Source organism: Helianthus annuus, chromosome 12 (assembly GCF_002127325.2).
Source record: "Helianthus annuus cultivar XRQ/B chromosome 12, HanXRQr2.0-SUNRISE, whole genome shotgun sequence".
NCBI lineage: Eukaryota > Viridiplantae > Streptophyta > Magnoliopsida > Asterales > Asteraceae > Helianthus > Helianthus annuus.
The window spans coordinates 138,638,042-138,710,130 of NC_035444.2; the positions used below are offsets into that span (position 1 = coordinate 138,638,042).

General features: G+C 39.3%; 2 protein-coding genes and 2 long non-coding RNA genes across 4 annotated transcripts; 1 reads left to right on the forward strand and 3 right to left on the reverse strand.

Moving 5' to 3' along the window:
* Positions 1-6,332: 6,332 nt before the first annotated feature.
* Positions 6,333-7,368, forward strand: LOC110893378. Its single transcript, XM_022140488.1, has 2 exons — positions 6,333-6,397; positions 6,507-7,368. Exons 1-2 carry the CDS (start codon positions 6,333-6,335, stop codon positions 7,366-7,368), a joined length of 927 nt encoding a protein of 308 aa, XP_021996180.1.
* A 13,106-nt stretch (positions 7,369-20,474) lies between these two features.
* On the reverse strand, positions 20,475-31,857 carry LOC110897043. The gene is made up of 2 exons (XR_002568390.2): positions 31,762-31,857; positions 20,475-20,722 (listed from the first exon to the last, which is right to left on the reverse strand). It is a non-coding gene; the product is annotated as an uncharacterized LOC110897043 (long non-coding RNA).
* Positions 31,858-34,306: 2,449 nt separating this feature from the next.
* Positions 34,307-38,933, reverse strand: LOC118485119. The gene is made up of 6 exons (XM_035981372.1): positions 38,708-38,933; positions 36,970-38,628; positions 36,656-36,768; positions 36,071-36,559; positions 35,321-35,848; positions 34,307-34,714 (listed from the first exon to the last, which is right to left on the reverse strand). The coding sequence occupies exons 1-6, from the start codon at positions 38,910-38,912 to the stop codon at positions 34,307-34,309; spliced, it is 3,402 nt and encodes a 1,133-aa protein (XP_035837265.1). The 5' UTR covers positions 38,913-38,933.
* Positions 38,934-40,871: 1,938 nt separating this feature from the next.
* LOC110897045 lies at positions 40,872-41,727 on the reverse strand. Its single transcript, XR_002568391.2, has 2 exons — positions 41,632-41,727; positions 40,872-41,119 (listed from the first exon to the last, which is right to left on the reverse strand). It is a non-coding gene; the product is annotated as an uncharacterized LOC110897045 (long non-coding RNA).
* Positions 41,728-72,089: the final 30,362 nt, after the last annotated feature.

Below are 72,089 nucleotides of genomic sequence, written 5' to 3' on the forward strand. Positions count from 1 at the left end.
AAATCTCAGAAATCAAGTGGGGAAAGAATGAAGTTGGGTTGGGTATTTATAGGAATGGCACAACCATTAGGGTCGTTCATCGAAAAACGTGCTTCGATCTCGGCCGTCCACATGGGCCCATTGTTTTGAAAACCATTAGAGCCCATAGATTAAATCCCCTGATTTGAAAATACCATTTGCACATGGTTTTAAAGTGTATAACAGCTATAAACAGCTGTTTGCAACAAAATTGCATATCTGGGGAGGCCACGCGGCCCGCGTAAGGAATACATGGATCCTTACGCGCCCCGCCTGAGGGTCACAGATCAGAATTTGCAGTTTTAGTCCCTGCACTTCAGAAACATGCAATTTGGCCCATTTTTGGCACGTTTAAGCCCCGTTAACCTCATTTCAAGACTCTAAGATGAAGTTAAAGTGTAGGGGACTTGAAACATGCTCAAAAATATTCCGGATGTCTGTTCGTTTGGTCGTACGATCGCGATGTTCGCTTAATTACGACGGAATGCGCATAAGCGCGAAAGACGATCCAAATTACGCGACGAATGGATTTTTTATTATGCCAAACACTAAAATAAAATATTTTAATGCTTACATAAATTTTTGGATGTCCGGATATATCCAGAACGTAAGATATGCGCGAAAATGCAAATTTGTGCACTTTTTGACGCTTTTAGTCCCTATTGATCAATAAAGTTTATTTTAGCATACCGAACCCTTCAAAGCCTATTTCTAAGCTATGTAAAGGTTATTTAGTGTATGTTTAACTTATGATCAAGTTCCAGAGTGTTCGTTACTATACAAATCGGTATAGTTTCGCAATTTGACACAAATAGTCCCTACGATCGAACAAGGTTGATTTTAACACACTGAACCATTCAAAACTTATCTCTAAGTTATGTGGAGGTTATTTAAGGTATGTTAAGCCTATTTCACTATTCCGGAGTGTTTGTTGCATTAAACTGGTTATATTTACGCATTAGTGCGCGTATAACCTTCCAGAAAGCGAGTTAGAGCTTGAAATTGGAATCGAATCGAATTGCAAAAATCAACAAACACAAATACATACATAAAACACATATAATAACACCAAAGCACATTGTTTTACATCGCACAACGATTACCGAGCACAGTTGTCACATAAAAACCTACTGGCACATCCTCAGTGAGATTGTTTATCTCATTTTATCTTTACATTTCTTTAGCATGTTGTGACAGCCTATTGATGTACTATCATTTCCTCTTTTCACAACAAAACTATTTTTGAATTTTATCATGTTTTTGTCGTTTTCAAATTTTCAAATGTTTTTGGATTTTCTGAAATTTCCCTACTCCCCCTAAAATGCAAACACATTTCAAAGGAAATTTGACCCACTTGAAAATTAAAAATTAAAACAAACTGTACAGAAACTTGACAACTGACATCGAATCACATCAAATCGCCATTCACTCGGCATAAACAATCTGAACTCCCCCTATCACAAACCATTTTCTCATTTAGATCTCAAAACACTTAAGTTTGTTTTAATCAAAATGATTTTTCCGGAAAATGAGTTTGTTTTTACCACTTTTAAGTTTACCACTTGTGAAGCACGGGGATATGGTTCATCATCTTGTTTATCAATCTCATATGTATAGTAAATCAAGTACAACTTAATGTCCCTGATTTACTATTTGCAGTTCAGAAACCTCTGTATCACTTGTAAACATAATCTCTTCAAAGTATAACCAACAAATACCACTTGTAAGTAAACCAAATAATACCACTTGTAGGTTTTTCTGTAGGAATGAGACATCTACAGAAACCTCTTTACCACTTGTAAAATTAGTCAGAAAGACGCCGATTCCTGCTTCTCAATTACCAACCTGGAAGCTCCGGCGTAGTCCTTCAACCTGTAAAATTCGAACACTATTCAAAATCTTTCAAACAAACTTTTCAAACACTAGAATGATGCCGATTCCCGATCCACGATATAAACTTGGGATCTCCGGCATAGTCCTAAGACTTCTATGGGAAACAAACTTCCATCCAAGTCTTTTCAGACTTGATGGCTTTCAACTCTTGCGCAGTGGGGTTGTATGTTGCCTTTTTAGTCGCATAAAAATCTTTAACCCCCTTTGCTTTCCCATTCAACATTTTCCCAAAAATTTTCTTTACACTTCCATTAAATGTTTTCTCGACATCAAATTCTTTTTTCTCAGTGTAAAACTGTTTTGAAATATCAACTTTTCCAATTTTCTGTTTAACTTCTTCAAATTTCAGTGATGGAAAATCATCATCATTCACTGAAATTTTCTCCTCAATCTGTGGCTTATCTGGCTTTGTGGAACCAGATTCATCGCCGACATTTTCATTCTTTTTAACAACCCACACTTGGTTGTCTTTTTCTTTCTTTTTGTAAAAATTCTTCTTCGAACACTCACCAACCTCATATTTTGAATTTTCAAAAAATTTAAGTCTATTGGTTGGTGGTTCAACATCAACAACTTTGTCTTTTAATTTCTGAGAAACTCCCTGTTTTGTTTTTGCATTTGTCGAACAGTTCCATGCAATGTGACCAGCTTCATTGCACTTGTAATAGGTTCGAGTCTCTCTTTGATAAAACACTTCAGTTCCATTCTTCTTTCTTTCATCAAGAAACTCTTGATTTGACTGTCTCTAGAAGGTTTTCTTCTGTTCATCTTCTGAGCTTCCACCTGACACAAATTCTGTTTTTGTTTTAGAATTTTTATCATTTTTATAGTTTTCTGGTGGAACAAAGCCTAATCCTTTCTTTTTGTAGCTACGATTTTGGTTAGGTTTCTTTTGAAAACCAGAACCAGAATTGTAACCCTTTTTCTTGTTTAGACGTTGTTGAACTCTTGAAGTGTACTTTTTAGGTTTTTCAGTAAGATTTAAATCTTTTATTTCAGAAATATTGATTTCTGTCATTTTGAAAACCTTTTTGATCATGTCAAAACGAACACTTCTTATTGGAAATTCGTTGTCATAGTATAATTTGTCCGAATCATTTAAAGTGTATACAACTTCAAATGTTTCATCATCCAAATTTGCTTTCGATAATAAAAAGTCTTTACTATAAGACCGTTTAACCGACGAATTTTGACTGTTGACAGACGAATTTGACCCTCCAGACTCAGATTTTGACTCGGACTCCTCATCAGTATCCAACACCTAATCGACCACCTTTTTAATTAACTCAGACTCATGATCGGTATCGGACGAGTTAAACGTGACATCAATGTTATCTGGTAAAACGTCAGTTGTGTCGGTTTTTAGCTTTATATTGACTGCTTTCTCAAGTTGCTCCTCGTTTGGTTTTCTAGGAGAATACCCTTCCCAAATTGGAGGCGGACACTTGTTATAGCTAACAGTCGGTTTCTTACCACAATCTTTCTTCTTCTTTGGCTTCTCGTCTTGAAAAGCTTCCATTCCTGCAATAGTTGGGTAAATACGATCAATGAGATAATCAGAACTAGAATAACTTTGTAACAAACGTCTAATTCTCTCATTCTCGATCTTTTCTGTCTCAAACTCTTGCTTCCACTTAGCACTTTCTTCGATGTAAAAGTTGATAGCTTTCTACTTTGTCATCATGACTGCATTCATCATCGTTAGTGCTGGTTCTCTCTCTGAGTTTGTCTTTTGGAGACCAGTTACTGTTTTGTTCAAGACATCATATGATTCTTTTACATAGTTGAGATTGAACAATAACTGCTCCTTCTTCTTCTCATACTCAGCAATAATGTCGTCTTTTGCTGCACATTCCTTGCAAGCTTCCAAATACTTTGTGCAAGGCTTGACAACTTCAACAATCTTCTCAACCTCGATTGTTTTCACAACTTCAATCACCTTTTCTTCTTTTTTCACCTTCTCAGCTTCAATTACTTTCTCAACTTCAGTAATCTTCTCAGCAACACTTTCAACATTTTGAACATCATCTTCAGATTTCTTTTGTTGTTCTTTAGCAGCTCTTTTCTCCTTCAGTTTCTCCAAGCGATCTGCAAAATAGAAATGAAAACTTTCAGGAGAAAGATGAGATTTTGCAATATTGATATGTTTTTCTTCCTCATCATCACTGCTACTATCAACTGGAGACTGATCAAACTGTACAGATTTTTCTGAATCAGCATCTGATAAACAAGAATCTGACGGTGTTTGATCAAATACAACTTCTTTTTCTGAATTAACAATATTTTGTTAACTCTCATTTGAAATCTGTGACTTTTCATCAGAACTTTCTGAGCTCTCTTCAGATGTAACAGACTGCTCCTCCACACTTTTCACTGTCTCTCCAATAGACTTCATCCAGGTGGTAAACATATCTGGTTCTCTGACAATCTAAGCGATGAAAGCTTTGTAATCACCATTCTCATCCATGAACATATCCCAGCTGAACCCCTCAGGTAGCCTTTCATCATCTTGATCAACTATACAAGCTTTGCTGTCAGATGATATGTAGTTGCTCCAGTTGAAATCTACTAAACATGCTCTCTTTGAATCCTCAATCTTCCTACCATGAGCCGTCTGTGAATCTTGTGATTGACCAACCTGCTGATAAATGGCTTTCCGGTAGTAGTCGTCTTTTCCGAACGGATTTTGAGCACCACTAGCTTCTCTTCCCTTGCACTCCCGTTTGAAATGACCTTTCTCCCTGCATCGAAAACAAGTAACTTTAGATTTATCAAAACCTAAAGTAAATACATGAGCATCGAGAAAGTCATTTCTCCCAGTAATTATCTTGAACTTTTCAGCACGGCGAAGAACACTAGCAAGACACCATTTTATATCCATAAGTTCCATTTCTTCGGCGTCAATTTGATCGTAATCCTCTTTGGCGAGCATAGGATTTCCGATCCGACCAGCAACAAGACCCTCATAAGATAACAATACAGAACCAAGTAGAGCCATGTGGTCTTTAGCAGTGTCTTCTGAAAAACTTTGACCTTCTGGAAGATTTAGAGCGATGTTGCATTGAATCACGTAGCCATTTCCTGTCTTTGTGCTTTGTGACTGAAAGCTCGTGTTTGACTCTTTAGGATTGACACTCGGAAATGATGAGAATCCACTGCTGCTTTTGCCAGAACCCTGATCAGCCTTTTCTGATGAATCCCCAGCACTGAACGCAGTTTGAATTTTCGGACTTTTCTCAGATTCTGGAACTGGAATGCTACCCTTATAGTACATCTTCACATCCTGTTGACCACTCGGACTATTCATCCTCGCGATCTTTTGTTGTTCCAAATCCTGACTCTCAATCTTTTCGATAAACTGAGAAATCGTTAACCCATCATAAACACCCGTGTTTTTCAGAATCATCAGATATGTTCCCCACTCTTTCTGTGGTAGTGCATCGGCTAGCTTGTCCACCCACTCTTCACGATCTTTTGTAATACTCAACATCGACATTGATCGTACAAGGTGACAATAACGTTCTATTAGCTTCTTTGTATCTTCACTCGGTAGACTGCTGAACAGATCAAACTCTTTCTTAAGCAGCACTTTCTTGCTCTTTATCATGTTCTCGCTTCCCTCAAATTTAACTTTAAGTGCATCCCAGATCGACTTTGCAGTTTTGTCATGCTGTAACAGAATGAATATGTCTTCTTTGATTGCTTGTTGCAACAGACTAATCATCATCTTCTCTGCTTTGTACATAACTCGTTCCTGATCTGTGAACTCAGATAACTCTTTAAGAACCTGCAAATCTGTTCGAGGCAACACGTATTTCTTCAGTATGCATTCCCATGACCTAAGATGGTTTGCCTGAACCCAGTTCTCGAATCGATCTTTCCACCCGTAGTATTCTTCGATACTCATCAATTTCGGGGGTTTCTGGGTGGTTCCCGTCTCATTTTCTAAATTCATAGCTTGAACAACTGCAGCTGGACTAGACGGTGTTGCAAATGCGTTGTAGAACTCGGTATCCATGTTTCACACCTGTATCACCTGACGACACACAAACAAACAAAACACAATCAGTTTAAAAAACACTTATCAAACCAACTGAATCAAACTGATACTCCGTGCGAACTGAATCACTCGAACTGATGAATATTCTGTGCGAACTGAGGATTGACATACTATGCAAACTGAAGGTTGACAAACTGTGCGGACAGAACTTGATGCAAACTGAGATTTAAATTGTCAAACCGTACGAAGTGCTATGACCCGGATCAATATTCAAACAACCTGACCTTACTCCAAACGAACTGACAAGGTTCAAACGAACTGGACCTTTCAAATAAACTTGATTCTTTCAAATGACCTTGATAACGCCACACGATCCGTACCAAATCAATGTAAATCCTAAGGCTCTTTTAACATCTCACGTATGGAGCTTAGTCACAAACCGCCCTTCTCTTTGGGTCCAATGGATTCACGCTTACAAGCTGAAAGGTAAAAGTTTTTGGGAAGTGCAAAGTAGCAATAATGTTAGTTGGGGATGGAGGAAACTCTTATCCATCCGTTTGAGTGTTCGTTCATTTTTTTGGATGTCTGTTCGTAGTGGTCGCCAAACTAACGTTTGGAGTGATAACTGGTGCACATACAGTCCGATTAGATCATTTATAACCCCTAGAGCTATTGCTAATGCCGGTTTTGCTTTAAATGCTACTGTGGCTGATGTTATTGCGGTTGATGGCCAATGGTTATGGCCTCAAGCATGGTATGATCTCTTTCCTGTTCTTATCAACATTGGTCCTATCCAGATTGCTCCTGATACGAATGACCGGTTTTGCTGGAAAGATTTAGAAGGTAACCTTCAAGGTTTTACTTCTTGGGAGGTTTGGAATTGTTTGCGGAATAGGTGTCAAAAGGTTCCATGGGCTACTTCAGTTTGGTTCAGCCAATGTATACCCCGACACTCTTTTCATTTGTGGTTGGTTGTTAAAAATAAGTTGAAAACCCAGGACAGGATGGCCATTTGGGAAGCGGGTAGTGCTACTAATCTGCGACTTATGTGTTGCCCTTTATGCAATTTTGACCGTGATTCAAGAGACCACCTCTTCTTTCAATGTGTTTATGCTTCAGAGGTTTGGAGATTGGTTAGGCGTTTGGTTGACATGAACAATGTCACGGATACCTGGGATTCTATCATGCAATGGATGGAGCTTAATGCTAGTTCTAGAACTATGGATAATATTATTTGCAGGATTCTCGTAGCGGCTTCAACGTACTTCGTTTGGCAGGAAAGGAATAACAGATCATTCTCTCATAATCAGCGGAGTGCGAGTGTGCTTGCAAAGGTCGTCATTGAGACTGTGCGGCTCAGAATTATGGGGTTCCGGTTTAGTAAAGATCCGAAACAAAAGAAGATTTTGGACAGGTGGCTGATCTCGAAGAACAACATAGACGTTGATCCCGGCTAGAGCGGCTCTTCGGGTTTTTTTTAGCGTGTTTTGTTTTGTTTGGGCTGTGTTTGATTCTCTTGTATTTCAGTTTGTTTTGGTTGTGACGGTTGTCGGGTTTGTTTGTTTTGGTGTCCTAGTCTTGGTATGCCAAGTCTAGTTGTATCGGCGTCTCGATGCACCATGTTTTTATTATTTGGTTGATATAAAATTTCACCGGGGTAACCCTTTACCCAAAAAAAAAATCAATGTAAATCGGTTCTTTTAGCCGACAACTTTTAATGTTTACTTTATTCTCATTGGACCTTCATTTTAATGAGTCGGTGCATAGTTCCTGATTGGGCCGATGTGTTGGTTGTGATCTCGTGCAAGATTAACAATTCAAATGGCCGACAAACTTATAACACTAATATTATCATTGGGCCGCTAATATGTCTGTGTAGTGGGCTGACAATTATTTGATTGTTCAAACACTGATTGGGCCAACAAATTTTACATTAATTTCTTTAAAAAGCCGTCAAACTTTTTGATTGAACCTCTTAACTGTCTTGTGACAACTGATTGGGCCTTGAATCTTTAATAGACACAATTAATAATGGCCGGCTATATATGATTGGACAAGGTTCGAGAAATGTATATTGAATTTTTTATGTCAGACACTATTAAAACACAAAATACTCCTATTGGGCCTTCAATATGTAAATTGATAGTGATTGGGCCGCTTGTTTAGTGGCCGACATCTCTTTTATTACCTCATGCAAATGGACAACTCAAACAACTAGCCGACAACTTCTTTTAATGAATCTGTTTGATTTTTATTGAACCGATAACCTTTTAATCACGTGTGTCAGAAAAGCGCAACCACTGAAGACCAAATAGGCGGATCTAACAATGATCAAATAAGCGAACCTGGTGAATTTTGTCACTAAAAGCGGACCTATGAAGTGCACTTGGAGCGGACTTGATCTTAACCTTTGGAGGGACTTGATTGTCCTTGGAGCGGACCTAACAGATTAAGTGACACTGGAGCGAACTTGAATGGTCTTATAAGCGGACTTGAATGATCTTTTGAGCGTATCTACTCCAAAAATGTCCAAATAAGCGGACTTGAATAGTCTTATAAGCGAACTTGAATGATTATTGGAGTGGATCTACCAAATGTCCGAATAAGCGGAACCTATTCGAAGACTAATTTGACCCATTTTTAGTCCAAATTTTAGTGTCAAATTTTTAAGGGTTTATCTATGAACAATTACCTACAACCTGTGAAATTTTGAGCGGATTCCGACCGTTAAATCTCGTTCTGATGAAAAAAGAAGGTGTAGAAGTAAGAATTTTAGATGAAATCTAGCTATTCTCTGCAGAACTCCTCCTCCTGAAGCTCTGATACCACTTGTAGGATCGTGATCTGACCCGATTGAGTCGTTCAGAGGCGTTCTTCTATGTTTCAGGTGCGGAATAACAAGAAACATAGGTAGAAATAGCTTGTTCTTCACTTAATTTACTGTTTTATTGATTTGACATTGATTACAGCTCGATCTTCATACCGGCAGCACTTCGGTATGGAATTTGACAAAGTTACAAATGAGTTCGCTCAAGTGGTATTTATAGTGTTGGTAGGTTCCCACATACGGACATGTACACATAAGCGGACCAGGTAGGTTCCCACATACGGACATGACACATAAGCAGACCAGGTAGGTTCCCACATACGGACATGTACACATAAGCGGACCAGGAAGGTTCCCACATATGGACATGTACACATAAGCGGACCTACACCCTAATTACATACATTTTCATATTTTCTCATAATTCGAGCCCTAATCTATACAATACAATGAAAGACTCGATACAAGACGAAGTCGACAGATGTAGTGCACCAACAGGCCTTATTCGTATAATAAGTAGTACGTATATAATAGTGTTTATCATAACAAGTAAGCATGTAATCATCACAATCATAGCATAAACAGGTGAATTAACAACGTATTTAATGAGAACATGACGATTGAGCTTTCATTAATCATCGACCACAAAGTATTTTTACATGTTTTGCAAATGTTATCATATCAAAAGGATCACAGGGTCACATTACCCTTGTCCAACAAGTCTACCAATCTACAAAAGTCACATAATCAAAAGGTGGTCTCCAAAAGGCTTCACAAGCTCAGCTCAATAGTGGTGCTCTCATCAAAAGCAAAGCAACCCACATAAAACCAAAAAACCAACTATGCTGATGGTGGTGGAGGAGGAGGTGGAGGAAAGAAAAGCAAGCTGCGCACATGCGCAAGCTCCTCCTCAAGCTCATTGACATGACGCAACAGATAACTGATTTGCTGCTCGACCGTAAGAAATCGAGCATCAAACTCTGGAAATGGAGTGAGAGGTGCAGGAGGATGTGAAAATGGAGACGGTGATGAATGAGGGGGAACGAAAGCAGGCTGACAAGGACATGATAAAGGACGCGGTGTCATCTCAAGCTCCAAAATCTGGCGACTCATGATCTCATACTGAAGCTGAAGTGATAAGAGTAACTCATCCCGGCTATAACCAACAAAGTGCGAGGGATGGTAGGGATCCGAAATCGGCATGGTGTATGGTGGGAACCATCGAAACGGCTCATCAAGTGGTGAAGAAGTAAAAGGAGTAAAAGGTGCAGACTGAGGTGTGTGTGGGAAAGCTGCTGAAACATGAGGGTCATGACTAGGCTGCTGGCCTGAAGTGCCTTCCCCTGGGCGGGGTGCGGGTATGTTCTGCAAGAAAACGATAGGTAAATCAACACGATGAACATCAGACTCCACTGGGTGAAAAGGAGCAACATCAGCGGGTGCAGGTGCAAGTGGAGGAACGAACGGCTCAATAACAGGAGGGTCAACGGGTGCAGGATCTGGATCAGGTATGAGGGGTGTAGTGTCAGGTATGCCAAAAAGAATAGGGTCATGATCAGGTAAAGGCTCAGGATCAAGTATCGGCTCAGGATCAGCAGGTGCTACATCAGGCTGATCGGCAGGAACAAAATCTGGCTCAAGACTAGGCTCAAGCTCGTGTGGAGGGGATGGTGCAGCTAACATGACCGTATCATCATCAGAATTAGTGGTATAACGTCGCAATCCAACTGCCTGCAAGGCAGAAGACGTCACAGACTCAAAGGAATCTAAGACAGAGTGCAAACTAGAGTCAGAGGAAATCTCAATAACAGGGATCTCAGGAAGTGGACTAGCAACAACGTCCTCATCTAGCTCTCCATCGCCATGGGCGTCATCGGGAGGACCATCAACAAACAGATCAAAGTCATCGTCAAACAGATCATCAAAAGGCAAATCCTCGAGAGGAATGGCCACTAAAGGAACGAGAGCGAGGATCGGTGCCACAATATGCTCACCATTGGGATGCCCGATGATAAGATGATCGTGGACTGGAATGGGAATAACAAAAGGATCTTCGTCTGGAATACCATCAGCAAGCGGTAAGTCGTCTCCAAAATCAGGCAACGTAAACAGCTAAAAGTCGTCGTTGTCCTCTGATAGCATATCTGGGTCACTCTCAGTATCGGATGTAAAGATCTCTGGCTCGCTCGCACCAGAGCCAATAGCCATGGGGTCATCAGTATCGGACAATCCGCTCTCGGATGAAGACATAGTATCTGTAACAAAACAATCACAACATATGCACATATATTAACTATTAACATTAAGTATGCAAGCAAAGTCAATTCATCATGAAATCATGTATCCTCGTGATTTCTCACGAACCATTTCTATCCTTCCTAGTCTCCCAGACTAAACCACCTAGTCTCCCAAACTAAACCACCAAAGTAACCATGCATTGTGTTTCTTGTCTTTCCATTTGTAAAAATGTTTATTTCCCTGGATCTGGGCGTTTCGTGTATGCAATGAAAACATGTTGTAAAAATATTTTCGTGAGAGCCCTAATGATTGTACTCTAGACTCGAGAAGGAATCCTAGTTCGCTACAATCGAAGCTCTGATACCAAACTGTCACACCCTGACTATTGCGGAAGCGTGATTATGTGTGACTTGCTTAATATCATTGCATTCAACCATAACAAACATCTATATGATAAAACTAAAGATGATTATCCATTAAATAAGTTTAAAATATCACAAACATCATTGTTTTGAAACATAGACTTCAAATCCGAATTACAAACCATGCGAATTGTTTAGAGTTCCATAAGGACTCGACAAAAGACTTCAAATAAAACCAGGTTTTGAAAGATATGTCCTATCTAGGATAAGACACATTATCCAAACCCTTAGACTACAGATGACATCTTTTATTCTCAACATTTCTTGAAACTTCCAAACGCCCGCCAGATCTATATTTAATTCCCTGGAGGTGCAATGCCCTGTGAAGAAGTGGTCGCCGACATGGAGCTTGAAGTGTTCTTCGCATGAGAAGCCATGTGGTTGAAGGTAATGAATAGAAATGAATAAAATGAACAAGATTTTTCAAGAATGAAGCACCGATTGTCCCATGGTGGGCGCCAAACTGTTTTGGTCAAAAATTACACAAGGATAATGTAAGCAAATCTGATTTTTGTGAGGTTAGATGCTTGGTTAATTGAACAAATGTGTAAACAACAATTGAATGAAATGAATGATCAACACAAGGATTTATACGAGGAAAAAGGCCTTGATCAATGAATGATCTCCGGTATAAAAATCCTCGGGTGATGGAAACTACCGATCACCAATTATATTAAACAAACAAAGTTCACAAATTCAGATGATAACAAGCTTGGTACAAAGATTGCTAGTGTGTAAATGTGTGTAATCGCCAAATGTTTTCAGGGAGTTCAAGTTCGAGAGAGTTGTGTATGTGTTTGTCTATATTTCTAAATCAAGCTTGCTATCCCCTTTAAAATTAGAAATTATCTAGGCTAACAAACTATCCGAAAATGGTGCAAGCCTCCCCACAATCACCACAACGGTCATGGAGTCATTGCACGTGCAGAAATATCAAGCCTATTCCCCTAGAATATCGGTTAGACCAAATCTCATTCGAATACACTTGCAAAACAAGTTCAAAAATGATGGAAACAATTGTTAGTTTAGGATAATAATGAGGATCATGGATCCTTAGTCTTGCAACATCTTCTGAGGATCCTTAATTCAAACTGAACTGAGTATCCGTGATCCAGGCTACACTTGAGGATCCGTGATCCACATGCTATGAAATTCTATCCCTAACACCACCCATTGTGAGTCATTCTGATTAGTGATGTTACAGGATCTGAATATAACCAAGTATTGATGCTATCTTAATGTAGCTGACTCTAGATGCTATACAATTCGTAAAACAACTATTCTGAATCTCGCAAGCCAGGGAAGTTGAATGATCCAAATTAAACCGAGTCTGGATGAAACAGAATCCGGATACCACCCATTGTGAGTCCTTCTGATTAGTGATGTTACAGGATCTGAATTCAACAGAGTATGGATGTTATCTTAATATAGCCAACTCTGGATGCTATACGATTCGTAAAACAACCATTCTGAATCTCGCAAACTAGGGATATTGAATGATCCAAATTAAACCGAGTCTGGATGAAACAAGATCTGGATACCACCCATTGTGAGTCCTTCTGATTAGTGATGTTACATGATCTGAATTTAACCGAGAATGGATGTTATCTTAATATAGCTGACTCTGAATGCTATATGATTCGTAAAGTAACCATTCTGAATCTCGCAAGCTAGGGATATTGAATGATCCAAATTAAACCGAGTCTGGATGAAACAGAATCTGGGTACCACCCGTTGTGAGTCCTTCTGGTTAGTGATGTTACAAAATCTGAATTCAACCAATTATGGATACTATCTAAATGTAGCTGACTCTGGATGCTATACGATTTGTAAAACAACCATTCTGAATCTCGCAAGCCAGGGAAGATGAATGATCCAAATTAAACCGTGTCTGGATGAAACAAAATCCAGACACCACCAAATTGTGAGTCTCTCTGATATAGTGATGTTACAGGATAGGAATTCAATAGAGTATGTCACACCCCGACCACGTAAAACAACTAAATGTGGCAGAATCGTCGGGAAGTGTTGTAACAGAATCATTGTTTCATAACACATGGGAAACTGAAATGTTGTTTTATTGATTTAAGAGTTACAATGTCTTAACAAACAAAGAAGTAATACAAAATTTAACTAGTCTTGCATCTTTTGATGTCACTAAGGCCTCGTCCAATCCTATGTGAGCATGCATCAATATCATCATCAAATTTCATCAACTATTGTACCTGAAACACATGTGAAAATATATCAGCATAAAAATGCCGGCGAACACATAGGTTTTGTGAAAATAGGATTCATGACTTAGGTTTAAGAAAATGTTTAATGAAAACTTGTCATGAATCCAGTTTAAGTGTTTGCTTTTATAAAACGTTTGAAAAGCGATAATAAGGTAGATGATATGTAAAAGAGTAGTGTAAGGTTAAATGAATAACCAAGTAAAAATGAGTTTGTATAAAATAAGTTGTTTGTAAAACAATGTCTTGTGAAAAATATGTTCTATGTCTAAACTGAAATGATTTAAACAACGCTGCGATATGTAATATCATACAAGCACTTATATATAGGAAGTACCAGCGGCGTATCCACCATGCTTGTATCATATTACACATGCCTCGTTACTTAAATCACTTTACCCAAACAAACCACCAATGTAAAATGTCTATGTTTAAACCAATTGCCAAATGTATTGAATAATATGTCAAATGTTTATGTCAAAATGTAAATCATGTAATGTATAACCAATGTCAAAAATGTTTAGGTGTCAAATGTAAATCATGTAATGTGTAACCAAAATGATATGTATGGCTAGCGAAATGCATCAACTAAACCATAGGTGAAAATGCACAAAACAAAGTATTGAAGTAAAACTTGGTATAAATCAAAGTTATGTTTTGTGGAAATGCATGCTATACTGATACAAACATCTATGCGGTGTTGTGAAAATTCCATACATTCAAGCCTTGAGACAGCAGGATAACCTTAGAGTAAAAGTTATCAATAAGAAATGTTTTCGGATTCGGTCATTCCATCCATCCAAACAAACCTAGGATTTTAGGAACGGGATTTGTCAAGTCCTATGGTACCACTACCTACTACCGAGCGGCGTGATCAATGTTAATGAATGTACATTGTCCCATTTAAACAAACCAAATGTCATACCAAAATGTAAGCATGTGATGTGATGTGAATGTACTAAGTATGAACAAAATGAACATACATAGTATGTGATGTGATGTAAACCAATGTACTAGTATGATGAACATACATAGCATGAAAAGGTAATGTAAATCAAATGTACTAAGTATGTAACAAAGGACATACATAGCAAAAACATAATGAAATCATGTACTAATAGTGTACTAGTGAACATAGCAAGTATATGATATGAAAACATGAAAAGCATGAAAGTAACAAGTAGGCACATGTGTTTCACCCCAAAACGTTTGAAAAACAGTAAAAGATGGAACTATGTACTCACATGAGATTGCTTAGAAGTCCTAGGATAACCACCAAGCAAAGCTAGAAGATCACGGAATCAAACGGCACCTATATAGGTAACTACATAAATAACCAGACCTAAATCGGGGGATTTGATAGTATGAGGTTTCGTAAACCAAATGAGTATTGGAACTCATATGACATGGTTAAACAAAGCCCACATACTAAAATGAAATCTAACCTAAGTGCTTACGACCCATTACGACCCGTTTGGGTAGCTTATGCTACTTTAACGCGTCGTTTGCGTAAAACGCGTTCGACCGCTTAACTAGTCCTGTGACAAGTAAAATATGCCTTAACATGCCTAATATAGTTACTTAATCAGTTTAGATGTCAAAATTTAGGTTACATATGCTTAAAATGAATTTATGTGTAAAAAGGGTATTTTGGTAATTTTCCTAAGGCATATAAACTACCTATCATATAACTACTTAAACGACGTGACCATAAGGTATAACCTCGGAAGGTTATTCCCTATACAACTATGGTCACCTAAAGTGTTTGGTTGGATCCTAATGATCGACCAAATGGGTCGGGTTCGAAAGTATAAGCGATTGTTTAAATCGCTTACCTTTACGACCCTAGACAAGCACAATCCAAAAGTGACGAGCTAAACATGCTAGAACATGTTTAGTTAAGTTAGAAAACAGGTTTGGTATTAAAACAAATGGTTTTAATACCCTAGAGTAGTTTGGTTACAAAATACGCGAGAAAACGCATTTTGGTCGAAACTACGACTCGTCACTGAGCCTAGATAACGTGGTAATCAGTAGGTATAGTTACTACGGACTATAACCATCGTGATTACGCTCACGTTATGAAGTTCAAACGAACTTCGCGTTGACCATAAACTGGTCAATGCAGAAAGTCAAACGCAGTTTGACTTTAACGCTAAAACGAATGAAAAACGCGAAAGAATACTTACAAAGGGTCCCCGCAAGATTGATTTTCCAAGTATTCTCAGGTATGAGGTGATGAAACACCCCAACTTAGAGAAATCTCAGAAATCAAGTGTGTTGGGGGTGAAAAGGGTGGGGGTATTTATAGGAAAAGGACCACCGTTAGGATCGTTCATTGAATAACGTGCCTCGATCTCAACCGTCCATGTGTGCCCCTTGTTTTGGGAAACCTTGGGCACCCATAGAATGGCCCCTAGTTTTCAGAAATACCATTTGCAAGAGGGTTTGGAGTGCATAACAGCTGTTAACAGCTATAAAAACGAATTTCTGCATCTGGAGGGGCCTCGCGTGACGCCAATGGGGCTAGGTGTCACGCTAAGGTCCTTCTGATCAGCAACAGTTTCCAAAGTTTCCATTTCAGTCCCCGTTGTGTTTTAAGGCCATTTCCGACATGTTTAAGGCTCGTTAAGCCAACTTTAAGGGCCTAAAATGATGCCTAAATATTGTGGACATGAAATATGCTCAAAAATATGCCGGATGTCGGTTCGTTTGGTCGTATGATCGCGATGTTCGCTTAGTTACGACGAAATGCGCATAAGCGCGAAAAACGATCCAAATTGCACGACGAATGGATTTTTCTCATGCCAAACACTAAAATAAAATATTTTAATGCTTGCATAAATTTTTGGATGTCCGGATGTATTCAGAATGTAAGTTATGCGCGAAAATGCAAACTTATGCACTTTGTGACGCTTTTAGTCCCTGAATGACTAAAAAAGTTTATTTTAGCAAACCGAACACCTCAAAGCCTATTTCTAAGCTATGTAAAGGATATTTAGGGTATGTTTAACTTATGGTCAAGTTTCAGAATGTTCGTTACAGTTCAAATTGGCATACTTTCGTAGTTTGTCATATTTAGTCCCTATAACCGAATAGACTTGATTTCGGCATACCAAACCTTTCAAAACTTATTTCTAAGTTATGTAAAGGTTATTTAGAGTATGTTAAGCCTATATCACTATTCTGGAGTGTTTGTTGCATTAAACTGGTTATATTTACGCATCAGTGCGCGTATAACCTTCCAGAAAGCGATTTAGGGCCCGAAATCGAACAAGAATTGATATGTGCAAATGATACACATATTTTTACAAATCCCAAATATGAAATACAATATTTCATTGGTTTGGTATTTGTTTGATGGTTGAAGTGACACAGATGTCACAGTCTCCCCTACTTCAGGAAATTTCGTCCCGAAATTTATTTAGAGGAAACTTGTGAGAGCTTGAAACATGAAGTTGAAAAGATCGAACAGTACTGGTTAGGGTCCTGAACTTCTAGTAACTTTAAATAACATCATGCTTGAAATGTGAGAGGGACACTTATATACAAGTATATAAAGTGTTATTGGTGCGTCCACCGTACCTCTATTAGATAGTTCACATTTTGTTACGCTTGCCACTATTGGTTCTTACACATAATAAGTCTTACTGTGGTTTCCGTGCACTGAACTACGTAATTATTTATGCATCCATAATTACGTAATTCCTTGCATAGTCACGTAGTGCATCTTATAATGTGTAGGGGAAGGAAACAATGAACGAGCCGGTGATGATTGTGCTTAGACCTCCATAGGGTCTTTTAATTAAATCAATGAATGATTTAAATAGACTACCAAGGAGTCTGTTCAGCTATATCACCACATGTCATTCTTAACCTGATTCTGAATCAATCTTTTGACTAGACCACTCAAAGGGTCTCTTTTTTTTTGAATTATGGAATGGTACTATATAATCCAAGGGTCTTTAACGATTACGTAGAAACCCATTAAGGATTTATGGTAGTACCTTTGAATATCCTACTATGAATTACTCATATGAAGATATGGAAGATTCTACGAGGATTTGGATAACGAATATCCAGAGTATTAAAAAAACACAAAATGCATAAAAGAAAACACAAAGTGCATAATCGCATAATTGTTTAACTTGATTTTAAATTTGTCATCATTTTGCTAATTTGTTCTGCTAACTGTGTACATGTATTTAAAGCACACCAGGCATCCAATCAGTGGATTTTGATTGGTGCTTTAAACATTATCAAGAATCTAACTATGAAGGTAGAAAGATCTTAAAGAGAAAATTCGATTTCGATTATAAGGAACCGAAATGTTCGAATTAAGGTACACAAAGAATCCAATTAAGGACTCTGATTTGAATGATAGTCATCCACAAGGATCTAATTGTAATGATAAGAAGATCCCATATGGATTTTAGAAGTTGAAGATGTTTTGAAATCTTGCACTGGGTGTGCTTAAGTCAAAACATGAAGTAAAAATGCTTATGGAATTGAGATGCTAGATATGCCAAGGCGACACATGAAGCGGAATTTGAAGGTTAAGTCAATGTATGAGGAAAATATTTTGAAAACTATGCATGGGGTTCTAAAATGTGTTCAATGTTTTTGGAAACCTTATATATAATACTTTTGAGATCATAAAGTAGGTGTATTAGGTAGGTATAGTTATAAAAATGTTTTAAAATCATGCAAGATGAATTTTGAAATTATGTATAAGGTTTTTGAAAACATGAATGGTGCTTTTGAAATCATGCACTTGATATAAGTAATTATACTGTATTAATAACATATTGAAATCATGAAGGTCGTTTTTGAAAACATAGACAATGTTTTTGAAATCATGGAGGTTGTTTTTGAAAATATAGACAATGTTTTTGAAATCATGCATTTGATATATCAAGTAAATACACTATATTAAAAATGTTTTCGACTATATAAAATGTTTTTGAAATCATGGAGGTTGTTTTGAAAATTTATGTTATGCCATGTTGAAAAATCAGAACGTAATGGGTATGAGATTTGAAAATACCCTTAGTTATCTAACCAGGGATTCAAAGGCACAAATGTGCAAAAGCACGATTACTCATAATGTCACTTTATTTCATGTACTTCGTCTCCTAGAATGAAACGAGTACTTAAAATTTTTGAGGAAATCATGAGCGATCACTTGAAAGGGAGAATTACAAGAGTAGTTTGTAAAGAGCATAGCTCCTTGATGTAGATATCATAGGGAAATGCCATACACACATGTAACTACATTTGTATATCAGAATTGCGAACAACGACTTTTTTTATGAACAAAACAGATTGTTTCACAATATAAGAAAACAAAAGAAACAAAGGCATAAGACAGCAACATCCTTTGCTCGGCCAAATGCTCATCCAAGGGTTGGATTTGCATTGACAATCTTTGGGCATTTGTTCCTGAAATGGCTCGTTTCGCCACAGTTGTAGCACGATCCACGTGGAAAACGAGCTCGGATAGGGTTGGCTTGTGGTTGACTTGGACCACCTTGGCTTGGGTTGATACGACAAGTACTTGCCAGGTGACTAATTCGCCCACATGATACACACACACGACACTGCAGGTGAGCTTGGTGATGCCCGTTACATTTGCCGCATAGTGGTGCCGTTCCCTTGTATTGCTTCTTAGCAGGTGGTGTTGCCTTTTGGCTAGGTCCTGCTGGATTAGGTGCATCTGCTGCGGGTTTCTTTGAAGCCTTACGCTTCCTTAATTTTGGTGCAGGCTTAACTTCTACTTTCCATAGTGACTCTTGAGTGGATCCATTTTTGAGGCGAGACATGGCAATACCTAAATCCACGGACTTCAGAATTACTTCGCCTATTTGCTGGGCAAGTTTGGCTGCTTGCTCGGACATTTGACCGTTGTTGAGGTAAAGAGACATTAGAAGAAAATGAAGGACATAGGAAGCAACAAATGAAATGTTATCTGATAAACAAAACAGAAAGGCAATGCATAAGAATTGCGATCATTTGTTTGTTACCTAAGGCAAACAAATGAGATGGTGACAAATCAAAGCAAACGGGTTATAATAATGTATCGCTGAAGACATGCTTGCCTATAAGTGAACACTCACCCCAAGAGTTCCCAGGTAAGAGTGACTGGTCCGATACTGCGGATTTGTACGAACACTCTAGACTTAGATAGAAAACTCAGAGTACAGGCATTCACCCTTCCAGTTTGCACGTGTTCACATCAAAAGACCCAAACTTTGACGAGATTTGAAAACGTAGAGGGTTCGAAACCTTATAACAAAGGGTTCAAAACCTAGTAATCAATCATCCTAGAAAAGATGATTAGTTTTCAAAGCGGATTTGAATTTTTGTGTTTTTGTTGTGGTTGTCGCCTAAGGATAGGTGACGGTATTGTTTTATGACTAAACGCAAGTAAACTCCCGTTAGGGTCCTAGGAAGGTTATAGACTAGGTCAAAGCATTACTAATAACCTAATTCCCTATAACCATGAGCTCTAATACCAACTTTTCTGTCACACCCCGACAACGTAAAACAACAAAATGTGGCAGAATCGTCGGGGAGTGTTGTAACAGAATCATTGTTTCATAACACATGGGAAACTGAAATGTTGTTTTATTGATTTAAGAGTTACAATGTCTTAACAAACAAAGAAGTAATACAAAATTTAACTAGTCTTGCATCTTTTATAAATGTTGTCATGAATCCAGTTTAAGTGTCTGCTTTTATAAAACGTTTGAAAAGCGATAATAAGGTAGATGATATGTGTCACACCCCGCCGAAGGCGGAAACGCAAGGTGCGACCATGAAAGGATTTCAAGCATACGATAAGCAAACAACTAATATGATTAAGCATCAACGATACCGAAGTTTAAAGTTTACAAACCATAACAATATATTTAGTTTACACAACTTCCAGTTTCAAAAACACATACGACCAAAAGTTATATTGTTTATAAAGTTCCTAGGATTTGTCAAGTATATTTCCGATACGATGAAATATACAAGGCAAAACCCCCAAAAGGTATCGTCCATGATGCATGCAACTTCTTAAAGCCACGAACCAAATTTCACTTACCTGAAAATCATGCTTAAAAATGTCAACATAATGCTGGTGAGTTCACAGGTTTAAATGACACAAATGAAACTTAGACTCATTTGATAAAAAAAATTAGTATGCGTAGTTAATGAAATCACGAAAGTCAAATCATGGTCTTGCAAAAACCGTGATACATGTTGTGACAACTCGAGTTTCCAAGATTCCATTCTCGCATTTATTTCACGTTAATTATATAGATTGTTAGTTGACACGACTTGTTTGATTCGCAACGGTGCACGTTTGCAATATGTTATATTGTGTTGGAATTTATCTGTTATATTTGATGTGCATGAGTGTGTTTGCTGATATATGATTGTAGATCGGTTAATATAAGTGTTGTGGTTCGAGTAATAAAATGGAGCTCATGTCAAACATTCCTCACGAAAACACTCATGGCCAAAAACACTTCAAGTGTCTACCCAATGAAAACAAGAATGGGCTTCGGCCCAATAATGAATAAATATAGGATTTGCCTTAATCTCGTGCACGAAATCAGTAATTGGAAAACCCTAATCGCGTCATCCCTCTCCCTCGCTATTCTTTGAAACTTGACGGCTGCCCTCCTCTCATTCGAAGCCAGACCTCTTGTTGATCATTCTGATTTGGTTAGTCTTCCGCGTTTAATGGTTTAATGTTCATAGTTATGGTGTTGGTTGTGTTCTTTGTCGTATGATCAATCTGTCATGCAAAAAAAAAAAAAAAAAAAAAAAAAGATTGATATTAGTGTAGGGTTTAGGTTTGATATGATTAATGATTGATATGAAATAATATGATTGTGGTTTACTGAATCCTATTAATTGCTTATCATGTGATCCACTGAATATGTGAACTCTTTATTTTGATGATGGATGATATTGTTGAAGGCTTGCCATTGGACCAATTACATGGTAGTGCATGATTCTTGGCCATTATATAATTTGGTCCAGTAGAAACATGAGAACAAAAGTCAATTGTCGGCCATTAATGTTGGGTTTGATATATAAAAAAAAAAAAAAAATAACAATGATGTGACCGAGTACCTGATAGTGCATTTGATTTATAACTGATGGTATACTAGGGCCACATGTTTTGTCAGATAACCGATTCATTTGATAGGGCCTTTGAACCCACTAAAAGCTATGGTGTGATTTTAGTTCTTGTATAGGGCTGCCAATACATACACTAATCAAACTTCCATTGGACCGATTTGAATATCATATAATAAAATAGCACATGGTTATGGCAGTAGACGTGTGGTAGTCAGAATAATAGATGAAACATAGAGTCCGGATTTTTGGGCATACAGGCTTAGGGGTCCGAGTTTAAATGACGATTCATGTATGCCGAGTTTAAATGATAATTCGTGAATGTCCGAGTTTAACTTTATGTCCGAGTTTATTTTAATGAAAATCAAAATGGTCCGAGTATATTAAGTTAATATGACCGAGGTTGTATGATGATTACATGTGCTATCTGAGTTTTGAACAGGGGAGACCCCCCATACTTGTCTGAGTTTTTGAGAGGTGCATGATCCTGTAAATATTCATATGAATTACGTGAATTGTGTGAATGAGTTAACTGTTACGTGATACATGATTGATGCATGATATTGGCTATCAAGCACTATGTGACATTAAATTACATGCGTATCATTGCGAACATGAACTGATTTGTTATACGTGCATACAATAGGACGTGATTAATTACTTGTGAGTGCATAACCTAGCATACCGAGCAAACCAAGGTGAGTTCACACAGCCAAGGCATGGGTTCCCAGGGTGGGAATGGGTTGGATGATTGTTTGTGCATGCTTGAATGATACTTGTCGAACTGCCTTCGCACACACCCTGGTCGGTAAAGACTATGGTCGCGAACGAACTACTCAACTGCCTTCGCACACACCCTGGTCGGTAAAGACTATGGTCGCGAACTGATCAATTGCCTTCGCACACACCCTGGTCGGTAAAGACTACGGTCGCGAACTAACGAACCTAATCTTCGCACACATGCCTGTGAGGCCGCGATGGAACTGATACGATATGAAACTTAATTGAACAAACGCACTATTACCCAAACTAAACTATTAACTGTGAACTCGCTCAACTAGTTTGTTGATTATCTGCTGCATGCCTTGCAGGACCTTAGGTACATATTGGAGCTTGCACAAGGAAGGAGCAGGTCGTTGTGGGAATTGGATCGCGAACGTTAATTGAACTCATAACTACATTTGAGCATTTTATTACTATGCTTCCGCTACTTAAACAATGTTTGGTTTTGAAACATCAGTCATATCTTTATGAATTGTATTAACTACTTTTGATTATTAAATACTATGTTTGATATGATTGATGGCTTGATCCTGGTCAGTCACGCTCCCAAGCGGTGATACTCCGCGTGTGGATTTTGGGGGTGTGACAGATTGGTATCAGAGCCATTGGTTATAGAGAACTTGGTTTTAATATGGGAAAAACGTTTTTATTAAAACCAGACTATAACCAGAACAGTGCTCTCAACGATCCACAACGACGCTTCGCTCCACGTGCAAGACTCAACTTCCTAGGTAATAATGTTTATGTTTATTGCCTACATGCTAGAATTTGCATAGAACTTTGCTCGTAGTATGCTTACATTACTTTGCTCACAACTTGTTATTGCTTGAGAACACATACGTGCTTACACTCTTCTGTCATCGTACTACTCGCGAACCATTCATACTTATGCTACCTTTACTGTTCGATCATGTCTGGACGTGTTGACATGACACAAGCCCAGTTGACGGCTCTCATTAACGAACAAGTCGCTGCGGCGCTTGCAGCCGCACCAGCAGGAGGTATAACCTGCTATTCCAAACCTATCCTAGGACGTTAGATCCTACTCTCGTGACCCAACTCTCGCGCTTAATCTTGACCCATCTTTCTCGCGCAACGGGTCAGAACGCACATCAACCTCTCTGCACATTCCAGAACATCATGGACTGTCGTCCAAGCACATTCAGTGGCACATTCAAGAACTTCATGTGTGAACGCCCTGAGGCTCGCAGGGTCAAGTACGACACTGGTACTTTGGTAGGAATCGCGCTAACCAGGTGGAACGCGCAAGTACAGATACTAGGGTTGGCCGCTGCTAACGCCACCCCCTGGAACGAATTCAAAGAACGCATTAAAAGGGAATACTACACGCGTGATGACATCCACAAGTTGGAAGTGGAGCCTTACCATTTGAAAATGACGGGGTCAGGAATTGATGCTTATACGAAACGGACGAACGAATTGGCCATCTTGTGTCCAACCATGGTGGACCCTCCAAGCAAGTGTATCGAATTGTACCTCAAGGGTCTAGCCTCAGAGATTCAGAGCCATGATACATCGGCTAACCTCGACAATATCCAAGACATTCAGCGTCTTGCTCATCGCCTCACGGACCAGGCAGTGGAACAGAACAGACTGCCTAGTTGTATCATCTCTATTACTATCGCTACCACTTCTGCTACCACTTCCAGCAAGGGTTCGGCTACCGTTCAGTCTCAAGCATAGCAGCAGCGCAAGAATAGTGATCACCAGAGCACAGCAGAAGCTAAGGATTCAGGAGTCCACGACCTGCAAATCGGAATCGCCGGCAGCAACAGCCAGCAGAGATCTTATGCAAAGAAAAAGTTATTCGTATTACTCGCTCCAGTCAAGAACCTCTCGAAGTACAAGGTGACAAGAGTGGTGCTGTGGTTGGCATCATCTCTTTCTTAAAGGCGCAGAAATGTTTACCAAAGGGACATACTGCCATTCTGGCACTTGTCACTGACGCATCAGCAAAGGAAAAGAAGCTGGAGGATATACCAGTTGTGCGTGTTTTTCCTCAAGTGTTTTCCTGAAGATTTACCTGGTTTACCTCCTCATCGTCAAGTCGAGTTTCAGATTGAGTTAGCTCCTGGAGCAGCACCAATAGCCCGCGCACCGTATCGTTTGGCTCCAACGGAATTGGAAGAACTGTCAAAGCAACTGCAAGAGCTCTTGGATAAGGGTTTTATTCGTCCTAGCTCTTCGCCTTGGGGAGCTCCAGTATTATTTGTGAAAAAGAAAGACGGTACCTTCAGGATGTGCATAGACTACCGCGAACTCAATAAGGTGACGGTGAAGAACCGTTATCCTCTTCCGCGCATAGATGACCTATTCGACCAGTTGCAAGGGTCGTGTTACTATTCCAAGATTGATTTAAGGTCAGGTTATCATCAGCTGAGAGTCCGGGATGAGGACGACTCCAAGACCGCATTCAGAACTCGCTACGGCCATTACGAGTTTCTTGTCATGCCATTCGGGCTTACGAACGCGCCTGCAGTCTTCATGGATCTTATGAACAGGGTGTGTAAACCCTATCTTGACAAGTTCGTCATTGTCTTCATCGACGACATTCTGATCTACTCCAAGAGTCAGGAGGAACACGAGCAGCACTTACGTCTTATCTTGGAACTTCTTCGAAAGGAGCAACTGTACGCAAAGTTTTCTAAATGCGACTTCTGGCTTCGTGAAGTCCACTTCTTGGGCCATGTGGTGAACAAGGATGGGATTCATGTCGATCCATCCAAGGTAGATTCGATCAGGAATTGGCCAGCACCGCGTACACCGACAGAAATACGCCAATTCTTGGGTTTGGCGGGATACTATAGACAGTTTATCAAAGACTTCTCCAAAATCGCGCAGCCGCTTACTATGCTAACACAGAAAGGTGTCGTCTACAGATGGGGTAATACGCAGGAAACTGCTTTTCAGTACTTGAAGGATAGATTATGCAGCGCACCTATTCTCTCACTGCCCGAGGGCACGGATGACTTCGTGGTTTATTGTGACGCATCGATACAGGGGCTTGGTTGTGTATTGATGCAGCGGGATAAAGTTATTGCCTACGCTTCGCGGCAACTCAAGGTTCATGAACGGAACTACACGACGCACGATTTAGAGCTGGGAGCTGTTGTTTTCGCGCTTAAGATATGGCGACACTACCTGTACGGTACCAAGTGCACGATTTACACCGATCACAGGAGTCTCGAGCATATTCTTAAGCAGAAGGATTTGAATATGCGTCAACGGAGATGGGTTGAACTTCTAAACGACTACGAATGCGCCATCAAGTACCATCCAGGCAAAGCCAATGTTGTGGCTGATGCCCTCAGTCGAAAGGACACTTTACCTCGGCGCGTGCGAGCGCTACAGCTTACTATTCAGTCCAGTCTTCCTACACGGATACGAGCTGCTCAGATAGAAGCACTAAAACCCGAAAACGTCAAGGCTGAAGCTTTACGTGATTCAAGGCAACGAATGGAACAAAAGGAAGACGGCGCCTACTATGTAACAGGACGTATTGGGTCCTACCCTATGGCGATCTACGAGAGCTTGTGATGGACGAAGCACACAAGTCTCGCTACTCGGTACATCCAGGGTCGGATAAAATGTACCACGACATTAGAACTACACATTGGTGGTCTAGTATGAAGGCTCACATCGCTACTTACGTCGGCAAATGTTTGACTTGTGTGTGGGTCAAGACAGAGTACCAGAAACCCTCAGGCCTACTTCAACAGCCTAAGATACTTCAGTGGAAATGGGAAGAAATTTCCATGGACTTCGTTACGGGTTTACCTAGATCTCAGCGTGGGAATGATACTATATGGGTGATCGTGGATCGACTCACCAAGTCTGCACACTTCCTGGCTATTAAGGAAACGGATAAGTTCTCCACTCTCGCAGACATTTACCTTAAAGAAGTTGTTTCGAGGCACGGGGTGCCCACCTCTATTATTTCGGATCGGGATGCACGATTCACGTCAGAACCATGGCCAGCGATGCACAAATCTTTCGGCTCACGATTAGGCATGAGCACAGCGTATCACCCTCAGACGGATGGGCAGTCTGAGCGCACGATTCAAACTCTAGAAGACATGCTTCGAGCGTATGTTATCGATTTCGGCAACAGCTGGGAAAAGCACCTCCCTTTTAGTGGAGTTTTCATACAATAACAGTTACCACACCAGCATTCAAGCCGCTCCATTCGAAGCGTTGTACGGACGTAAATGCCGGGCACCTCTCTGTTGGGCAGAGGTGGGGGATAGTCAGATTACGGGTCCAGAGATTGTAGTGGACGCCACAGAAAAGATTGCACAGATACGACAACGCATGGCGGCAGCACGCGACCGTCAGAAAGCCTACGCGGATAAGCGTAAGAAGCCATTGGAATTTGAGGTCGGGGACCGGGTTTTACTAAAAGTCTCACCCTGGAAGGGTGTGGTTCGTTTTGGCAAACGAGGCAAACTCAATCCACGGTATGTCGGACCGTTCGAAATCATTGAGAAAATTGGCAAAGTAGCCTACAGATTAAACCTACCAGCTGAACTCGGTGCAGTTCACAATGTATTTCACGTGTCGAATCTGAAGAAATGCCTATCAGATGAGACCCTTATAGTTCCTTTTAAGGAACTCACTATCGACGAGCGGTTGCAGTTCGTCGAGGAACCAGTTGAAATCACGGACCGGGATGTTAAGGTCCTCAAACACAAGAGAATCCCTCTTGTTCGAGTTCGTTGGAACTCCCAGCGTGGTCCAGAGTATACCTGGGAACGCGAAGATCAAATGAAAGAAAAGTACCCCCAGTTATTCGAAACCAATACATCCACTACTGAGGCTGAAGCTACTACTACTGAATTTCGGGACGAAATTCCAAATCAACGGGGGGATGATGTGACACCCCAGGAAAACAAGTGAACGATGTAACTTACCTAGCTTCCTCAGTGAGTGCGTACCAAATTTCGGGACGAAATTTCTTTCAAGTTGGGGATAATGTGACAACTCGAGTTTCCAAGATTCCATTCTCGCATTTATTTCACGTTAATTATATAGATTGTTAGTTGACACGACTTGTTTGATTCGCAACGGTGCACGTTTGCAATATGTTATATTGTGTTGGAATTTATCTGTTATATTTGATGTGCATGAGTGTGTTTGCTGATATATGATTGTAGATCGGTTAATATAAGTGTTGTGGTTCGAGTAATAAAATGGAGCTCATGTCAAACATTCCTCACGAAAACACTCATGGCCAAAAACACTTCAAGTGTCTACCCAATGAAAACAAGAATGGGCTTCGGCCCAATAATGAATAAATATAGGATTTGCCTTAATCTCGTGCACGAAATCAGTAATTGGAAAACCCTAATCGCGTCATCCCTCTCCCTCGCTATTCTTTGAAACTTGACGGCTGCCCTCCTCTCATTCGAAGCCAGACCTCTTGTTGATCATTCTGATTTGGTTAGTCTTCCGCGTTTAATGGTTTAATGTTCATAGTTATGGTGTTGGTTGTGTTCTTTGTCGTATGATCAATCTGTCATGCAAAAAAAAAAAAAAAAAAAAAGATTGATATTAGTGTAGGGTTTAGGTTTGATATGATTAATGATTGATATGAAATAATATGATTGTGGTTTACTGAATCCTATTAATTGCTTATCATGTGATCCACTGAATATGTGAACTCTTTATTTTGATGATGGATGATATTGTTGAAGGCTTGCCATTGGACCAATTACATGGTAGTGCATGATTCTTGGCCATTATATAATTTGGTCCAGTAGAAACATGAGAACAAAAGTCAATTGTCGGCCATTAATGTTGGGTTTGATATATAAAAAAAAAAAAAATAACAATGATGTGACCGAGTACCTGATAGTGCATTTGATTTATAACTGATGGTATACTAGGGCCACATGTTTTGTCAGATAACCGATTCATTTGATAGGGCCTTTGAACCCACTAAAAGCTATGGTGTGATTTTAGTTCTTGTATAGGGCTGCCAATACATACACTAATCAAACTTCCATTGGACCGATTTGAATATCATATAATAAAATAGCACATGGTTATGGCAGTAGACGTGTGGTAGTCAGAATAATAGATGAAACATAGAGTCCGGATTTTTGGGCATACAGGCTTAGGGGTCCGAGTTTAAATGACGATTCATGTATGCCGAGTTTAAATGATAATTCGTGAATGTCCGAGTTTAACTTTATGTCCGAGTTTATTTTAATGAAAATCAAAATGGTCCGAGTATATTAAGTTAATATGACCGAGGTTGTATGATGATTACATGTGCTATCTGAGTTTTGAACAGGGGAGACCCCCCATACTTGTCTGAGTTTTTGAGAGGTGCATGATCCTGTAAATATTCATATGAATTACGTGAATTGTGTGAATGAGTTAACTGTTACGTGATACATGATTGATGCATGATATTGGCTATCAAGCACTATGTGACATTAAATTACATGCGTATCATTGCGAACATGAACTGATTTGTTATACGTGCATACAATAGGACGTGATTAATTACTTGTGAGTGCATAACCTAGCATACCGAGCAAACCAAGGTGAGTTCACACAGCCAAGGCATGGGTTCCCAGGGTGGGAATGGGTTGGATGATTGTTTGTGCATGCTTGAATGATACTTGTCGAACTGCCTTCGCACACACCCTGGTCGGTAAAGACTATGGTCGCGAACGAACTACTCAACTGCCTTCGCACACACCCTGGTCGGTAAAGACTATGGTCGCGAACTGATCAATTGCCTTCGCACACACCCTGGTCGGTAAAGACTACGGTCGCGAACTAACGAACCTAATCTTCGCACACATGCCTGTGAGGCCGCGATGGAACTGATACGATATGAAACTTAATTGAACAAACGCACTATTACCCAAACTAAACTATTAACTGTGAACTCGCTCAACTAGTTTGTTGATTATCTGCTGCATGCCTTGCAGGACCTTAGGTACATATTGGAGCTTGCACAAGGAAGGAGCAGGTCGTTGTGGGAATTGGATCGCGAACGTTAATTGAACTCATAACTACATTTGAGCATTTTATTACTATGCTTCCGCTACTTAAACAATGTTTGGTTTTGAAACATCAGTCATATCTTTATGAATTGTATTAACTACTTTTGATTATTAAATACTATGTTTGATATGATTGATGGCTTGATCCTGGTCAGTCACGCTCCCAAGCGGTGATACTCCGCGTGTGGATTTTGGGGGTGTGACAGATTGGTATCAGAGCCATTGGTTATAGAGAACTTGGTTTTAATATGGGAAAAACGTTTTTATTAAAACCAGACTATAACCAGAACAGTGCTCTCAACGATCCACAACGACGCTTCGCTCCACGTGCAAGACTCAACTTCCTAGGTAATAATGTTTATGTTTATTGCCTACATGCTAGAATTTGCATAGAACTTTGCTCGTAGTATGCTTACATTACTTTGCTCACAACTTGTTATTGCTTGAGAACACATACGTGCTTACACTCTTCTGTCATCGTACTACTCGCGAACCATTCATACTTATGCTACCTTTACTGTTCGATCATGTCTGGACGTGTTGACATGACACAAGCCCAGTTGACGGCTCTCATTAACGAACAAGTCGCTGCGGCGCTTGCAGCCGCACCAGCAGGAGGTATAACCTGCTATTCCAAACCTATCCTAGGACGTTAGATCCTACTCTCGTGACCCAACTCTCGCGCTTAATCTTGACCCATCTTTCTCGCGCAACGGGTCAGAACGCACATCAACCTCTCTGCACATTCCAGAACATCATGGACTGTCGTCCAAGCACATTCAGTGGCACATTCAAGAACTTCATGTGTGAACGCCCTGAGGCTCGCAGGGTCAAGTACGACACTGGTACTTTGGTAGGAATCGCGCTAACCAGGTGGAACGCGCAAGTACAGATACTAGGGTTGGCCGCTGCTAACGCCACCCCCTGGAACGAATTCAAAGAACGCATTAAAAGGGAATACTACACGCGTGATGACATCCACAAGTTGGAAGTGGAGCCTTACCATTTGAAAATGACGGGGTCAGGAATTGATGCTTATACGAAACGGACGAACGAATTGGCCATCTTGTGTCCAACCATGGTGGACCCTCCAAGCAAGTGTATCGAATTGTACCTCAAGGGTCTAGCCTCAGAGATTCAGAGCCATGATACATCGGCTAACCTCGACAATATCCAAGACATTCAGCGTCTTGCTCATCGCCTCACGGACCAGGCAGTGGAACAGAACAGACTGCCTAGTTGTATCATCTCTATTACTATCGCTACCACTTCTGCTACCACTTCCAGCAAGGGTTCGGCTACCGTTCAGTCTCAAGCATAGCAGCAGCGCAAGAATAGTGATCACCAGAGCACAGCAGAAGCTAAGGATTCAGGAGTCCACGACCTGCAAATCGGAATCGCCGGCAGCAACAGCCAGCAGAGATCTTATGCAAAGAAAAAGTTATTCGTATTACTCGCTCCAGTCAAGAACCTCTCGAAGTACAAGGTGACAAGAGTGGTGCTGTGGTTGGCATCATCTCTTTCTTAAAGGCGCAGAAATGTTTACCAAAGGGACATACTGCCATTCTGGCACTTGTCACTGACGCATCAGCAAAGGAAAAGAAGCTGGAGGATATACCAGTTGTGCGTGTTTTTCCTCAAGTGTTTTCCTGAAGATTTACCTGGTTTACCTCCTCATCGTCAAGTCGAGTTTCAGATTGAGTTAGCTCCTGGAGCAGCACCAATAGCCCGCGCACCGTATCGTTTGGCTCCAACGGAATTGGAAGAACTGTCAAAGCAACTGCAAGAGCTCTTGGATAAGGGTTTTATTCGTCCTAGCTCTTCGCCTTGGGGAGCTCCAGTATTATTTGTGAAAAAGAAAGACGGTACCTTCAGGATGTGCATAGACTACCGCGAACTCAATAAGGTGACGGTGAAGAACCGTTATCCTCTTCCGCGGGGCTCGTTAAACCCAATAGATCTATTCGACTGTTCCGCGGTCATTACCACGACTAATGGTTACTAAAGAAACAATAACACGAGGACTTCCGAGCTCTAAAACCAACCAACTTATGTGCACAAAATAGACAAAAATGGATTTCATTCCCACTACCATACCCCGTAACCAAGCATGATTTTCCCCCGATTTAAATAAACATTTAAATAAGTAAAAGGGGCCGTGAAGACTCACAAACTGCGTTCCGTGCGTATGCTAGCAAAACCAAATGTCCAAAATAATTCCCGACCTACACGTGTCCTAATTCAATAAGACACTAGGTCTAAATATATGTCTACTCGACAAGTCGTTCACCAAACTTGTTTAGACAAAGTGAGATGTTAACCTTTTTAAATAAAATTGTTTAATTCTTACGACGCGTTGGTGGTGGTTATCCGAGAATTCCCAAGTATTTATATATAATACAACAAATATATATATTTCACACATTGTCACACAATGTCATGTCGAGACCTAGTACCGAACTATAAATTCAAACCCGTAAATATATATTTAACAACTAAATATCATATTTATTCTCGTGGGTTGACGACCACAAAATCCGTAAGTCGAACTCAACAAAAATGTGTATATATATTTATTATTAAAATAAATATACGCTCCGATTACCATAAATTGTCAGAAAATAATATCTTAAATATTATTTATGTATTTATTGAAACCCCTTTGTTGACATGAATATTTAGCCCACGCATAGTATTCATTTCTACACTTAAACATGTACGGTCGTATGCTACGAGCATTTAGCCACCTAAACACGTTTCAACATAAACATGGAGTCACATAACCATCAAATAAACCGTTGATCGCTAAGTACTCTACTAATACCACTTATCGACCATTTCCGGAAAATATATTCCCCACATTTTTAAGGATCCGAAAATATATATTTTGTATTTTAAAATACTTGTATGTAAAAATATATTTAGTTTTCATAACGACGTCAAGACTTGGTCGTTTATACTTTCAAACTCGATTTTTGTAGGAATGATATACTTTGTACTAAAATACTTGTACATTTTGAAAAGGCCAAATTAATATAAAGCGACAATTTTTACTAAAAATCTCCAAAGTCTCGATTTTAAATATCATAAGACCCTTGACATACCGAATCATTATTTTACATATAACAATCCATATGATATTAAATATGTAACATCAACTGTTAACATATACTTTGCCCTTTCTAAACCATATTATGTCAAATTCTACCATTAACATAATATACACTTTAATAAACCAAATTCACCACTTTCCTCTTATTAAGTTATTTTTAACTCCTAAAAGAATACTTAATCAGGTTATATCATACAATAACTCATTTTTAATATCCACCAAATCTTAACATATGAGATTCACCGTTAAATATGTTAAACTATATTTTAACTCACTAAGATTGATTTTAACACTTATATATACAAGTACCACTTTTAAGATCATCATACATCCCACAAACTCTCTACATATATTTTACTTACATTTTAGACATAATCTCATATAACAACATCTTACACACCCATGACTTATAACTAACATCATGTTACATGCAAATATCCAAAAATCATTTTTTTATAACTAGTAAGAACATAAACACAAACACCATATATTTATACACTTGGAAACCCTTCATTTCTTTTATCATCAACTTTACTTGTTTAACAAAATACTTTTTAACATCTCATTCGGTGACAACTTGCACAAATAGATATTAAATGGGTATATAAACAAGGTATAAATAAGATCCTTACCACTAGTCTAAAACTAGGAAAGATTACTTCTTGAAAGTAAATGTAGAAGCTTAGGTGTTGACAATAAACTCCAAGGTATTGCTCCAATCTTCCCAATCTCAACAGTTGGTAGAATTCTAGTGTAGTTATGTGTGTAGTGGTAGTTTAAAAAAAAAATTGAGAGGAATGTGGGTGTCCAGCCGAAAGTTTAAGGGTGAAAATGAGTGAGCTTATTTTCTTAGTTTGAGTGTTATGAAGAGTTATACCTAACACATGTTACACCATACTTCTTTTGACAAAAATTTTACTAACATCAAATCATTAGGTAATAGGGAAATGGGGGAGATGGGTTGGACGTATGGCATGTGGGTGTAATTTTTTTTTTTTTTTTTTTTTTTTTACTTGGTTGTACACTTGCAAGAATGGCATTTCTAGATATTTAGGTGCTTAGTCTAATTAGAATGTTTAGAGTTAGTTAAAACTCTAATCTAGTTTAATTATCATTAGACAATAATGATTAAACAATAGATTTTTTTTTGTTTGGTGGAATGTATAGATGTTAGAACACGATTAAAATAACATTGACGCGATACATCAAATAACTATTCTATGATACTTTCTTATCCGAAACAAGTTTTATATATTACTTGTGCCAAACACATAATAATGCCATAATTTTACAGTTCTAGGCATATTGGAACCGTGTCAGCATCTTTTATAATGTACCGGATAATCCACCAACGCTCGTTCTATTTTTTTTTATTTACATACTCTTATCGCTACACGAAGCGATAAGATGATACCAAACGACATCAAATGCAAACCCATGCATTTACCCGGACATTGCTAGACTTTATGGACTCAATTAATAATATAATTAAGTCTAAATGCACAAAATTTAATTAATAAATAGTGATTAGATCGTACGGATTAACCTGAAATTTTGCCGGTTGTCACATTCTCCCCCCGTTAAAAGAATTTCGTCCCGAAATTCAAGCCGAGTCATCCTGAACAGGAGTCTTCTCAAATAGGTGGGGATACTTCGTCTTCATTTGATCCTCGCGTTCCCATGTAAACTCAGGTCCGCGCTTGGAGTTCCAACGAACTTTAACCAATTTAATACGACTCCTCCTCAACTTTTGGACTTTCCAGTCCGTAACCTCGACCGGTTCTTCAATAAAGTGGAGTTTGTCATCGATACAGATTTCATCTGTAGGAATGATAAGCGTCTCGTCGGCTAGACACTTCTTCAAGTTTGACACATGGAATGTGTCATGAACGCCACTTAGCTCATCGGGCAACTTTAGTTTGTACGCGACGGTACCAACCTTGTCTAAAACCTCGAACGGCCCGATATACCTCGGATTAAGCTTACCACGCTTACCGAACCTTGCAACACCCTTCCAAGGTGAGACTTTTAGCAAAACTTTGTCTCCGACCTCGAAGGTTAAGGGTTTACGCCCAACGTCCGCGTAACTTTTCTGACGATCACGAGCCGCCTTGATACGGTCTCTGATCTGAAAAATCTTGTCCGTGGTTTCTTGAACCAATTCTGGACCAATCAACTGTTTCTCACCGACCTCCGCCCAACACAACGGGGACCGACACTTCCTTCCATACAAAGCCTCAAATGGAGCAGCTTTGATGCTCGTGTGATAACTATTATTATACGAGAACTCTACTAATGGTAAATGAGTATCCCAATTTCCACCGAAATCCATCACACATGCACGGAGCATGTCCTCCAGTGTTTGAATGGTCCTTTCACTTTGGCCATCCGTTTGAGGATGATAGGCCGTACTTAGATCTACGCGAGATCCGAATGCCTTTTGGAAGGAACGCCAAAACCTTGAAATAAAACGGCCATCTCTGTCAGAGATTATAGAAACAGGCACCCCATGACGTGCCACTACTTCCTTGATATACAATTCCGCTAACGTTTTCATACTGTCCTTCTCGCGGATAGGTAGAAAGTGTGCGGACTTTGTCAAACGATCCACGATTACCCAAATCATGTCATTACCCTTAGATGTTCTAGGTAACTTTGAAATGAAATCCATAGAAATTTGTTCCCATTTCCATATCGGGATTTCAGGTTGTTGTAACAAGCCAGATGGCTTCTGATATTCGGCCTTAACCTTAGAACAAGTCAAACACTTTCCCACGTAGGTCGCAATATCGCCTTTAAGATTGGGCCACCAATAAAATTCCTTCAAATCATGATACATCTTATCAGCACCTGGATGAATCGAATACTTCGACTTATGAGCTTCATCTAAAACTAGATTACGTAACCCGCCAAACAATGGAACCCAAACACGACCCATGAAGTACAACGTTTCATCTTCCTTAGGTTCCAATTGTTGTTCCATGCCGCGCAAAGATTCTTCCTTAATAAACTCCGGTTTAAGAGCTTCACGTTGTGCGTCACGAATTTGAGTGGTGAGGCTCGTTTGGATTGTTAATCCTAACGCACGAACACGTAAAGTCTTAACCCTTTCTTTCCGACTCAAGGCGTCCGCAACAACGTTGGCCTTGCCCGGGTGATACTTTATCTCACAATCATAGTCGTTCAACAACTCCACCCAGCGACGTTGGCGCATATTTAATTCTTTTTGATCAAATATATGTTGAAGACTTTTATGATCCGTGAAAATGGTACACCGTGTACCGTAGAGATAATGTCGCCAAATCTTCAAAGCGAACACCACCGCACCCAATTCCAAATCATGGGTGGTGTAGTTCTTCTCATGGACCTTTAACTGACGCGATGCATAAGCGATGACTTTGTCTCGTTGCATCAACACACAACCTAGGCCTTGATGCGAGGCATCACAATAAACCACAAAATCATCCGTACCATCGGGTAGAGACAAAATTGGAGCACCGCAAAGTTTCTCTTTAAGTAACTGGAACGCTGATTCTTGTTTATCTCCCCAGTCAAACTTTTTATCCTTTTGGGTCAAGGCGGTTAAAGGCTGTGCTATCTTTGAAAAATTCTCAATGAATCGTCGATAGTACCCCGCCAATCCTAGAAACTGGCGTATTTCAGTTGGAGACTTTGGTGCTTCCCAGTTCTTTATAGCCTCTATCTTGGACGGATCGACATGAATCCCTTTCTCGTTTACTACATGACCGAGAAACTGTACCTCGCGAATCCAAAATTCGCATTTCGAAAACTTTGCGTATAGTTTCTCGTTCTTCAGCAATTCGAGAATAAGCCTTAAATGTTGCTCATGCTCTTCCTTTGACCGCGAATATATTAATATATCATCAATAAAAACAATCACAAATTTGTCCAAGTAAGGTTTGCACACGCGATTCATTAAATCCATAAATACGGCCGGTGCGTTAGTCAAGCCGAAAGGCATGACAAGAAACTCATAATGACCGTAACGGGTTCTAAACGCCGTCTTGGGAATACTCTCCTCTTGAACTCGCAACTGATGATAGCCTGAACGCAAATCAATCTTCGAATAGAAACTAGAACCTTGAAGTTGATCAAACAAGTCATCGATTCTTGGTAAAGGGTACCTATTCTTGATAGTGAGCTTGTTCAACTCCCGGTAATCTATACACATACGGAAGGTTCCATCTTTCTTTTTCACGAACAAGACCGGAGCTCCCCAAGGCGAGAAACTCGGTCGGATGAAACCCTTGTCTAGCAATTCTTGAAGTTGGTTAGATAATTCCTGCAACTCTGACGGAGCTAAACGGTAAGGCGATTTAGCTACAGGGGCAGCTCCTGGGACCAAGTCGATGCGAAACTCGACTTGCCTTTGTGGGGGCAATCCTGGCAAGTCTTCAGGAAAGACTTCAGGGAATTCCCTCACAACAGGAATATCCTCAAGTTTAGGCTCCTCTGTCTTCTTATCAACTACGTGCGCCAAGAATGCGAAGCAACCCTTCCGTAGACATTTTTGGGCCTTCATGCAAGTAATAATTCGCAATGGGGTTCCACGTCTTTCTCCATGGACAGAAAGCGTCTCACCATCGGATAGAGGAATACGAATTATCTTTTCATGACAAATCACTTCGGCATGGTTTTTCGACAACCAATCCATGCCGACTACGACATCGAAGCTACCCAGTTGGACCGGTAGAAGATCTATACTAAATTCTTGATTGCACAAGACCAACGTGCAACCCTTAACAACCTCACATGACTTAACCAACTTTCCATTGGCCAATTCAATAGAGTAGGGTATATCTAGCTTGCTTGACTCTAAATTCAACATACGTTTAAAGTCGGTAGATACGAAGCTAAGGTCGGCACCAGTATCAAAAAGAATTGAAGCATAATGATTATTGAGAAGAAACGTACCCGTAACTACATTCGGGTCCTGACGAGCATCCTTAGCTCCAATCACGAAGGCTCGACCCTTAGCTGGGTTTAACTTAGGACATTGCCGCTTGAAATGATCCTCGGCACCGCACTCGTAGCATCCTTTGTCCTTCTTTGGTAACACCACCCTACAAGTTTCCATTTTGTGTCCCACCTTTCCACACCTTTTACACTTGGCACTTTCACAAGTGCCCACATGATGGTAGTTACATTTGTTGCACTTGGGTAGAGGACCCGTATACTTTCTTGGACCAGAGCTTGTTGCGTTCATAGTAGCAGAGAAAGCTTTCACATCTTGAGTTGTTGCAGTTTGGTTTGTAGCGTTGTTACCCTTCTTGAAGTTAGACCATTTCCGTTTACCCAAACTCTTTGATTTATCGACTGAATCCTTCTTGTCACTTCCCTTCCTAGTTAGGGTCTCCATGCGCACCGCATCTTCAGTTAAACTAACAGCTAGGCTCACTGCACTTCGAATTGTAGCAGGGTGAGACGAGGTAACCATGCTACAGATTTCAGGTGCCAAACCCCATATATATCGTTCGATTCTCTTGAACTCCGGTGTCACAAGGTAGGGAACTACCCTGGACAAATCATGGAACCGTTGCGTATACCCCGCAACATCAGCGCCGATCATAGTTAGATTCCAAAATTCTGTCTCTAGTCTTTGGATTTCAGCTCTCGAGCAGTACTCTTCTCGCATCAATTCCCGAAGTCCTTCCCATGTCATCCCATAAGCGGCCTCATCACCTAATGTTTGAACCTGAAGGTTCCACCAAGTCAACGCCTCATCCAGAAAGAGGCAAGTAACATACATCACCGTTTGTTCCGGGGTACATTTGCTGATACGGATCACCGATTCCGTCTTCTCCACCCAACGTACAAACCCAACGGCTCCCTCGGTACCATTGAAGTTTAGAGGCTTGCAGTCGAGGAACGCCTTATAAGTGCACCCTGGAATGGTAGTACCTCCTGAATTATCAAGATATAATTATTATAAGAATAACATAATCAAGAAAATCCATAGTTGCCATGCAAAACCAACTATTACCAATCACAATGTTCCCACCCGTTCCTGATCCTCCAGGTCCAGAACCTCCGGAGCCTCCAGTACCGCCGCTGGAATCGACACGGTTTGCTTCATACTGTGCAATGGCGGTAGCAATGCGCTGTTCCAACAAAGCTTCCAACTCTGCCTCCGTGGTGGGAAGTTGGTAATTCGGTTGTTTACGAGTATTTCTTCGTTTCGGAGCCATGGTATTCTGATGTAAAATATCAAAAGAATTTTAGACATATATTTCAACAAATATTGCCAACCATGTACGAATATAAGAATACAACCGTTCTTAATAACCATATGATGACATTGACAAGTATCACTAACAATCATGAGTGCACGAGTAATAAAAATTATATGATTAATCACCATCATAATAATTGCAGTGTCATACAAGTACCACACCATAACAACCACAACATCATAATAATCATGAAAAGAACAAAATACAACGCATCAAAATAAAATACCATAATTTACATATCATTCAAACTTGTTACATTGTTTCGTGAAGGATCCAAAAGAGCTCAAGGCTACATCACCTTGGCTTACAAGTTTAGACAATATACAAAAAGGTAAAGTTTCTTCCACGAGCAATCTTCGTAACCAAAAGTAAGATCATCACATCACAACTACTGGGGTGGGGGCTGGGGTGGTCGTGTCTCGAGTGCCGCCCTGACTCTAGCTAAGTCCTCCTCGATAACTCTCATCCCATGAGCGAGTGTAGTCACCCTAGCCTGAACCTCTGAAATCTTAGAATCCGTCATACCAAAAGTCAGATCGTGGCGTGCTGAAGCTGAAGTGAGGATAATCATCTGTTCGGCATCGTTGATTCTTCGTTGTCGTATAACATCCAACTCCCTATCAATCCTATGCATAAACACATGTAGGAGCATCTCAATAGAATCTATCCTCTTCTCGAGGGTGGGTGGAAACATGGGAGAACGGTAGCAAGGATCGGAAGGCGACATGGTGGTTGGGGGTCGAGAAGGTCCGCCCGTCTCGAGCTTTGGGGGCACAAGAAAGCCAGCAGCTCGGAATCTCTCAATGAAAGGGCTGGCTGTAGCGGGACATGAAGGTCCTCCAATCTCAAAAACAGAAGGAATCTCCCTCCTGGGCTCGCTAACTCTCTCATCATCGACTTGAGCAAGAATAGCGCGAGACGGTCCACCCATCTCGAGAGTAGTGGGAGCTATAAGCTCTGCAGCAGTGCCACAGTCCGTAGCGTGAGCACTAGGACCTACAGCTCTAAGAGCAGAAGAAGATACACTATCAGTAGTGTCGGAAGATGAAATGTCCATGACGGACACAACTGGGGAAGAGACCTCTAGAATCGCAATATCAAACGCCTCGCCCACTCCTATGTCATCGTCGACATGATCAACATGAAACACTGGAACCTTGTCCCCACCAGCAGGGACATCAACACGAGGGACCTCAATCGCAAGGGGAGGGATGTCAATAATAAGGTGTCCATCGGGGTGACCTACGACAACTACACCAGGGACTAGAACATCCCCCAGATCGAGAATATCATCCATCAGCACAGGGCCACCTAAGGCTATTATCTCCCCCTCACCACTAACGCCACTCAGCACATCGACAGACACGTAGTCCGGATCCTCCTCCGGCTCAGTATCCGTCTCCAGCACTACTTCCATAGCGGGCTCATCATCCGACTCCAACTCGATCACCTCCTCATCGGACACGAGGTCAATGATCCCCTCGTCTGAATCTGAAATGTCGATAGGATCTGAAGCTGACGACATCGTGACCTGGCAAGATAATCCGTACAAACACATGTATATATAAATTATATATATGTATATAAATCACAAAACCCTCCACATGAACCAAATAACTTGCCTATACAATATAGGCCAAACCATGCATACCCAAAACTCCTTTCTACACTAAGTAGACTAAACCATAAATCCCGCCTACGACTCGTAGACCCAACCATGAACGTGATGCAATGCAATGAAACTTTTCAGGCAAGTGAAAACGTTTAATGCGTGGCACCTAGATACGAGATTATAGTCTAGACTCGAGACCGAATCCTAGTTCACTATAATCGAGGCTCTGATACCAATCTGTCACACCCCGCCGAAGGCGGAAACGCAAGGTGCGACCATGAAAGGATTTCAAGCATACGATAAGCAAACAACTAATATGATTAAGCATCAACGATACCGAAGTTTAAAGTTTACAAACCATAACAATATATTTAGTTTACACAACTTCCAGTTTCAAAAACACATACGACCAAAAGTTATATTGTTTATAAAGTTCCTAGGATTTGTCAAGTATATTTCCGATACGATGAAATATACAAGGCAAAACCCCCAAAAGGTATCGTCCATGATGCATGCAACTTCTTAAAGCCACGAACCAAATTTCACTTACCTGAAAATCATGCTTAAAAATGTCAACATAATGTTGGTGAGTTCACAGGTTTAAATGACACAAATGAAACTTAGACTCATTTGATAAAAAAAATTAGTATGCGTAGTTAATGAAATCACGAAAGTCAAATCATGGTCTTGCAAAAACCGTGATACATGTGCCGACATAAGCCCGTAACCAAACTATAACGATGATGCCTCGCCACATCGTGCACCATGACGATGTCTAAGAATATTTGGACACAATTGCACTCCCACAGGGTCACGACCGACCAGGAGCGGGGCTCGTTAAACCCAATAGATCTATTCGACTGTTCCGCGGTCATTACCACGACTAATGGTTACTAAAGAAACAATAACACGAGGACTTCCGAGCTCTAAAACCAACCAACTTATGTGCACAAAATAGACAAAAATGGATTTCATTCCCACTACCATACCCCGTAACCAAGCATGATTTTCCCCCGATTTAAATAAACATTTAAATAAGTAAAAGGGGCCGTGAAGACTCACAAACTGCGTTCCGTGCGTATGCTAGCAAAACCAAATGTCCAAAATAATTCCCGACCTACACGTGTCCTAATTCAATAAGACACTAGGTCTAAATATATGTCTACTCGACAAGTCGTTCACCAAACTTGTTTAGACAAAGTGAGATGTTAACCTTTTTAAATAAAATTGTTTAATTCTTACGACGCGTTGGTGGTGGTTATCCGAGAATTCCCAAGTATTTATATATAATACAACAAATATATATATTTCACACATTGTCACACAATGTCATGTCGAGACCTAGTACCGAACTATAAATTCAAACCCGTAAATATATATTTAACAACTAAATATCATATTTATTCTCGTGGGTTGACGACCACAAAATCCGTAAGTCGAACTCAACAAAAATGTGTATATATATTTATTATTAAAATAAATATACGCTCCGATTACCATAAATTGTCAGAAAATAATATCTTAAATATTATTTATGTATTTATTGAAACCCCTTTGTTGACATGAATATTTAGCCCACGCATAGTATTCATTTCTACACTTAAACATGTACGGTCGTATGCTACGAGCATTTAGCCACCTAAACACGTTTCAACATAAACATGGAGTCACATAACCATCAAATAAACCGTTGATCGCTAAGTACTCTACTAATACCACTTATCGACCATTTCCGGAAAATATATTCCCCACATTTTTAAGGATCCGAAAATATATATTTTGTATTTTAAAATACTTGTATGTAAAAATATATTTAGTTTTCATAACGACGTCAAGACTTGGTCGTTTATACTTTCAAACTCGATTTTTGTAGGAATGATATACTTTGTACTAAAATACTTGTACATTTTGAAAAGGCCAAATTAATATAAAGCGACAATTTTTACTAAAAATCTCCAAAGTCTCGATTTTAAATATCATAAGACCCTTGACATACCGAATCATTATTTTACATATAACAATCTATTATTTTACATATAACAATCCATATGATATTAAATATGTAACATCAACTGTTAACATATACTTTGCCCTTTCTAAACCATATTATGTCAAATTCTACCATTAACATAATATACACTTTAATAAACCAAATTCACCACTTTCCTCTTATTAAGTTATTTTTAACTCCTAAAAGAATACTTAATCAGGTTATATCATACAATAACTCATTTTTAATATCCACCAAATCTTAACATATGAGATTCACCGTTAAATATGTTAAACTATATTTTAACTCACTAAGATTGATTTTAACACTTATATATACAAGTACCACTTTTAAGATCATCATACATCCCACAAACTCTCTACATATATTTTACTTACATTTTAGACATAATCTCATATAACAACATCTTACACACCCATGACTTATAACTAACATCATGTTACATGCAAATATCCAAAAATCATTTTTTTATAACTAGTAAGAACATAAACACAAACACCATATATTTATACACTTGGAAACCCTTCATTTCTTTTATCATCAACTTTACTTGTTTAACAAAATACTTTTTAACATCTCATTCGGTGACAACTTGCACAAATAGATATTAAATGGGTATATAAACAAGGTATAAATAAGATCCTTACCACTAGTCTAAAACTAGGAAAGATTACTTCTTGAAAGTAAATGTAGAAGCTTAGGTGTTGACAATAAACTCCAAGGTATTGCTCCAATCTTCCCAATCTCAACAGTTGGTAGAATTCTAGTGTAGTTATGTGTGTAGTGGTAGTTTAAAAAAAAATTGAGAGGAATGTGGGTGTCCAGCCGAAAATTTAAGGGTGAAAATGAGTGAGCTTATTTTCTTAGTTTGAGTGTTATGAAGAGTTATACCTAACACATGTTACACCATACTTCTTTTGACAAAAATTTTACTAACATCAAATCATTAGGTAATAGGGAAATGGGGGAGATGGGTTGGACGTATGGCATGTGGGTGTAATTTGATTTGTTTTTTTTTTTTTTTTTTTTTTACTTGGTTGTACACTTGCAAGAATGGCATTTCTAGATATTTAGGTGCTTAGTCTAATTAGAATGTTTAGAGTTAGTTAAAACTCTAATCTAGTTTAATTATCATTAGACAATAATGATTAAACAATAGATTTTTTTTTGTTTGGTGGAATGTATAGATGTTAGAACACGATTAAAATAACATTGACGCGATACATCAAATAACTATTCTATGATACTTTCTTATCCGAAACAAGTTTTATATATTACTTGTGCCAAACACATAATAATGCCATAATTTTACAGTTCTAGGCATATTGGAACCGTGTCAGCATCTTTTATAATGTACCGGATAATCCACCAACGCTCGTTCTATTTTTTTTTATTTACATACTCTTATCGCTACACGAAGCGATAAGATGATACCAAACGACATCAAATGCAAACCCATGCATTTACCCGGACATTGCTAGACTTTATGGACTCAATTAATAATATAATTAAGTCTAAATGCACAAAATTTAATTAATAAATAGTGATTAGATCGTACGGATTAACCTGAAATTTTGCCGGTTGTCACAATATGTAAAAGAGTAGTGTAAGGTTAAATGAATAACCAAGTAAAAATGAGTTTGTATAAAATAAGTTGTTTGTAAAACAATGTCTTGTGAAAAATATGTTATATGTCTAAACTGAAATGATTTAAACAACGCTGCGATATGTAATATCATACAAGCACTTATATATAGGAAGTACCAGCGGCGTATCCACCATGCTTGTATCATATTACACATGCCTCGTTACTTAAATCACTTTACCCAAACAAACCACCAATGTAAAATGTCTATGTTTAAACCAATTGCCAAATGTATTGAATAATATGTCAAATGTTTATGTCAAAATGTAAATCATGTAATGTATAACCAATGTCAAAAATGTTTATGTGTCAAATGTAAATCATGTAATGTGTAACCGAAATGATATGTATGGCTAGCGAAATGCATCAACTAAACCATAGGTGAAAATGCACAAAACAAGGTATTGAAGTAAAACTTGGTTTAAATCAAAGTTATGTTTTGTGGAAATGCATGCTATACTGATACAAACATCTATGCGGTGTTGTGAAAATTCCATACATTCAAGCCTTGAGACAGCAGGATAACCTTAGAGTAAAAGTTATCAAAAAGAAATGTTTTCGGATTCGGTCATTCCATCCATCCAAACAAACCTAGGATTTTAGGAACGGGATTTGTCAAGTCCTATGGTACCACTACCTACTATCGAGCGGCGTGATCAATGTTAATGAATGTACATTGTCCCATTTAAACAAACCAAATGTCATACCAAAATGTAAGCATGTGATGTGATGTGAATGTACTAAGTATGAACAAAATGAACATACATAGCATGTGATGTGATGTAAACCAATGTACTCATATGATGAACATACATAGCATGAAAATGTAATGTAAATCAAATGTACTAAGTATGTAACAAAGGACATACATAGCAAAAACATAATGAAATCATGTACTAATAGTGTACTAGTGAACATAACAAGTATATGATATGAAAACATGAAAAGCATGAAAGTAACAAGTAGGCACATGTGTTTCACCCCAAAACGTTTGAAAAACAATAAAAGAGGGGACTATGTACTCACATGAGATTGCTTAGAAGTCCTAGGATAACCACCAAGCAAAGCTAGAAGATCACGGAATCAAACGGCACCTATATAGGTAACTACATAAATAACCGGACCTAAATCGGGGGATTTGATAGTATGAGGTTTCGTAAACCAAATGAGTATTGGAACTCATATGATATGGTTAAACAAAGCCCACGTACTAAAATGAAATCTAACCTAAGTGCTTACGACCCATTACGACCCATTTGGGTAGCTTATGCTACTTTAACGCGTTCGACCGCTTAACTAGTCCTATGACAAGTAAAATATGCCTTAACATGCCTAATATAGTTACTTAATCAGTTTAGATGTCAAAATTTAGGTTACATATGCTTAAAATGAATTTATGTGTAAAAAGGGTATTTTGGTAATTTTCCTAAGGCATATAAACTACCTATCATATAGCTACTTAAACGACGTGACCATAAGGTATAACCTCGGAAGGTTAATGGTTATTCCCTATACAACTATGGTCACCTAAAGTGTTTGGTCGGATCCTAATGATCGACCAAATGGGTCGGGTTCGAAAGTATAAGCGATTGTTTAGATCGCTTACCTTTACGACCCTAGACAAGCACAATCTAAAAGTGACGAGCTAAACAAGCTAGAACATGTTTAGTTAAGTTAGAAAACAGGTTTGGTATTAAAACAAATGGTTTTAATACCCTAGAGTAGTTTGGTTACAAAATACGCGAGAAAACGCATTTTGGTCGAAACTACGACTCGTCACTGAGCCTAGATAACGTGGTAATCAGTAGATATAGTTACTACGGACTATAACCATCGTGATTACGCTCACGTTATGAAGTTCAAACGAACTTCCCGTTGACCATAAACTGGTCAATGCAGAAAGTCAAAGGCAGTTTGACTTTAACGCTAAAACGAATGAAAAACGTGAAAGAATACTTACAAAGGGTCCCCGTAAGATTGATTTTCCAAGTATTCTCAGGTATGAGGTGATGAAACACCCCAACTTAGAGAAATCCTAGAAATCAAGTGTGTTGGGGGTGAAAAGGGTGGGGGTATTTATAGGAAAAGGACCACCGTTAGGATCGTTCATCGAATAACGTGCCTCGATCTCAACCGTCCATGTGTGCCCTTGTTTTGGGAAACCTTGGGCACCCATAGAATGGCCCCTAGTTTTCTGAAATACCATTTGCAAGAGGTTTTGGAGGGCATAACAGCTGTTAACAGCTATAAAAACGAATTTCTGCATCTGGAGGGGCCTCGCGTGACGCCAAGGGGGCTAGGTGTCACGCTAAGGTCCTTCTGATCAGCAACAGTTTCCAAAGTTTCCATTTCAGTCCCCGTTGTGTTTTAAGGCCATTTCCGACATGTTTAAGGCTCGTTAAGCCAACTTTAAAGGCCTAAAATGATGCCTAAATATTGTGGACATGAAACATGCTCAAAAATATGCCGGATGTCGGTTCGTTTGGTTGTATGATCGCGATGTTCGCTTAGTTACGACGAAATGCTCATAAGCACGAAAAACGATCCAAATTGCACGAAGAATGAATTTTTCTCATGCCAAACACTAAAATAAAATATTTTAATGCTTACATAAATTTTTGGATGTCCGGATGTATTCAGAACGTAAGTTATGCGCGAAAATGCAAACTTATGCACTTTTTGACGCTTTTAGTCCCTGAATGACTAAAAAAGTTTATTTTAGCACACCGAACACCTCAAAGCCTGTTTCTAAGCTATGTAAATGATATTTAGGGTATGTTTAACTTATGGTCAAGTTTCGGAATGTTCGTTACAGTTCAAATTGGCATACTTTCGCAGTTTGTCATATTTAGTCCCTGTAACCGAATAGACTTGATTTCGGCATATCAAACCTTTAAAAACTTATTTCTAAGTTATGTAAAGGTTATTTAGGGTATGTTAAGCCTATGTCACTATTCTGGAGTGTTTTTTGCATTAAACTGGTTATATTTACGCATTAGTGCGCGTATAACCTTCCAGAAAGCGATTTAGAGCCCGAAATCGAACAAGAATTGATATGTGCAAATGATACACATATTTTTACAAATCCCAAATATGATATACAATATTTCATTGGTTTGGTATTTGTTTGATGGTTGAAGTGACACAGATGTCACAGAGTATGGATGCTATCTGAATGTAGCCGACTCGGGAAGCTATATGATTTGTAAAACAAGCATTCTGAATCTTACATGCTAGGGAAGTTGAATGATCCAAATTCAACCGAGTCTGGATGAAACAGAATCCAGATACCACCCATTGTGAGTCCTTCTGATAAGTGACATTACAGGATCTGAATTCAACTGAGTGTGGATGCTATCTTAATAGCCGACTCTGGATGCTATACGATTCGTAAAACAACCATTCTGAGTCTCGCAAGCTAGGGAAGTTGAATAATCCAAATTAAACCGATTCTGTATGAAACAGAATCCGGATACCACCCATTGTGAGTCCTTCTGATTAGTTGTAACATTTGTGCTTGTAATCGTTGTGAACAGTTCAGTTATCAATAAAACAATGTTATTTGATCCCAATATTTGTTTGGTTGTGTTTTACATTTTTCATGTTTTGACTTTTGTTCAATTTCAAACTCTACATCGCTTTCTGGAGAGTTATACGCTAACTGGTGCTTAAACGTACTCAGTTTAATGCGAAAAATACTCCGGAACATCAACATATACTCAACATACCTTAAATAAGCTTTACATATCTTAGAAATAAGTTTTGAAGGCTTTGGTATGGCAAAAACAAGTTAATTCGCTTACAGGGACTAAACTTGACAAACTGCGAAAGTATGCCAATTTGAACTGTAACGAACATTCCGGAACATGTCCATAAGTTAAACATACCATAAATATCCTTTACATAGCTTAGAAATAGGCTTTGAGGGGTTTGGTATGCTAAAACAAACTTTTGGATCATTCAGGGGCTAAAAGTGTCAAAAAGTGCACAAGTTTGCACTTTCGCGCATAACTTACGTTCTGAATACATCCGGACATCCAAAAATTTATGTAAGCTGTTGGACTCTGTATGCCCAAGACACATATTAAATTGATGTGGCTAGTACGTTATGATCCAAGTCGGGTCATACCCAATAACAAGCTAGACAAACACCTACAATATTTATTTATGATATGATCAAACAAATAAATATTAACACTTACAGTATTTAGAAATCGGTTTTCTAAATAATTGCACTTGACAAACTAATAAATTATATGGATAATTTATTTTTGAGAGAATATTTTATTTTGTTATTTAATAGGTTAAATAACAATTAAAATGTTGCATTTTGTTTATAAAATGTTATATTAAGTTTTTATAAAAGTTATAAAACTTAAATAGAAGACATGGAGACAAGTTAAAAAATTTTGATTGGGTGAAATGAGAGGTGGCTTGGGCCGCCCCCTATGGCTCTTCCCAAGGTTCCAAGGCCAATCAAATTTCATGCAATTCTTTGAGTAATGATGATAAATGATTTTGGTGATTTTTTAAGTAACTAACTCATTCTTTTAAAGAGATCACAACATCATTTTTCAAGCAGAAGACTTGCACATTTTCTCTCAAAATTTTCGGCCATAGAAGGGTTCCAAGGAGCTCTTTCGGTTTCGTTTCAAGTGATTAAATCCTAGCAATCTCAAGGTGTTTGTTGGAGGCTTTGGGGTATACTAGCTTGAGGCTTTCTCGTTTGGAAGCTACAATTCAAGATTCATCATCATCTTCCATCTCCTTGCTCCAAAGAAAGGTTGAATTCTCAAACACCCTATGGTTATATTTTGATAGCATGCATGTCATATATGGATCCGATTTTGGGTTTTTGCACTTAAAAGAGTTTTAAATCTTGTAAAGTAACATGTTTTAAATCCTTATTCCGCTGCGTTTTAATTTTATTCGGATAAAATTACTTTGATAAACATGTGAAAAACCCAACAATGGCATCTAGAGCCGCTTATATGAGTGCTTGCTTCATCGGATTTAAAATTTCGGGTTTTCGGGTTTGTAGAAACCCTATGGCCGAAATTTTAGCCATGGTTTTCCTTTTGTTTTTCAAGATTTATTTCCTACATGCATAAAGGAATCTTGAAAAAATTATGTCATATGGATGATTTGTTTTGTTTGGACAAAAACCCATATTTTTCGGTTTTTCATTCTTGGCCGAAAAATATAGGTTGTAAAAGGAAACCATTTTGCTCTTGAAATTTATATATATTCGGATATATATTTTGGTGTTCATAACCTAGCCATGACCTTGTATGAATATCCATACTACTTGTTTTGTATTGTTTTTTGTTGATATATAGAATCACCGGGGTAACCCTTTACCCAAAAAAAAAGACCTTGTATGAATATGTTTGTGTTTGTGATTTTAGTTAATTATTCAATGGGTTGTAATAATTATTATTTTGTCTTCCATTTGTAAAAATATGTAATTTATTTATTTTCATTTGGTATGTAAGTAAATAGATTAGATGCATTTTATTTTACTAGAAAAATGTATTAGGATACTTTTATGTAAAAGAAGATGCACACAAAAATGCGGTTTTGGTTTTGCCAATTTCGGGCATAAAGGACTTCATAGTTCTTAACGAGATTTTAGCCCGATAACCAAAACACATTTTTGAAGTCCAAAGGAGTTTGGAGCTGAATTTAGAAGACATTTGGAAGCTCAAAGAATGTGAAGAAATCACAACACAAGATGAAGACTTGAAGCATTTGGATGCGGGATCAAGTGGGAGTTCACCTACACCCCTCTTGTGTCTATCTTCACCCTTTAGGAAGGACCTTTTGACACACTTGTTTCGGCTAACAAGTGTGGTCAAAATAGTTGGCTATGGTTATGCACCTATTATCATATGTGTTGTGTGCTTGTATGGTTATTTTTTATGGTTGTTTGGATGATATTTGGATATGCATGCTTAACAACAAATAATCCGGAACAAGCCTAAAATTGGTTCTTACAAAATCATTAAAACGGTTAATAAAAGGTTTTATTAAAAATTAATGACTTTATAATAAAATGGGTTTTATTAAAAGAACCTTGAAAATTGGTTTTCACTAAAGTACCATTGATTTGAATGCATGCAAACATATGGTACATAAAATTTTTCTAAACTAGAATTTTGAAAAATAAAATCCCTTTTATAAAACAAGTCAAACACCATCCTTTTATACAACACTCGAATTACTTGGGAACTCTTTGTGGGATAAAGGTCACCTAACCACATTTGAGGAAACTTGTATATTTGAGGTGGGTTCACCATGTTTGTGGGATAAAGGTTACCTAACCACTTATGTGTGTAAACTCACATGTGTGTGTAAGTTGGACGACTTGATTTGGAAACCATGAACTTAGGGTCATCGAAGCATGGGGAACAAAGGTGTTGATGGGATTAAACATGCCAACTAAACATAAAGATGTTTAACCGATCCCATATAGCTAGAAGTTGCAAAGGGTTGCAATTGTCAAACGTTGACTACCTTGTTAATTTAAATAATGGGATAAAGGTCACCTAACCAATATTTAAATGTAATGTTGGATTCTAGATTTTAATTATTAATTGTCTTTGAGATATTAAAAGGGTATTAATGATTAAAATTTTAATAATATCGAAAATACTAAAATTGAACTTTGTTAAATTTTGTAGATGGCCGCTAACAATGCAAACCCGATTACCCAAACCGTCCGTAACCTATCACTAAGAACCATCCTTGAAACGGATCGTCTCAACCATAACAACTTCATGGATTGGTTTCGAAACTTGAGAATTATTCTCAAGCAAGAGAAGATATCCTATGTGTTGGACGATCCCATTCCCGATCAACCTGACGAGGAAGATGTAGAAGCCTACAATGATTGGGTTAAGTATACCGAGGACTCCATGCAAGCCTCTTGCCTCATGTTGGGAACAATGATTCCCGAGATTCAAAAGGACTTTGAACATCATGGAGCATACGACATGATTACCCAATTGAAGGAAATGTTCCTACAACAAGCAAGGGTAGAACGCTTCGAAACGGTTCGAGCACTTCATGCATGTCGAATGGAGGAAACCCAATCGGTCTCATCTTACGTCCTTAAGATGAAAAGCCACATTGATTGCCTTGAGATGCTCAATTGTCCCGTCTCTAAAGAGTTGGCTACGGATTTGATCCTCAACTCTTTAACAAAGAAATTTGAGAGCTTTGTTATGAACTATAACATGAACGGATGGGACAAGAGCATTGGTGAGCTTCATGCAATGCTCAAAACGGCCAAAGCAGGAATGGGTAAAAAGGCTTTACACGTTCTAACGATCAATGAGGGAGGCAAGAAAGGGCATCACCCCGACACCAAAGCAAATGTTGCCAAGGGAAAGGGACACGTCAAAGGGAAGGGAAAAAGAAAGGCAAAAGCAGAACCACCAAAACTAAAAGAGAAGAAGGCAAAAGTTGCCACGAACGATCCATGTTTTGAGTGTGGAGAGATAGGACATTGGAAAAGGAATTGTCCAACCTATCTCAAAGAGTTGAAAAACAAGAGGGATGCGGGGCAAACCTCAGGTACAATCTTTATGATACATATTGATCTAAATGTTATTTCTTCTAACACATGGGTATTAGATACCGGATGTGGAACTCATATTTGCAATTCGTTGCAGGGGTTCAAAAGAAATAAGCATTACAAGAAGGGAGACACTAGTCTCTTCATGGGCAATGGAGCGAAGGTTCAAGTTGAAGCCCAAGGAGACTATGTTTTAAAACTTCCAAGTGGTTTGGAAATATGTTTAAAAAATGTTTTGTATGCTCCTAGTTTGACTAGGAATATTATTTCAGTTTCCCTTTTAAAACAATATGGATTTGATTTGAAGTTTGTGAACAATGAAATTTTTGCTTTGATGAATGACATGTTCTACTTTAAAGCTACGCCTTCAAATGGTATTTATGAATTGGTTCATGATAATACATCATTTGATAATTCGATGTACCAAGCAAACACCAAGAAACTCAAAATGGATTTGAGTGAGACCTATCTTTGGCATTGTCGTCTTGGTCATATAAACAGAAAACGCATGCAAACACTTCAAAAGAATGGTCTTTTGGAAACAAATGAAATTGGTTCATTTGATACATGTGAATCTTGTTTACAAGGTAAAATGACCAAGAAACCCTTTAGTGGCACAAACCAAAGGGCAAAACATTTATTAGGCATCATACATTCGGATGTATGTGGTCCTTTTAAGCCAATGACTAGGAGGAATGGTGAAAGATACTTCGTAACTTTTACCGACGACTTTAGTCGTTATGGTTATGTGTACTTGCTAAGACACAAAGATGAAGTTTTTGAAACGTTCAAAGTCTTCCAAAACGAAGTAGAGAATCAACTCACCAAGACAATCAAAGTTCTTCGTTCCGATAGAGGAGGTGAATACCTTAGCGATGCTTTTCAAGATCTTCTTAGGAGTTGTGGGATCATCTCACAACTTACTCCACCTGGAACACCACAACATAATGGTGTGTCTGAGAGGAGGAATCGAACTCTATTGGATATGGTTCGATCTATGATGGCTAGAAGCACGTTGCCTCTATCATTTTGGGGTTACGCTTTGCTCTCCGCGACTCGTATATTAAATATGGCCCCAACCAAGAAAGTGGATAAGACACCTTTTGAAATATGGCATGGAACAGTTCCATCTTTATCATATTTGAAAGTGTGGGGTTGTGATGCTTATGTGAAGCAATACACCCCAAACAAGTTAGAAGTACAATCCATTAAGTGTATCTTCGTAGGATATCCTAAAGATGATATAGGATATTATTTCTACGATCCAACAGAGCAGAAGGTATTTGTTGCTCGAAAGGGTAAGTTCTTGGAGGATAAGTTCCTTATGGAAGGAACTAATAGAACAGTGGAACTTGATGAGGATCAAGAACCACAACCCGATACACGTTTGGTTGATACTAGCACTCAACAAGAGGTTGTTGAAAATGATCAAATGGTTGATCAACATACACAAAACGTTCGCAGATCTGGTAGAATTAGTAATCCACCTGAAAGATATGGATTTTTCATGGATGGATGCTATGTGGTAGATTCAGATGAACCAACCACATACCATGATGCAATATCAAAATCTGATTGCGACAAATGGCTTGAAGCCATGAACGTAGAGATGCAATCCATGTATGACAACCAAGTTTGGGAATTGGTTGTGCCACCTCTTAACTCCAAAATAGTTGGAAGTAAGTGGGTTTTCAAGAAGAAAACTGATATGCATGGTAACTTGGATACTTATAAAGCGAGACTTGTAGCAAAAGGTTTCGCTCAAACTTAAGGGGTTGATTATGATGAGACCTTCTCGCCCGTGGCGATGCTAAAGTCGATTAGGATATTATTTGCCATAGCTGCATATTATGACTATGAGATTTGGCAAATGGATGTCAAAACGGCTTTCCTCAATGGGTATCTTGATGAAGATGTCTATATGGTTCAGCCTGAAGGTTTTGTCGATCCAAAACATCCTAACAAAGTGTGCAAGTTAAAGAAATCAATCTATGGATTGAAACAAGCATCAAGAAGTTGGAATCACTGTTTTGATGAAGAAATTAGGAATTTTGGGTTCATCAAGAACGGCGACGAAGCTTGTGTGTATAAGAAAGCTAGTGGGAGCACCGTCACTTTCTTAGTATTGTATGTCGATGACATTCTACTATTTGGAAATGACATTCCAACCATGGAAGGTGTAAAAGCCTGGCTTGGAAGATGTTTTTCCATTAAAGATCTTGGAGAAGCTGCCTATATTTTGGGAATAAAGATCTATAGGGACAGATCAAGGCGCTTGATAGGTTTAAACCAAAGTGCATACATTGACAAGGTCTTGAAAAGGTTCAAGATGGAGAACTCTAAGAAAGGTTTGGTACCTATTCAAAAGGGGACAATATTGAATGTAACTCAATGTCCAAGCTCAAAGGACGAGCAAGAAAGAATGAAAGGAATCCCATATGCGTCTGCTATAGGATCCATAATGTATGCAATGATATGTACTAGACCGGACGTGTCATGCGCCTTAAGCATGACAAGTAGATACCAGCAAAATCCAGGTAACAGTCATTGGATGGCTGTTAAGAGCATATTGAAATACCTTAGGAGGACTAAGGATATGTTTCTAATATATGGATCTGGTGAAGAGGAACTCGTTGTAAAAGGTTACACGGATGCGAGTTTCCAAACTGATCGAGATGGTTCTCGATCACAATCTGGGTATGTCTTCATTTTGAATGGGGTTGCAGTCTCTTGGAAGAGCTCGAAACAGGATGTTGTAGCATTGTCCACTACAGAATCAGAATACATCGCCGCCTCATTGGCAGCACAAGAAGCTGCGTGGTTAAAGGAGTTCATTGCCGACCTAGGGGTAGTCCCTACCATTCAAGACCCCCTAGAGATCTTTTGTGATAACGAGGGTGCGATTGCTCAAATCAAGGAACCTAGTGCACATCAAAAGACTAGGCACATTGAGCGGAGATTCAACTACATAAGGGATGAAGTTGAAAAGGGAAAGATATGCATTCGCAAAGTTCACACCGATCAAAACATTGCGGATCCACTCACGAAGCTCCTTGAACGGCCAAAACATGAGGGTCATACTTGTGCCTTAGGACTTCGATATTCTAGTGATTGGATTTGATCTATTTTGTATTTGGATATTGGAACAATTGTTATTTTAACTCTTTTATGGTATCTTGAGTTATGTTCCATTTTAGCATGTTTAAATCCGTGAATAAATTAATTATTCTAAATGTCCGTAGTCGATCATTCTTGTGGGAACAAATATGAATGTAAGACTATTATGAACTTGGATTGGTGGATATTCATTAGGTATGAATATAGAGCAAAGTGTTGCTGCCAAAGTTCATAGATATTTGTGGGATACAAATATTGGACTGACCCGCTCTCAAATGTTACTGCATGGAATCATTTGTGATTGATCATAAGTAAATTTGAGCAAAGGCGAATATCATAGTATCCTCTGACCTGAGATACATATTGGGTCTTGATATTCACTAAATATTGTACCTTGACTTAGTTCTTCGCTGTCTGTAATAAGACAGTACACAAGGCTAAGCTTAGGTGTGGTACGAGGTGATTGTGAGAGACGTATGTAGTCAAGAAGGGATTTGTTCCTCTTATTCGTTGAGAGTAAGATGTCTAAGGCCTGCTTAAGTTAAATCAACAGAGAATGATCACACCGTGTCTCTGGATTTGACATGACATCTGTAACGAAAGGATAAATGATAGATTCACCTAAATCATGTTCAAGTAAGGGACTTGAAGGGGATGATGTTATCGAATGGCACTTCGTCATACGTATTAGGGGTAGTAAACCGTTGTTAGGCGTCATTTACTGCTTACATCAATCTTCTATGTATCTTGTGCAAGTGGGAGATTGTTGGACTCTGTATGCCCAAGACACATATTAAATTGATGTGGCTAGTACGTTATGATCCAAGTCGGGTCATACCCAATAACAAGCTAGACAAACACCTACAATATTTATTTATGATATGATCAAACAAATAAATATTAACACTTACAATATTTAGAAATCGGTTTTCTAAATAATTGCACTTGACAAACTAATAAATTATATGGATAATTTATTTTTGAGAGAATATTTTATTTTGTTATTTAATAGGTTAAATAACAATTAAAATGTTGCATGTTGTTTATAAAATGTTATATTAAGTTTTTATAAAAGTTATAAAACTTAAATAGAAGACATGGAGACAAGTTAAAAAATTTTGATTGGGTGAAATGGGAGGTGGCTTGGGCCGCCCCCTATGGCTCTTCCCAAGGTTCCAAGGCCAATCAAATTTCATGCAATTCTTTGATTAATGATGATAAATGATTTTGGTGATTTTTTAAGTAACTAACTCATTCTTTTAAAGAGATCACAACATCATTTTTCAAGCAGAAGACTTGCACATTTTCTCTCAAAATTTTCGGCCATAGAAGGGTTCCAAGGAGCTCTTTTGGTTTCGTTTCAAGTGATTAAATCCTAGCAATCTCAAGGTGTTTGTTGGAGGCTTTGGGGTATACTAGCTTGAGGCTTTCTCGTTTGGAAGCTACCATTCAAGATTCCTCATCATCTTCCATCTCCTTGCTCCAAAGAAAGGTTGAATTCTCAAACACCCTATGGTTGTATTTTGATAGCATGCATGTCATATATGGATCCGATTTTGGGTTTTTGCACTTAAAAGAGTTTTAAATCTTGTAAAGTAACATGTTTTAAATCCTTATTCCGCTGCGTTTTAATTTTATTCGGATAAAATTGCTTTGATAAACATGTGAAAAACCCAACATAAGCATCCTTATATTATGCCTTAGTTTTGAGAAAAATCCATTCATCGCGTCATTTGGATCATTTTTCGCGCTTATGCGCATTCCGTCGTAATTAACCGAACATCGCGATCGTACGGCCAAACGAACCAACATCCTGTTGGACTCTGTATGCCCAAGACACATATTAAATTGATGTGGCTAATGCGTTATGATCCAAGTCGAGTCATACCCAATAACAAGCTAGACAAACACTTATATTATTTATTTGTGATATGATCAAACAAATAAATATTAACACTTACAATATTTAGAAATTGGTTTTCTAAATAATTATACTTGAGAAACTAATAAATTATATGGATAATTTATTTTGAGAGAATATTTTATCTTGTTATTTAATGGGTTAAATAACATGATAAAAAGTTGTATAAAGTCTTGTGAACATATGATGTTATATTTTATAAAAGGTATAAAATAAACAAGACTTAAATTTTATAAAAGAATTGAATTTTTTTTTATAAAATAAGCTAGGCCGCCCCCCCCCCTTCCCAAGACAAAAGGGCCAATCATTTTACATGCACTTCTTACAAGTTAGATGGGTTCTTATTGGATGGTCTTTCCAAGACCATTTTGGTCCAATTACCTTTCATGCATTTGCATGTGTAAGAAGGCATGTGATTGGGTGGATTGGAGGTGATCATCTCTCATGCCTTTATAACCATTTTTAGTTCACAAATTGGTGTAAGACTTGTGTTATTTTGGCTCTCAAAATCGGCCATTAGAAGGGGTTCTCAAGGTTTTCGGTTTTGATCAAGTGTGTTAAATCCTAGCTAATCTTGTGGTGTTTGTTGGAAGCTTGGGGTATACAAGCTTGAGGTCTTCTACTCTTGAGGACAACCATTTCAAGAATCATCATCCCTTTCATCATCCTATTACTCCAAGAAGGTAGTTTTCTAAACACCCTATGTGTGACAACCCGTACTTTAGACTTATCTTGTGTGACGTTATATGCTCACGTGAACTATGTTACTTGAACGAATACATGATATGTTATGTGTTACATGATTATGTGATTATATTGATTGATTGAATGAATGTTGCATGTTACGTGACTTAATGTGATTTCGTATGTTACTAATTGAACCGATTAGTAAAACCTTTACAAGAACCCAGTCGGTCCATATGGTTGGACTCGAGACCATGAGGTAGCCCAAGTGGGGAGTTTCGGCCCACTTCTCTTATACGTATATACATGCACACATCCTTAGGGTTTTGTTTACACACTTTGGCAAATCATACACACACATAACCCTAGCTCCTCTATCTCGTCTCTCTCTCTCTCTCGGCTTGTTTAGGAACCGACGGCACAAGGCCATCCGATCACCCTCTTGTTCGGATCACATCTCGTTACTTGTAACCGGTTAGTATGTTTGTTTGAATTCATGTTCGATTATATGTGATGCCATGATTGCTATCATTCTGTTATGTGATGTAACTAGGGTGTATGTTAGTAAAATTGATTGGTTGTTGATGTTGAATGCGGGTACTTATAATAGTGATGTTTGTTAATCGGATAACATGTACGGTTACGTTATATGCTCGACTTATTGATTGATTCGAACCGGTTGGTGTATGGTTATGGGCTGTCATGAAATTGTTAATCAACACGTTTCTGCATGATTCGGTTTAGGCTGTTTGATGATCCGATTGATTGTTATCTAGGCTGTTTTGTTTAAGCATATGAACATGTTTGAAGATTGTCATGAAACTGGTAATTTCAGTGTTTGATCTGTTTCCGAAACTGTTTGATCTAATTGCTGATATTACGGGATGTTAGTTGGAAACTGATAATTGATTATGTATGATTGCATGAAACATGGAAACTTGTTACAAAATTTATAGCACACACGGTTACGACTCGGCACCTCCAGTTGCGAGTCGAGACCCCATCAGCATCAACCGGAATCACGGTTGCGAGTCATGATTTCGACTCGTAACGAGACCATGCCAAACCGAGACCATGGTTGCGAGTCCCGGTTGCGACTCGTAATCAAACCATGATGAGCCGAGACCAGTAGTTACGACTCGTAACCCCGTTGCGACTCGAGACCTGACTCGAGACCACCCTAGTCTCGAAGGATATGCATCTGTCGAGATCTCCCTTGTTGCGACTCGTATTCTCTGTTGCGAGTCGGGACCATGCACGTGCACATGATTGGACTTACACACTGACACGAGCCCAAATGATTGGGCCGGATAACTGGACATGTTTACACCTCTGTTATTTGGACTACTTATCTGATTGGGCTGATAGGTTGGGTGAATATTATTGGGCCGGGTTATGTTTGGGCCGAATACATAGACTGCTTATCGGATTGCTGATACGCGTACGTGTTTACCATGAATCCTTGCATGCTTGCAACGTGTTAACCTATGTGATACAATATGCGTGCTATATACGAACCTGACTTATGTGATAACCATGATAGGACGTGGTTGACCATTTACTTGCTACCTGTACTCCTTGTGTATCTACCGAGCAACCCAAGGTGAGTTCACACAGCCAAGGCATGGGGTTCCCAGGGTGGGAATGGGATTGAATAAATTATACGTACATACTTAGTTAACGGAATATAATGATACGAGTCCTCAGGGTGAGGATGGTGAATGATAAGACACGGCTAGACTAGTATACCTTCTTGAACTGATCTTCGCACACACGCCGGGGGTTGGCCGCGATATTATGACTAATCATTCGCACACATGCCTTGGAAAGGCCGCGAACTATATACTAAAACTTCGCACACATGCCAGGGTGGCCGCGATACAAATATACATAGTCTAGAATACTTGAGTACTTTCTCTAATCTTCGCATACATGCCGAAAGGGCCCGCGATACGAACCAATACTATACATGAACAATGAACGAACTAGTACGATGCATGATTAGATAAACGAACGCAATGCTTGCTATACTACTCCATTACTGAACTTACTTTCTGTGAACTCGCTCAACTAGTTTGTTGATCATTTGCTGCATGCCTTGCAGGACCTTAGGTACATTATGGAGCTTGCACAGGGAGGAGCAGGTCGTTGTGGGCAAAGGGTCGTGAATGATATTTCAACACTTATGATAAATCATGCATGCTATTGTTTGGGTTACTTAAAATGCTTCCGCTATACTTAACTATATTACATGTTCAATATGATTGGTGGTTAGGATCCTGGTCATGTCACGCCTCCAAGCGGTGATACTCCGCAGGTGGATTTTGGGGGTGTGACAGATTGGTATCAGAGCCATTGGTTATAGAGAACTAGGTTTTAATATGGGAAAACGTTTTTATTAAAACCAGACTATAACCAGAACAGTGCTCTCAACGATCCACAACGACGCTTCGCTCCACGTGCAAGACTCGACATCTTAGGTAATAAGGTTTATGTTATTGCCTGTTTGCTAGAACTGCTTAGATCTTTGCTCGCATTATGTTTAGATACACATGACTTTGATTACATGAGAACACCTATGTGCTTACACTTTTCTGTCATCGCCCTACTCGCGAACCACTCTTGCTTACGTTACTTTTACTATGAAGATCATGTCTGGACGAATCAACATGACTCAAGCCCAGCTAGAGGCTCTCGTTCAAGCTCAAGTTGCTGCGGCACTTGCAGCTGCTCAAGCAGGTCAACCAGCGCAGCAAGTTTGCACCTTTAAGAACTTCATGGACTGTCGTCCAAATTCCTTCAGCGGCACAGAGGGGGCAGTGGGACTCCTCCACTGGTTTGAGAAGCTAGAATCCGTATTCGAAATGTGCGAGTGCCCTGAGGCTCGCAAGGTCAAGTTTGCCACTGGCACGCTAGAGGGAATAGCACTGACTTGGTGGAACGCCCAAGTTCAAATCTTAGGGTTGGCAGCTGCTAACGCCACACCCTGGAACGACTTTAAGGAACTCATCAAGCGTGAGTATTGCACGCGTGAAGATATTCACAAGCTGGAAGACGAGTTGTATAATCTAAGGATGGTGGGCTCTGAGATCGAAGCGTATACCAAACGGTCGAATGAGTTGGCCGTTCTGTGTCCAACTATGGTGGACCCTCCATACAAGCGCATTGAGTTGTATCTCAAGGGATTGGCGCCAGAAATTCAGAGCCACGTGACTTCGGCTAATCTCGAAAACATCCAGGAAATCCAACGCCTCGCTCATCGCATTACCGATCAGGCAGTGGATCAGAATAAACTGCCTAAGCGTGTCAACGCTACTGCTACAGTCACTTCAGCTGCTACTTCTGCTACACCCAGCGACAACAAACGGAAATGGGATGGGGATTCCGATCAGTCTCAAGTACAGCAGCGCAGGACGAATGACTACCAGAATCCGAGTCAGCAATCATCTGGCAGTCAGGAGCAGGGTGGATACAGGGGAGTACACCCACTATGCAACAAGTGTAACAAGCACCACAGTGGAAGGTGTCGCAAGGAACGTTGCCAGAGATGTTTCAAGATAGGGCACGAAGCCAAAGATTGCAGGAGCTCACGACCTGCAAACCAGAATCAGCAACTTCCACCACCAGTTCCTCAGAACCCACAGCAGCAGCAGCAGCCACAGCGTGGAAATCGGGGATGTTTCCAGTGTGGGGCAGAAGGTCATTACAAGCGCGATTGCCCACAGTTGAACCAGAATCTGAACAACAATAATAACCAGGGCAATGGGAACAACAACAACAACAATGGCAACGAGGCAAGGGGTCGAGCTTTCATGCTAGGACAAGGAGACGCTGCTTGAAGTTATAACTCGTTTTGGGATTTTCTTTATTATGTCTCTGTTACTCAAACAAAGTTTGGTTTGAACATGAATCGTACTGGGTTTTATGGATTATTTTAATTACTATACTTTATGTTTGATATGATGGATGGTTTGATATGTTTGAACGTACCTGCCGTATTTAAGGACCTTATGAACAGGGTGTGCAAACCCTACCTAGACAAGTTCGTCATAGTATTCGTGAAGTCCATTTCTTAGGCCACGCAGTGAACAAGGATGGGATCCGTGTCGATCCATCCAAGGTAGACTCGACCAGAAATCAGGCCTACACCACATACTACAGACGGTTTATGCAGGGATTTCTCAGAGATTGCTCAGCCACTTACGCTACTGACACAGAAGGGTGTCACCTATTGCTGGGAGAGCCCCAGGAGACTGCTTTCAGCGCGACAAGGTTATCGCTTTTGCTTCACGTTAACTTAAGATTCATAGACGCAACTACACAACGTACGACTTAGAGCTGGGAGCTGTCGTTTTCGCGCTTAAGATATGGCGACACTACCTGTACGGTACCAGGTGCACGATTTACACCGATCACAGGAGTCTCGAGCATATCCTTAGGCAGAAGGATTTGAACATGCGTCAACGATGATGGGTTGAACTACATAGCGACTACGAATGCGCCATCAAGTACCATCCAGGCAAGGCCAATGTTGTGGCGGACGCCCTCAGTCGGAAGGACACTCTACCTTAGCGCGTGCGAGCGCTACTGCTACGATCCAATCTAGCCTTCCAGCACAGATACGAACTGCTCAGATAAAAGCACTGAAGCCTGAAAACGTCAAGGCTGGAGCCTTACGCGGCACACAACAACGATTAGGACAGAAGGCAGACGGCGCCTATTATGTAACGGGGCATATTTGGGTCCCACTTTATGGCGGTCTACGCGAACTTGTGATGGATGAAGCTCACAAGTCTCGTTACTCGGTATATCCAGGGTCGGATAAAATGTACCACGATATCAGCACTATTTACTGGTGGTCTGGCATGAAGGCCCACATCGCTACGTACGTTGGAAAACGCTTGACCTGTGCGAGAGTCAAGGTTGAATATCAGGAACCAGCTGACCTACTTAAGCAGCCTAAGATACCCCAATGGAAATGGGAAGGAATTTCCATCGATTTTGTTACAAGCCTACCTCGATCCCAGCGTGGGAACGATACCATATGGGTGATCGTGGATCGATTCACCAAGTCTGCACACTTCCTACCGATTAAGGAAACGGACAAGTTCTCCACTCTCGCAGACATCTATCTTAAAGAAGATTGTTCGAGGCACGGGGTGCCCACGTCCATCATTTCGGACCACGATGCACGATTCACGCCAGAACTTTGGCAAGCAATGCACAAACCATCCAACTCACGATTAAACATGAGCACAGCAGCATACAAACCGCTCCATTCGAGGCATTGTACGAGCGTAGATGCCGGTCACCTCTTTGTTGGGCAGAGGTGGGGGATAGTCAGATTACGGGTCCAGAGATTGTAATGGATGCCACGGAAAAAGATTGCACAGATACGACAACGCATGGCGGCAGTACGCGACCGTCAGAAAGCCTACGCGGACAAGCGTAGAAAGCCATTGGAATATCAGGTCGGGGACCATTCGGGATCATAGAACGTACAAGCAGGATAGCCTATAGATTGAACCTACCAGCTGAACTCGGGGCAGTTCACAATGTCTTTCAGGTATCGAACTATCGACGAGCGGTTGCAGTTCGTCGGGAAACCAGTTGAAATCACGGACCAGGATGTGAAGGTCCTCAAACACAAGAGAATCCCTCTTGTTCGAGTTCGTTGGAACTCCAACGTGGCCCAGAGTACACCTGGGAACGCGAAGACAGGATGACAGAAAAGTACCCCCAGTTATTCGAAACCAATGCTACCACTACTGAGGTTGAAGCTACTACTTCGGAATTTCGGGACGAAATTCCAGATCAACGGGGGGAGGATGTGACACCCCAGGAAAAACCAGTGAACGATTGAACTTACCTAGCTTCCTCAGTGAGTGCATACCAAATTTCGGGACGAAATTTCCAATTAGTTGGGGATAATGTGACAACCCGTACTTTAGACTTATCTTGTGTGACGTTATATGCTCACGTGAACTATGTTACTTGAACGAATACATGATATGTTATGTGTTACATGATTATGTGATTATATTGATTGATTGAATGAATGTTGCATGTTACGTGACTTAATGTGATTTCGTATGTTACTAATTGAACCGATTAGTAAAACCTTTACAAGAACCCACTCGGTACATATGGTTGGACTCGAGACCATGAGGTAGCCCAAGTGGGGAGTTTCGGCCCACTTCTCTTATACGTATATACATGCACACATCCTTAGGGTTTTGTTTACACACTTTGGCAAATCATACACACACATAACCCTAGCTCCTCTATCTCGTCTCTCTCTCTCTCTCGGCTTGTTTAGGAACCGACGGCACAAGGCCATCCGATCACCCTCTTGTTCGGATCACATCTCGTTACTTGTAACCGGTTAGTATGTTTGTTTGAATTCATGTTCGATTATATGTGATGCCATGATTGCTATCATTCTGTTATGTGATGTAACTAGGGTGTATGTTAGTAAAATTGATTGGTTGTTGATGTTGGATGCGGGTACTTATAATAGTGATGTTTGTTAATCGGATAACATGTACGGTTACGTTATATGCTCGACTTATTGATTGATTCGAACCGGTTGGTGTATGGTTATGGGCTGTCATGAAATTGTTAATCAACACGTTTCTGCATGATTCGGTTTAGGCTGTTTGATGATCCGATTGATTGTTATCTAGGCTGTTTTGTTTAAGCATATGAACATGTTTGAAGATTGTCATGAAACTGGTAATTTCAGTGTTTGATCTGTTTCCGAAACTGTTTGATCTAATTGCTGATATTACGGGATGTTAGTTGGAAACTGATAATTGATTATGTATGATTGCATGAAACATGGAAACTTGTTACAAAATTTATAGCACACACGGTTACGACTCGGCACCTCCAGTTGCGAGTCGAGACCCCATCAGCATCAACCGGAATCACGGTTGCGAGTCATGATTTCGACTCGTAACGAGACCATGCCAAACCGAGACCATGGTTGCGAGTCCCGGTTGCGACTCGTAATCAAACCATGATGAGCCGAGACCAGTAGTTACGACTCGTAACCCCGTTGCGACTCGAGACCTGACTCGAGACCACCCTAGTCTCGAAGGATATGCATCTGTCGAGATCTCCCTTGTTGCGACTCGTATTCTCTGTTGCGAGTCGGGACCATGCACGTGCACATGATTGGACTTACACACTGACACGAGCCCAAATGATTGGGCCGGATAACTGGACATGTTTACACCTCTGTTATTTGGACTACTTATCTGATTGGGCTGATAGGTTGGGTGAATATTATTGGGCCGGGTTATGTTTGGGCCGAATACATAGACTGCTTATCGGATTGCTGATACGCGTACGTGTTTACCATGAATCCTTGCATGCTTGCAACGTGTTAACCTATGTGATACAATATGCGTGCTATATACGAACCTGACTTATGTGATAACCATGATAGGACGTGGTTGACCATTTACTTGCTACCTGTACTCCTTGTGTATCTACCGAGCAACCCAAGGTGAGTTCACACAGCCAAGGCATGGGGTTCCCAGGGTGGGAATGGGATTGAATAAATTATACGTACATACTTAGTTAACGGAATATAATGATACGAGTCCTCAGGGTGAGGATGGTGAATGATAAGACACGGCTAGACTAGTATACCTTCTTGAACTGATCTTCGCACACACGCCGGGGGTTGGCCGCGATATTATGACTAATCATTCGCACACATGCCTTGGAAAGGCCGCGAACTATATACTAAAACTTCGCACACATGCCAGGGTGGCCGCGATACAAATATACATAGTCTAGAATACTTGAGTACTTTCTCTAATCTTCGCATACATGCCGAAAGGGCCCGCGATACGAACCAATACTATACATGAACAATGAACGAACTAGTACGATGCATGATTAGATAAACGAACGCAATGCTTGCTATACTACTCCATTACTGAACTTACTTTCTGTGAACTCGCTCAACTAGTTTGTTGATCATTTGCTGCATGCCTTGCAGGACCTTAGGTACATTATGGAGCTTGCACAGGGAGGAGCAGGTCGTTGTGGGCAAAGGGTCGTGAATGATATTTCAACACTTATGATAAATCATGCATGCTATTGTTTGGGTTACTTAAAATGCTTCCGCTATACTTAACTATATTACATGTTCAATATGATTGGTGGTTAGGATCCTGGTCATGTCACGCCTCCAAGCGGTGATACTCCGCAGGTGGATTTTGGGGGTGTGACACTATGGTTGTGTATGATAGTATGCATCTTCATATATGGATCCGGGTTTTGGGATTTTGCATATAAATGATTTATATCTTATATAAGTAACATGTTTTAAACATTATTTCCGCTGCGTTTTTATTCAATATGGATGAAATTGCTTTGATAAACATGTTAAAATCCCATCAATGGCATCTAGAGCCACTTATGTGAGTGCATACTTCAATAGATTAAAAATTTCGGGTTTCGGGTTTGAATAAAACCCTATGGCCGAAAATTTTAACATGGTTAACCCTTTGTTTTTCAAGATTATTTTCTTACATGCATAAGAGAATCTTGAAAAATTTATTTCATATGGATGATTTGTTTGTTTGGACAAAACTTACCTTTTCGGTTTTTTGAACATAGCCGAAAATGTTTATAAAAGGGAACCATTTTTTTATACTTCTTGAAATTAATATATATATATATATATATATGGATATATATTTTGGTGCATATGACCTAGCCATGACCTTGTGTTGAATGATTGTGTTTTTTTTTATTATTTCAATGGGTTGTAATAATTATTATTTTGTTCTTCCATTAGAAGATATGTAATTTATTTATTTTCATTTGGTATGTAAAATAAATAGATTAGGTGCATTTTATTTTACTAGAAAAATGTATTAGGATATATTTTGTAAAAGAAGATGCACACAAAAATGAGCTTTTGGTTTGGACCATAATATTCGGTCCAAAGAACTTCATCGTTCTCAACGGGATTTTAACCCGATAACCAAAACTCATTTTTTTGGAGTCCAAAGGAGTTTGGAGCTGAATATAAAAGACTTTTGGAAGCACAAAGAAGGTGGAGAAATCACAACACAAGAAGGAGACTTGAAGCATTTGGATGCGGGATCAAGTGGGAGTTCATCGACACATTACTTGTGTCATTTTTCACCCTTTAGGAAGGACCTTATGGCACACTTGTTTCGGCTAACAAGTGTTGTCAAAATAGTTGGCTATGGTTATGCACCTATTATTATGAATGATGTGCTTGGTTGGTTGCTTATTTTGTTGTTTAGATGATATATCGATATGCATGACTTAACAAACTAATAATCAACAACAAGCGTAAAATTGGTTCTTAATAAAATCATTAAAATGGTTAATAAAAGGTTTTATTAAAAAATTAATGATTTTATAATAAAATGGGTTTTATTAAAAAGAACCATGAAAATTAGTTTTCACTAAAGTACCATTAATTTGAATGCATGCAAATATATGGTACATAATATTTTCTAACTAGAATTTTGAAATATAGAAAACCCTTTTATAAAACAAGTCAAACACCATCCTTTTATACAACACTCGAAATACTTGGGAACTCTTATTGTGGGATAAAGGTCACCTAACCACATTTGAGGGAACTTGTATGTTCAAGGTGGGTTTACCATGTTTGTGGGATAAAGGTCACCTAACCACTTATGTGTATAAACTCACACGTGTGTGTAAGTTGGACGACTTGATTTGGAAACCATGAACTTAGGGTCACCAAAGCATGGGGAACAAAGGTGTTGATGGGATTAAACATGCCAACTAAACATAAAGATGTTTAACCGATCCCATATGGCTAGAAATTGCAAAGAGTTGCAATTGTCAAACGTTGACTACCTTGTTAATTTAAATAGAGGGATAAAGGTCACCTAACCAATATTTAAATGTAACATTGGATTCTAGATTTTAATTATTAATTGTCTTTAAGACACAAAAGGGTATTAATAATTAAAATATAATAATATCGAAAATACTAAAATTGAACTTGTTAAATTTTGTAGATGGCCGCTAACAATGCAAACCCGATTACCCAAACCGTCCGAAACCTATCACTAAGAACCATCCTTGAAAAGGATCGTCTCAACCATAACAACTTCATGGATTGGTTTCGAAACTTGAGAATCGTTCTCAAGCAAGAGAAGATATCCTATGTGTTGGATGATCCTATTCCCGATGAACCTAACGTGGAAGATGTGGAAGCCTACAACGATTGGGTTAAGTATACTGAGGACTCCATGCAAGCCTCATGCCTCATGTTGGGAACTATGATTCCCGAAATTCAAAAGGATTTTGAACACCACGGGGCATACGACATGATTACCCAGTTAAAGGAAATGTTCCTACAACAAGCAAGGGTAGAACGCTTCGAAACTGTTCGGGCGCTTCATGCATGTCGAATGGAGGAAACCCAATCGGTATCATCTTATGTTCTCAGGATGAAAAGCCACATTGATCGCCTCGAAAGGCTAAATTGTCCCGTCTCTAAAGAGTTGGCTACGGATTTGATCCTCAACTCTTTAACAAAGAAATTTGAAAGCTTTGTTATGAATTACAACATGAATGGATGGGACAAGAGCATTGGTGAGCTTCATGCAATGCTCAAAACGGCCGAAGCAAGTATGGGCAAAAAGTCTTTACCCGTCCTAGCGATCAATGAAGGAGGCAACAAGAAGAGGCCCCACCCCGACTCTAAAGCAACCTATGCTAAAAGAAAGGGACACGTCAAGGCAAAGGGAAAAGGAAAAGCTAAAGCAGAACCCGCCAAACCAAAAGAGAAGAAGCAAAAGGTTGCTACGAATGACCCATGTTTTGAATGTGGTGAGATAGGACATTGGAAGAGAAATTGTCCAACCTATCTCAAAGAGTTGAAAAACAAGAGGGATGCAGGGCAGACCTCAGGTACTATCTTTATGATACATGTTGAGCTTAATGTTATTTCTTCTAACACATGGGTACTAGATACCGGATGTGGAACTCATATTTGCAATTCGTTGCAGGGGTTCAAAAGAAATAAACATTACAAGAAAGGGGACGCTAGTCTCTTTATGGGCAACGGAGCAAAAGTTGAAGTCGAAGCTCAAGGAGACTACGTTTTAGAACTTCCAAGTGGTTTGGAAGTTATTTTGAAGAATGTTTTGTATGCTCCTAGTCTGACTAGGAACATAATTTCAGTTTCCCTTTTAAAACAATCTGGTTTTAATTTCGAATTTGTTAACCAAGACATTTATGTTTCTATGAATGATGTGTTTTATTTTAAAGCTATGTCTTTAAATGGTATTTATGAATTAGATCATGATAACGCATCATATGATAGCTCAATGTACCAAGTAACCAACAAGAAACTCAAAATAGATTTGAGTGATTCCTACCTTTGGCATTGTCGCCTTGGACATATAAGCAAGAATCGCATGCATACACTTCAGAAAAATGGTCTTTTAAATACAAATGAAGATAATTCATTTGATGTATGCGAATCTTATTTACAAGGCAAAATGACCAAGACGCCCTTTAGTGGAACATTTGAAAGGGCTAAGGACTTATTAGGTATCATATATTCAGATGTATGTGGTCCTTTTAAGCCGATGACTAGGAATGGTGAAAGATACTTCATTACCTTTACCGACGACTATAGTCGTTATGGTTATGTGTATTTACTAAAACACAAGGATGAAGCATTTGAAATGTTCAAAGACTTCAAAAGTGAAGTAGAAAATCAACTCAAGAAAACAATCAAAGTCCTTCGCACCGATAGAGGAGGTGAATACCTTAGTGGTGCCTTTCAAGATCATCTTAGGAGTTGTGGGATTATCTCACAACTTACTCCACCTGGAACACCACAACAAAATGGTGTATCTGAAAGGAGAAATCGAACTCTATTAGATATGGTTCGATCTATGATGACTAGAAGCACATTGCCTCTATCATTTTGGGGTTACGCTTTGCTCTCCGCAGTCTGTATATTAAATATGGCCCCAACCAAGAAAGTGGAAAAGACACCTTTTGAAATATGGCACGGAAACCCTCCATCATTATCATTCTTAAGGGTTTGGGGTTGTGAAGCTTATGTTAAGCAATACACTCCAAATAAATTGGAAGTCCGATCTACTAAGTGTATCTTTGTAGGATATCCTAAAGATGATATAGGATATTATTTCTACGACCCAACCGAGCAAAAGGTATTTGTTGCTCGAAAGGGTAAGTTCTTAGAAGCTAAGTTCCTTATGGAAGGAACCAGCGATAGAACAGTGGAACTTGAGGAGGATCAAGAACCACAAGACGATACACGTTTGGTTGATACTAGCACTCAACAAGAGGTTGTTGAAAACGATCAAGAGGTTGATCGAAATACACAAAATGTTCGCAGATCTGGTAGAATTAGCAATCCACCTGAAAGATATGGATTTTTCATGGATGGATGCTACGTGGTAGATTCAGATGAACCAACCACATACCATGATGCAATGTCAAAATCCGATTGCGACAAATGGCTTGAAGCCATGAACATAGAGATGCAATCCATGTATGACAACCAAGTTTGGGAATTGGTTGTGCCACCACTTAACTCTAAAGTAGTTGGAAGTAAGTGGGTTTTCAAGAAGAAAACTGGTATGCATGGTAACTTGGATACTTACAAAGCAAGACTTGTAGCAAAAGGTTTCACTCAAACTCAAGGGATTGATTATGATGAGACCTTCTCGCCTGTGGCGATGCTAAAGTCAATCAGGATATTATTTGCCATAGCCGCATATTATGACTATGAAACCTGGCAATTGGATGTCAAAACGGCATTTCTCAATGGATATCTTGATGAAGATGTCTATATGGTTCAGCCTGAAGGTTTTGTCGATCCAAAACATCCTGACAAAGTATGCAAGTTAAAGAAATCAATCTATGGATTGAAACAAGCATCTAGAAGTTGGAATCACCGTTTTGATGAAGAAATTAAGAATTTTGGATTCATCAAGAACGGCGATGAAGCTTGTGTGTATAAGAAGGCTAGTGGGAGCGTCATCACTTTCTTAGTACTGTATGTCGATGACATTCTACTATTTGGGAATGACATTCCAACCATGGAAGGTGTAAAAGCTTGGCTTGGAAGTTGTTTTTCCATTAAGGATCTTGGTGAAGTAGCCTACATTCTGGGAATAAAGGTCTATAGGGATAGATCAAGGCGCTTGATAGGTTTAAACCAAAGTGCATACATTGACAAAGTCTTGAATAGGTTCCAAATGGAGAACTCTAAGAGAGGTTTTGTACCTATTCAAAAGGGGACAATATTGAATACATCTCAATGTCCAAGCTCAAAGGATGAGCAAGAGAAAATGAAAAGAATCCCATATGCGTCAGCTATAGGATCCATTATGTATGCAATGATATGCACCAGACCGGACGTCTCATGTGCCTTAAGCATGACGAGTAGATACCAACAAAATCCAGGTAACAGTCATTGGATGGCTGTTAAAAGCATATTGAAATATCTTAGAAGGACTAAGGATATGTTCTTAATATATGGATCTGGTGAGGAGGAACTCGTTGTAAAGGGTTACACGGACGCGAGTTTCCAAACCGATCGAAGTGATTCTCGATCGCAATCGAGGTATGTCTTCATTTTAAATGGAGGAGCAATCTCCTGGAAGAGCTCAAAACAAGACGTGGTAGCATTGTCCACTACAGAATCAGAATACATCGCCGCTTCATTGGCAGCCCAGGAAGCTGCATGGCTGAAGAAATTTATAGCCGACCTAGGAGTGGTCCCTACCATTCAAGATCCCCTAGAGATCTTTTGTGATAACGAGGGTGCGATTGCTCAAATCAAGGAACCTCGTGCACACCAAAAGACTAGACATATCGAGCGGAGATTCAACTACATAAGAGATGAAGTTGAAAAAGGAAAGATATGTATCCGTCAAGTTCACACCGATCAAAACATTGCGGATCCACTCACGAAGCTCCTTGACAGAGGAAAACATGAGGGTCACACATGTTCCTTAGGACTTCGATATTCTAGTGATTGGATTTGATCTAATTTTGTATTTGGATATTGAAACAATTGTTATTTTAACTCTTTTATGGTATTTCGAGTTATGTTTCATATTAGCATGTTTAAATCCGTGAATAAGTTAATTATTCTAAATGTCCATAGTCGATCATATTCGTGGGAACAAATATGAATGTAAGACTATTATGAATTTGGATTGGTGGATATTCATTAGATATGAATATAGAGCAAAGTGTTGCTGCCAAAGTTCATAGATATTTGTGGGATAAAAATATTGGACTGACTCGCTCTCAAATATTACAACATGGAATCATTTGTGATTGATCATAAGTAAATTTTGAGTTAAGGCGAATATCATAGTATCCTCTGACCTGAGATACATATTGGGTCTTGATATTCACCAAATATTATGCCTTGACTTATTTCTTCGCTGTCAGTAATATGACAGTACATAAGGCTGAGCTCAGGTGTGGTACAAGGTGATTGAGAGAGACGTATGTAGTCAAGAAGGGATTT

What these genes read in the sequence shown, in the direction of transcription:
- LOC110893378 (XM_022140488.1), top strand. Translation starts at nt 6,333, where the DNA reads ATGGAGCTTAGTCACAAACCGCCCTTCTCTTTGGGTCCAATGGATTCA. An exon ending in TCACGCTTACAAGCTGAAAG is followed by an intron (nt 6,398 to 6,506) that starts GTAAAAGTTTTT and finishes GTCTGTTCGTAG; the next exon opens with TGGTCGCCAAACTAACGTTT.
- LOC118485119 (XM_035981372.1), bottom strand. Translation starts at nt 38,912, where the DNA reads ATGGCTCCGAAACGAAGAAATACTCGTAAACAACCGAATTACCAACTT. An exon ending in GCTTGACTAACGCACCGGCC is followed by an intron (nt 36,560 to 36,655) that starts GTATTTATGGAT and finishes TCGCGGTCAAAG; the next exon opens with GAAGAGCATGAGCAACATTT. An exon ending in ATGCATCGCGTCAGTTAAAG is followed by an intron (nt 35,849 to 36,070) that starts GTCCATGAGAAG and finishes CACCCGGGCAAG; the next exon opens with GCCAACGTTGTTGCGGACGC.